Source organism: Bos javanicus, chromosome 17 (assembly GCF_032452875.1).
Source record: "Bos javanicus breed banteng chromosome 17, ARS-OSU_banteng_1.0, whole genome shotgun sequence".
Taxonomy (NCBI): domain Eukaryota; kingdom Metazoa; phylum Chordata; class Mammalia; order Artiodactyla; family Bovidae; genus Bos; species Bos javanicus.
The window spans coordinates 6,217,112-6,272,790 of NC_083884.1; the positions used below are offsets into that span (position 1 = coordinate 6,217,112).

The 55,679-nt window shown below is 45.6% G+C and overlaps 1 long non-coding RNA gene across 1 annotated transcript; it reads left to right on the forward strand.

The window, feature by feature from the left end:
- Positions 1–24,354: 24,354 nt before the first annotated feature.
- On the forward strand, positions 24,355–46,121 carry LOC133228514 (uncharacterized). The gene is made up of 5 exons (XR_009730234.1): positions 24,355–24,539; positions 41,963–43,095; positions 43,187–43,248; positions 44,293–44,447; positions 46,039–46,121. It is a non-coding gene; the product is annotated as an uncharacterized LOC133228514 (long non-coding RNA).
- Positions 46,122–55,679: the final 9,558 nt, after the last annotated feature.

A 55,679-nucleotide genomic window follows, 5' to 3' on the forward strand; every position in this document is an offset into this window, starting at 1 on the left:
CATTTTAGCCTCGTTCCTACGCGCCTGAAGAGTCCCGCCCAGTGCCACGCAGACAGCATGAAAGCAGGCGCAGTGGTCCTTCCTGTGGCGAACGGGATTGCTCACCAAATCGCCCACGTGCAGTTTCTCAGCCCCTTTGTAGTCAGAGTGGGGTCTTTGGCCAACAGACTATGAACCGAAGTGACGGACATTACTCTGGGCTGAGGCATTTCCCTGCTTCTATTCTACCCTTTTCCCCCAGTTCTCTTTGTCCCATCTCTCCAGCCACGTCGACTTTAAGCCAAGATTTCGGGATGCCAATGCAAAAGCCTGGGTCCCATCAGCACTACAGAGAGGAGAGCTGCTCTAGACAGGCACTAAAGTTAGAGAAGATGTTTCACGAGCAAGAAAAAAAACTATTGTTGTAATAAGCAACTGAGATTCGGGGGGTTCTTTGTTCCACAGGCTGTCCCAATACAAAGCCATCTCTGCAGCAGCTCCAAACCCACTGTCCACTCCATCCTCTTGGGTCTTGCTTTGCCTGTTTCCTTGACTGCTTCTCAACTTTGGATCTACATTTCAGTTCTTCTTCACCTTACATCTCCAAGCCTTAGAAAACCAGTGAACGCAGTCTCGATGTGTTTGCTGATGTCAGCATGCCCAGCCAGACTTTCAGTATCTGCCCTCTGCCTGGCTGGCCATGGTCGAGTCTAAGAGTTGACGGATCTGGAGGGGAGGCAGGACCTGACATCGCCTAGGAGGTAGCAGAGAGAGACCAGGCAAGAACACACCATGACTAACCAGCTAACTCTCCCTGGGGGATCCAGTTCTGTGGGAAATGGAGTGCAGGTAAGAGGGAGTGAAGATCTCCTTGACTTGATTGTAGCTCCAGCCCCTACACAGAGTCTAGGGTATAAGAGAGGTATGATAAAATATTCAGTGAACAAATCGGTCAGTTGCATTACATTCCAGTGAAAGCAATATGGTATGAATTTGTGTGTCACTTAACTCATTTCTTGAGTACCTGGGGAGCACAAGGCCGTGGAAAGAATACTGAGCTGAAAGCCAACTGGAGTGAAATCTGACTCTCCTCTGAACTATGACGTGACCATGAATAAGTCAGTAAATCTCTCTGGGCCTCAGTTTATTCATCTGCAAAATGAGGGGACCGGAACAAGCAGACCCCTAGGTCTTTGCCAATTTGAATAGTCTTTGATTATTTAAGTCCAAAACACTACACAAATCAAGCTAGTACAGAAAATATGTTTCTATATCTGGGAATTCTAGTGGGGCCTGCAATTCTTTGGACACTATGTAATAGGAAATTATAATTTTTTAACCTTCATGCATATTTATTTTTAACTCCATTCTTTCAAATATATATTTTAGCTACATGATTCAAAAATAAAACTGAGACGTCTCACATCAATCTCTATTAATCTCTGTCCTATTAGTATTAACTTACTTATTTTTCTAATGTTTCTTTATGCTAATACTGATTAATACGTTAAATTTCTTCCTTTGCTGATGCAAAAGGTAACTTTATATACATGTGGTTGCTGGGTTGCTTCAGTCATGTCTGACTCTTTGTGACCCCATGGACGATAGCCCACTATTGGGACTATAGGACTATAAGTTCCTCTGTCCATGGGATTCTCCAGGCAAGAATACTTGATTGGGTAACCATTCCCTTCCCCAGAGGATTTTCCCAGCCAAGGGATCGAACCCAGGTCTCCCGCATGTCAAGCAGATTCTTTACCATCTGAGCCACCAGGGAAGCCCAGCAGCATTAAGTACAAACATATGTGTATATACATGTATGTGTGTGTATATATGTAGCTTGTTTGTTTTTCTCACTTTAGAAAGCATCCTAAGAATCTCCCCCTGTTAGCAGTTGGGGATCTTCCTCCTTTTTTCTTTTATTGCTGTATAGTATTCCTTGGTACACAATATCTTAATTTCTTTGAAATTATCCCTTCAATGAATATTTGGGCTGTTTTCCATCCTTTGCTATTCTGTTGCTGTAATAAATAACCTTGTACAGATGTCAGATATGTAGACTCGAGCCCCAGGAGAAGAAGGGCTAAGTGAATGGATAAATGTTCTACACTTTGGTAGCTGTGGCTTGTTGTCCATCGCAGCTCAGTATTGTGCTGTATCCCTGCCAACGATGCTATTCTGATTAGTGAGAAATTGCATTTTTATATGGTTTTTCATTTGCATATATGTCTTGTCATGAGTGAGGTTGAACATCTTTTTCTCTATTTCAGGATAATTTGTATTTTGTCTTCAGTGTCATGTCCTGGGCTTTTTTTTTTTTTTTCCTATTGAGTTTTTAATCTCCTTGGTCTTTTTCCTCTATTTTCAAAAGCACTTTCTTCTCTAGGGAAATTAATGAGCTGAAAGTATCTTAACATTTTTCTTTTGTCTTTTTATGGTTTTGAAATAACTTTTAAAATGTAATAACTATTGAAAGAATGTATTTAAGAAACAACTATATTGACTTCTACTCTACTTCTAGCTCTATGGACCCAGAGCTTCAAATCCCTAACTCATTCTTAAATATCAATGGACAATCAAGATTAAAAAATAGCAACCTAAAAATGTCACCCTGAAGAAACAAATAATTCAAGAACAGAAGAGGATTTTTAAACTAATTCTCAATATCTTTACAGTAAAGAGACGGTGTAATTTATCATCCAACCTGGGACAATTTTGAAAGCAATGTGGAGGAGATGTTAATAATTACGCCAGGACAACAGGTATAAACCATGGCTATCCCTGACATACAATCAGGATATACAATCATTGTTATGGACTGAATGTTTGTGTCCCCTCAAAATTCGTCTGTTGACTTGTAAGCCACAATGTAACGGTACTAGGAGAAAGGACCTCTGGAAAGTCATGAGGGTGGAGCTCTAACCAGATGCTGCCTCTACAAGCACCTTGACCCTGGACATCCCAGCCTCCAGAGGGTGTGTTGTTTAAGCCTCCAGTCTATAGCATCTTTGTTACAGGAGTCTGAAGTGCAGTGTGTGTTCAGTTGTGTCCAACTCCTTGCAACCCCATGGGCTGTAACCAGCCAGGCTCCTCTGTCCATGGAATTTTCCAGGCAAGAATACTAAAATGGGTTGCCATTTCCATCTCCAGGGAATCTTCCTAACCCAGGGCTCAAACCCCCATCTTTTGCATTGGCAGGCAGATTCTTTACCACTGTGCCACCTGGGAAGCCTTATGGCTGAACTAAGATAATTACTCTACTCCAGGAAGATTTGGGTAGATATTACATATATATATATATATGAGAGAACAGAATGCTAAGAAAAAGGACAAATCAGAAACCAAGAAAAAATTCTCAAAAATTAGAAAATGTGATCGCCAAATTAAATGTTTAATAGAAATGATAGAATATAAAGATGAGGAAATCTTCTAGAGCATATAGGATAAAGAAAATAAGATGGAAAATATGAAGAAAAAAGATATAGAAGATCAATTCCAGGCAGAATCTAGCATCTGCCTATTAGGTGTTCACAACAGAGAACAAGGAAATTGCAAAGGATAAGTAACCTAGTAAATATACAAAGAAAAGGCTCAGAGTTTTCTAAACAAAAGGGCTCCCAAATGCCCAAAAGAAACAAAGAAACAATTCTTCTCCTTAGACACCCTCACTGTGAAATGTCAAAACACCCGGGATCAGAAAAATTCTGAGTTTCTAAAGAGCCAAAAAAGGTCCATCTAGTCAAGGCTATGGTTTTTCCTGTGGTCATGTATGGATGTGAGAGTTGGACTGTGAAGAAGGCTGAGCGCCGAAGAATTGATGCTTTTGAACTGTGGTGTTGGAGAAGACTCTTGAGAGTCCCTTGGACTGCAAGGAGATCCAGCCAGTCCATTCTGAAGGAGATCAGCCCTGGGATTTCTTTGGAGAGAATGATGCTGGAGCTAAAACTCCAGTACTTTGGCCACCTCATGCGAAGAGCTGACTCATTGGAAAAGACTCTGATGCTGGGAGGGATTGGGGGCAGGAGGAGAAGGGGACGACAGAGGATGAGATGGCTGGATGGCATCACTGACTCGGTGGACGTGAGTCTGGGTGAACTCCGGGAGTTGGTGATGGACAGGGAGGCCTGGCGTGCTGCGATTCATGGGGTCGCAAGGAGTCGGACACGACTGAGGGACTGAACTGAACTGAACTGAAGGAAAGAGAATCTGACTACCATTAGATTTCAAATTCAAAACCACAGATATGTACAAAATGTGTACAGATGTGTACAAAAACAAAACATACACATAAGTCATAGTCCAAATAGGAACTCAACTAAAAGGGGCCATATTTTGAGCAGCTGGATGAGTATGAAAAAGAAGCCTATTTGTTCTTGATGTTTGAGACATTTTGCACTGAGTGGCACTGGGGTCATGACATTGGAACCAGGGAGAAGAAATGTAATCATGGCACACTGCTTAGCTTGGTAACGATATTTACATAGTCATAATGAAAAGACTGCTTTCTGGTTTTCAGTTTTTGGAATCAACCTATAAACAAGGCAGGGGAAACTTGATTGTGGTTACAGAATAGATAGAATTTGGGAGGCAGAAGTGGGTAGAGAGGTAGAAGAAAGACTTTCCGCTTTTATCATCATCTTCCTGAATGAGCAGTCAGAGGTATCATTGACTGTTGGTGGAACAAGAATTAGGGGTTTGTATTCTGTTTGAGTAGTAACAGAGAAACCAAAATAGCTAAAACTTTCAAAACATGGGAGGGAGTGGGGGATAAGAATTAAAACTTTATCTACCCTAGAAGGAAGTGGATAGACAATGTCTACTAAGGTTGTTGATCAAGACAGAGCAGTGTAAACATACCATTTGGAGATGAAAAGAGAAACCACAGGCAGAACTAAAAATAGAAACATGTTGGAGACTGTTGTCTATGGGAAGCAGAGGGAGGGTGGATAGAGGTGGGCCAGGGCACTGTTTCTTTACTTTCCAAAACCTTTTGGATTATTTGATATTTTAATCATGCACATGAATCACTCTGGGAAAGTCTGAATTTAAGTCCTGGAAGCCTGTTCACTTTCATGTCATACAAAAAATGATTACAGAAATAAATGAAATAATCACAGTGAAAAGAGAGAAAGCAGAGAAGCTCAGAGAGCTTACATGACTTATCCCAACTCACACCAGCTCGTAGGTTCTGAACCAAGCTCGGAGCCGGACTCACAGGGCGCGGTGCGCATGGAGCAGAGCCGAGCAAGGATGTGTTTCGTAGAACAGGGTTTCCATGGTTCCATTTGGCTGCCCTCAGCAGCTATCTGTGAGCACTTCGTCACCTCCAATCCCATTTTAGACTTTGATGGGACCTAAATAAAAACAGAAATGGCCCAGATGACAGATATATGTGCATTTTACATATTGGGAATGTCCTCAGGTGCTGTCTCTAAAAAGTAAATTCTAAATGCAATCATATTTCAAACAAATGTGAGGCACTTCCTACCAGAAGAGATGGTGAGGTCAGACTTTCTGCAAGGGGAACGCTCCTTTTGCAACAGGAGCACTGCGCTGGGTGTGTGGAGACCCGAAGCAGCTTGCACTGGGGTTGCTGTGAATGCATCTCCTTCCGTCACCCGGCCTGGCTCAGGGGAACAGTGCTAACCCAGCGCCTCCCCTTGTCCCCTGTTTGACTTCCCTGGCAAGCCCTCCTTTGCTTCTCTGCCTCACTTCTAGTATATCTAAGGTTTATTTTAGTCCACGCCTGGCTCAGTGCCCTTATCCCAACACCTTTCCAGACCCTTCACTCTTTGAACAAATAGTGAGTATATGCCCTTTGGGCTGCCACCACTGCCATCTCTGCCATCCAGGGATTAGGATATAAGTAAGGTCACCAACACTGCAAGGACCTTCCTTTTCTGCACATCTGTTCTAGGTGAGGGATGGAACTGCCTCAACTTCAGCTCCGGACCTTGCGTAGACTTCAAACTCCTCTCTTCCTCCTCCTGGAAAGGACAGGCAGCCAGCAAGCTGAATGTAAATTCCTCATCCATCCTTCGCTGGTTTTGCCTATTCAAGGGGATTGTTCCCATCCTGGACCTAGTTTCTTATCTGAACTTGTTACTCCCTGGTTATCCCAGGGGGATTATAATATTGAAATTGTCTACTTTTGATGGAAACTTGCCCCACCCAGACATAAATCCAGGATGTATAGCCATTTCCATAGCTAGGAGGCTGACATGGCAGAAACACGTTTGTTTCTGGGACATAACATACAATCACCCAGTTGAGCCCTGGGAAATAAAATATAAATGGGCAACGTTGGGGTTAGGTGAGGGATGCTGAAGAGGCCCTTGCTGCCTCCACTTGGTGAGCTAAGGACTGAATGGCAAAAGGACTTTTGGTAACTCGATGGACATAAGTTTCTGCAAGCTCTGGGAGTTCGTGATGGACAGGGAAGCCCAGCGTGCTGCAGTCCATGGGGTTGCAAAGAGTCGGACATGACTGAGTGACTGAACTGAACTGATGATCTAGATCAGACCTGCCTGAAGGTAAATAAACTCTGCCAGGTGGTGGGGAGATGTCCTGCACTTCCGGTTAGAACACACATTTGTGGCCATCAGCTGATGGGTATGTTGGCTTCTGGGGAGCAGGCCCCTGACTCAGCCTTCATTGAGTGTTCATATGAATCCTGGTCAGAAAACCAGCTACTTTTCTTACATCTTTAAAGCAAATTGGGCTGACTGTGGCTCAGATCATGAACTCCTTATTGCCAAATTCAGACATAAATTGAAGAAAATAGGGAAACCACTAGACCATTCAGGTATGACCTAAGTCAAATCCGTTACAATTATACAGTGGAAGTGACAAATAAATTCAAGGAATTAGACCTGATAGAGTGTCTGAAGAACTGTGGGTGGAGGTTCGTGACATTGTACAGGAGGCAGTGATCAAGACCATCCCCAAGAAAAAGAAAAGCAAAAAGGCAAAATGGTTGTCTGAGGAGGCCTTAGAAATAACCAAGAAGAGAAGCTAAATGCAAAGGAGGAAATGAAAGATATACCCATCTGAATGCAGAGTTCCAAAGAATAGCAAGGAGATATAAGAAAGCCTTCTTCAGTGATCAATGCAAAGAAATAGAGGAAAATATTAGAATGGGAAAGACTAGAGATCTCTTCAAGAAAATTAGAGATACCAAGGAAATATTTCATGTAAAAATGGGCACAATAAAGGACAGAAACGTTATGGACCTAACAGAAGCAGAAGATATTAAGAAGAGGTGGCAAGAATACACAGAAGAACTGTACAAAAAAGATCTTCATGACCCAGATAAACACGATGGTGTGATCACTCACCTAGAGCCAGACATCCTGGAATGTGAGGTAAATGGGCCTTAGGAAGCATCACTATGAACAAAGCTAGTGGAGGTGATGGAATTCCAGTTGAGCTATTTCAAATCCTAAAAGATTATGCTGTGAAAGTGTTGCACTCAATATGCCAGCAAATCTGGAAAACACAGCAGTGGCCACAGGACTGGAAAAGATCAGTTTTCATTCCAATCCCTAAGGAAGGCAATGCCAAAAAATGTACAAACTACCAACAATTGCACTCATCTCACATGCTAGCAAAGTAATGCTCAAAATTCTCCAAGCCAGGCTTCAGCAGTACGTGAACCGTGAACTTCCAGATGTTCAAGCTGGATTTAGAAAAGGCAGAGGAACCAGAGATAAAATTGCCAACATCCATTGGATCATCAAAAAAAGCAAGAGACTTCTAGAAAAACATCTACTTTTGCTTTATTGACTATGCCAAAGCCTTTGACTGTGTGGATCACAACAAACTGTGGAATATTCTTTAAGAGGAATACCAGACCACCTTACCTGCCTCCAGAGAAATTTGTATGCAAGTCAAGCAGCAACAGTTAAAACTGGATATGGAACAACAGACTGGTTCCAAATCGGGAAAGGAGTACGTCAAGGCTGTGTATTGTCACCCTGCTTATTTAACTTATATGCAGAGCACATCATGCAAAATGCCAGGCTGGAAGAAGCACAAGCTGGAATCAAGACTGCCAGGAGAAATATCAATAACCTCAGATATGCAGATGACACTACCCTTATGGCAGAAAGTGAAGAAGAACTAAAGAGCCTCTTGATGAAAGTGAAAGAGGAGAGTGAAGAAGTTGGCTTAAAACTCAACATTCAGAAAACCAAGATCATGGCATCTGCTCCCATCACTTCATGGCAAATAGATGGGGAAACAATGGAAACAGTGAGAGACTTTATATTTTGGGGCTCCAGAATCACTGCACATAGTGACTGCAGCTATGAAATTAAAAGGCACTTGCTCCTTGGAAGAAAAACTATTACCAACCTAGATAGCATATTAAAAAGCAGAGACACTACTTTATCAACAAAGGTCTGTCTAGTCAAAACTATGGTTTTTCCAGTAGTCATGTGTGGATGTGAAACTTGGACTATAAAGAAAGCTGAGAGCCAAAGAATTGATGCTTTTGAACTGTGGTGTTGGAGAAGACTCTTGAGAGTCCCTTGGACTGCAAGGAGATCCAACCAGTCCATCCTAAAGGAAATCAGTCCTGAATATTCATTGGAAGGACTGATGCTGAAGCTGAAACTTCAATTCTTTGGCCACCTGATGTGAAGAACTGACTCACTGGAAAAGACCCTGATGCTGGGAAAGATTGAAGGTGGGAGGAGAAGGGAATGAAAGAGGATGAGATGGTTGGATGGTATCACCAATGCGATGGACATGAGTTTGAGCAAGTGCCCAGAGTTGGTGATGGACAGGGAAGCCTGGCATGGCTGCAGTCTATGGGGTCGCAAAGAGTCGGACATGACTGAGCGACTGAACTGGCTGAGGTGGGGCTAATGCTAAAGAACTCACCTGCCAATGCAGGAGACATAACAGATAGGGGTTCTATCTCTGGGAAGATCCCCTGGAAGAGGAAATGGCAACCCACTCCAGTATTCTTGCCTGGAGAATCCCATGGACATAGGAGCCTGACAGGCTCCATGGGGTCGCAAAGAGTCAGACACAACTGAATAAACTTAGCATGCACAAATAGCCATTAGAGGCAGCTGGAGATGAGCTATATTCTGGGTAAGTGTCCTCGGTGCCTACAAAGCACTCATGGATTCTAGCTGCCTTAGACGTGTGAACTATGTTTTCCCCACATGTATATATATCTATCTATGTTGCTGTGCTTGTTTTTTACAGTTGCTAAGTCGTGTCCAACTCTTTGTGACCCCATGGACTGCAGCACACCAGGCTTCCCTGTCCTTCACTATCTCCCAGAGTTTGGTCAAACTCAGGGTCTGTTGAGTCAGTGATGTCATCCAACCATCTCATCCTTAGTCACCTGCTGTAGTGCCTAATAAAATACAAATACTTCTAAAGCCTTATTCAATTGGCAGTAACTTTTTATTAGTATGTGGTTTCTCAAAGGGCATTAAAAATACAATCATAGACCTTTTTTATGATCCCCCAACCTCTAATCAGGTTTCCATGTTAGATTCATAATCTCTACGTTTTCCTTCAGAGCACTCAACACAATTTTGAATTGCATTTTTATTTGCATGGCCATTTATTTTGTGTCTGTCTCTCCCACTAGACTCTAAGCTCCATAAGGGCAAGGAATGCATTTGTTTTTCCTCACAAATTGTATTTCCAACTCCTAGTAGAGTACCTGGCACATGCTATATAGGATCAGATCACATCAGTCGCTCAGTCGTGTCCAACTCTTTGCGACCCCATGAATCGCAGCACGCCAGGCCTCCCTGTCCATCACCAACTCCCGGAGTTCACCCAGACTCACGTCCATTGAATCAGTGATGCCATCCAGCCATCTCATCCTCTGGTGTCCCCTTCTCCTCCTGCCCCCAATCCCTCCCAGCATCAGAGTCTTTTCCAATGAGTCAGCTCTTCGCATGAGGTGGCCAAAGTACTGGAGTTTCAGCTTTAGCATCATTCCTTCCAAAGAAATCCCAGGGCTGATCTCCTTCAGAATGGACTGGCTGGATCTCCTTGCAGTCCAAGGGACTCTCAAGAGTCTTCTCCAACACCACAGTTCAAAAGTGCTCAGTAAATATTTGTGAAGCAAATGAATGAGGTGGTGGGGCTGAGAGAGGGTGTCCTAGAATTGTTTTTGATGGATAAAAAGTTTAGGAGGCAACAATCTGGTCATTTTACAAATATAACTGAGGCCCAGCCCATAAGACATTTACCGAAGAGACATGTTGCTTCAAGGCAAATATGGAGGCAACTCCGCCCACTGATCTTTTCAGCGTTCTTGTCAGTTTCTAATAGCACTTATTATTCTTAATTTTGTTTATTTTTGGCTGTGCGGGGCCTTTGTTGCTGTGCAGGCTTTTCTCTAGTTGAAAGCAGTAGCTACTCACTAGTTGCAGCGCGAGGCCTTCTCTTGTTGCAAAGCAAGTGGGCTCCGGTAGTTGCACCACGTGGTCTTGTCAGGGGAAGCACACTGATTGAAACGGCCCACCCTGGCCAGGCACCATAGTAACCATTTGCATGAGTTGTTTTATGACAGGAGATCCTGATAAGGAATACGGAACTAATAAGCCACCACCAACCGAAAGAGTTCGGGGAAGGTGGAAAGGATACACCGCCTGTCCGTCCACTTCCCAGAATCCCTCTCACTAGCATCCATCTTGGCTGAGCGATGCGTGCGCCACCAGGAAAGACTCTGAATTAGAATGTCGGCCAAAGACCACCAGGAAACTAATCCCAACACCATAAAACCCGAGACTGCAAGCACGTGGCAAAGTAGTTCTCCTGGTTTCCCTTACTCTACTGCTCTCCACCCGGACGCCCTTTTCCAATAAAATCTCTTGCTTTGTCAGCACATGTGTCTCCTTGGACAATTCATTTTCGAGTGTTAGACAAGAGCCCAGTGTCGGGCCCTGGAAGGGGTCCGCCTTCCTGCAACAGTCTCAGAAGTTGTGCCTCACAGGCTCTAGAACACACGCTCAGCAGTTGTGGCGCATCAGTTTGGTTGCTCCGTGGCATGAGAGATCTTCCCGGATCAGGGATCGAACCCATGTCTCCTGCATTGGCAGATGGACTCTTTACCACCGAGCCACCAGGAAAGCCCCAGCATTTATTCTGTATAAAATTATATATTTATTTCTGTGTAACATGGCACTAGGTGTGATACAAAGCAGACCAAGCAAAGATTCAGCCTCTTTAGTGATTACAATCTTAGAGTGTCCAGTGGCTATTTTATGTAGCATCTTTTATATTGATATGTTTTTGGAATAATTTCATGTAAAGTCTATACTTGACCTTCTGGGGTGTATAATGGTGTCAATCACAAACAATGGGTCACTAAAAAGAGGGGAATCCATTTTCTGCAGCCCCCTTCCCACTCCAGTTGCCTCTGAGACTCTTCCTCTTGATTGGAATGCTGCTCGTTTGGAATCTGGAAGGTAAACAGACTATAGCATTTATGGAATGCCAACCATTAGAAAGAACTATGCTAGGTGCTCTGGGGAAATACACAAGACTTAACAGGCATGGTACCTGCTTTAGAGGTGAAAACCAGCACGTCTACATTTATTTATTTATTTATTTGCAGCTAGGGTTCTTTCTTTCCAAATATCTGTTGCAAGGAATTGGCAGCTGCAGAGCTGACCTGCAAATAAAGTCAGCTCCATTCACAGTTCCTAAGAATGACTGTGACCAGCTCACTCACATAGGTGAGAAGAAAATATTTTCAGAGAGAGCAGAGGCACGTAGGAAAAACTCACATAGAATAAGTGGGAAAGGCTTGAGAGTGCATACATCGAACACAAATTCTTAGCTATTAAAAAGGAGCGGTCAGTCCAGTTACAGAGACAAATCTGAACATGCATCCCATAGAGGCCGCTGCCAACAGCCTGTGGACGTGTCACACCCCTGCCCCCCACACACACGATTTAATGACTGTCTGCTGCCATTGCTTGACCAGGAAAATGGGTGGGCATATTTAAAGACTCTAAACTCTATTCTGGAAGAAGTGGGACTCCCAGTTCTAGAGATCACAGATAGGAAAGAGTGACTGGATTTCAAGCAGACAAGAAAAAACATTTTTGAAATAAAACATCCTTTCTCTTTGATAGTTAACAGTAATATCTGAATCCTTAGAAATCCCTGTTCTCAGGTCATTTAGGTTGGTGTACTCAGAGAAGGCCTCAGTATAGGACGTGTATCAATATCTGGGCTGCTGCTGATGACAAGGGCCCTGCAGGTTGGTCAAGGGTGACCCTGCTGATGGTGCTGCTGCTGATGACAAGGGTGGCCCTGTCACCCTTCACATCCCTACCACCCAGCATGTGACATCACATCGCCACGCGTTCCTCTCTGAGACGGCATTGTCTCTCTGCCTATGGTCATCTTCCTTGGGAAAGAATAGGAGGGAGCTGAGTGGGCACTGCCTCTCTGCTTCAGGCTTCATGGCCCTTTGGAAGAAAAACAAGGTTCACAGGCTGTCTACCATATGCCAGGAGCTGTACTGGGCACTTGCCATGCAATAAGCCATTGAATCTACCCAATCACCCAGAAAAGGGCTTTCCATTCCTTTCATCCTGAAGATTTTAAGAACAAACAGGGGCTTCCCTGGAGGCCCAGTGGTTAAGACTTCACTTTTCAGTGCAGGGGCTGCGAGTTCGATCCCTGGTTAGGTCCGGGAGGTAGGATCTCACAAGCCTTGAGGCCAAAAAAACCCCAAAACATAAAACAGAAGTAATATTGTAACCAATTCAATAAACACTTAAAGAATGGTCCACATCAAAATGTCTTTAAAAAGACGAGCAAACAGGTGCAGAAACATGCAGTTCTGTGCCAAGGCCATGAAGCTATAATGTAAGAACGGTGTGACATCATAATTTTGAATTACAAAGCTAAGGTCCACTTACAGGCAGGCGCTCTGTTTACATCTAAAGCCCTTCTCGATGCCAGGGACAAAGTAGCATGATAACAGATTTTAGGGGAAAATGGGACCTGCATGGACCCCATCTTTCGAGTTTGAGGAACTCCTCTTCCTCCCCTGGTGGGGCAGGAGGGGGATATTCTTCCAGGCAGAGCCCTGCTTTCAGTCCTCTGCAGCAGAAAGCAGATACATGACAGACACATGAAGTTCACCCTTCAGACCTTTCTGTGGAACTGCAATATGCTCTGTTTCATGTTTCCTAAATTATTTGCAACAGGCAGCTGTGCTAGGTCAGAATCTCAGAGGTGCTCTAGGATTCCAGACGGGGTGGGGGCCGCCATCCTGCTCTCTCAGGCTTCGAATAATACAACTCACAAATGTGGGGCATTTAAGGAATTCAGGGGCTAAAAAGAGAACCTCCTGGCTGGAAGCGGCTAAGATTCCTGGACCTCCATGGTGTCAGGGACCCATTGCAGGAATGTTTTGCTTTTGCTCCGGGATTAATAATACAGCAGCCTTCTACCAGCAGTTACTGTGCTCCAAGCACTGGGCCCAGGGCCTTTCAGAGGTATTGTATTCATCCAGCCCATCAGTTCTGACTTCGTTTAATCCTCTTAACCCTGAGAGGCAGGTATCAACAACCTCATCTCACAGATGAGTAATATGCTTGGAAAACATCAATAACTCACTCGTTTTCACAGATTTCAGGCCAAGTCAGGATTCAAACCCAGGCTGTCTGACTCAACTGCTCATATTTTTAACAACAGTATATTGCCTCTAAGGAATTTATTCTGCAGCTAATGAATACATCAGACAGGCTTTTCTCCACCTCTCTACCCACCAAATGTTTGGGCAATTAAAATAGTTGAGTTCACTTATAAGGGGAATGGAAACACAGCACTTGGGCTTGTCCCAGTTACATTAATTAATTTCGTCTCAGGGTTCTTGATGGTCGCATAAACCAAAGAATCTAGAATCCCATGATGAAATTATGTCATTAAAGCCCTTGGCAGCTTAGCTATTATTTTATGTAAAAGAGATACGTGCCTCCTGAGAAGTCCTTTCCACCGCTAGACAGGATAAAATAAAATATATTAGTCATGTTAGGATTCTATACCATCATGCCGGTCTTTATGTGACATTATTGATAGGAATGCTGCTTGTTTGGAATCTGGAAGGTAAACAGTTTCAAATTCCAACCCTCTATTGTGGACTGTAATAAGCATGCCGCATGGTCATGCAAATTAAGGAACGCTGAAACCCCAAACCTCCAATCAGAGCGGCGGCCGCACCGACATTCCAAACACGCCTCTCTCGCCAAGGACAGCCCGGCTTAGACCGCAGAATATTTGCAGAGCCGGCGTCAAAGGCTGCTAGAGGCTCAGTATCTAGGACATCTCATCGCAGCCGCAGTCCCATCTCGGGGTGAGGTCGGTGAGGGCAAATAACTAAAGAGTTTTCTCCAAAACGCCATAGTTGGAATTCCCTCTCCCGGCCCGGGATCCCTGGCGTCCCTTCCCCTGCTGCCGGACAAAGTCCCCCCGAACCCGGGGCCTAGCCGGTCCCCCACCTCGCCCACCTGCCGCACAGGGCCCTGCCCAGCCCGGAGGGGAAGCACTTTCCTCCCGCAGCAAGGACCGAGCCCGAGACACGCCCTGGCTATCTATAGAAAATCCCGCTGAGGGTTCTGCTGACCAGTCACTCGAGATCCCTCCTTGGGCCTTATTATGTCACAGGAACCCAGAACGGAATGCGGAGGATTAAATTCCAAGCCCTTCCCGGCGGTGGGGCGGAGAGAGGGGAGTTGGAGGCCATGTGGGCTCTCGGGTGCCCCCTACTGAGTGTCCTTGTCCCTTCGGCTCGGACGCCGGCCAGGCCGCGGCTGGTGCAGTGGTCCAGGCCTCCTGAGGACTCCGGGGGCTGCAGGCAGCCGGCCCTTTGCGCTCTTACAGCATCCAGGGACACAGCGGGGACCTTCGGAGCTCACGCTGTAGGTCTGGGTGGTTCGCTGCCCACTCCGAGGCTCAGATTCCTCACCAAAGGAACCCTTGAGACATAAGATAAAGGAATATCACATACAAAGAGGGAAGCCGGGGAGTGGATGCTACAGAGGTGGTGACCTGCGAGCAAGGGCTGATGGGGAATTTAGAAACCCCAAGGCAGTTCACCGGTCAGGAATGATGGTAGAAAAGATGTGGTTAGGAGGAAATACTCCAAGTATGGGCTAATTCTATTTTAAAAGACAAGGGAATTACCAGGTTACTTCAACCTAACAATCTCTGTGTCCCTTATCCATAATACAGGATTAATAATAATGCTTATGGGCTTCCCTGGTGGATCAGTAGTAAAGACTCCGCCTGCTAATGCAGGTGACATGGGTTTGATCCCTGGGTCTGGAAGATTCCGTGGAGAAGGGAATGGAAACCCTCTCCAGTTTTCTTGACTGGGAAATCCTATGGACAGAGAAGCCTGGCAGGCTACATACAGTCCATGGTGTCGCAAAAGAGTGGGACACAAATTAGCAACTAAATAACAATAATAATGCCTACTACATAGGTCTGTTGTGACAAATAAATGAGTCTGTTCACAAAAAGGGCTTCAAACAATGCCAGTATGTAGTAAGTCACCTATTTTATTATTGTTATTGTTATTATTATCTAAGAGTACCAATTGTTGTTGTTATTACAAGGTCTCAGAACACAATACCTGGAAAAGAGCACTAGCATTGGGAACATTTACAGCACTTTCTGACATGCCAGTCATTCTGCTGAGCATTTTAAATAATGTATCATTTCAGAAACAGCTCTGTGCAGTAATTACCATCATCTCCATCTTTTAACAGTGAAGAACCTGAGCATTTAGTGACTTCCCCCAGGTCAGAGAGCCTGCGAGTGAGCAAGTGATCGTGGCTCTCCCATCAGAGCTGGCCCGGGGCTGGATTCCTCCCTTGCTGTTTGACCTGCAAATACCATTGCCCTTGCTGGGTCTCCAGTGGAGGAAAAGGGCAAATAATAACATCTGCTTTAATTCCTTCACATGACTCTGTTGAGAAAAGTGTTGTGCAAGCTGACTTTCCACCCAGAAATAGGAGGAATTTCATCTTCATACAGGAAAGCAAGTCAAAGTAGGAAATATAGAAGCTGAACAGTGACAGGGAGACAGCATTGGGGATTGTTCTGCTCCTTTTCAGAGAAGAAGGGACTATATGGGGACTCAGGACACATTTGATCTAAGCCAAGAGCCCATGGAGGTGCCTGTCGTCCTGGGGTGGCCGGGGTGGGGGTGGGGGGTGACTGGTGCTGTGAAAAGTGAAAAGCCCACCACCTGTCAGGTGTCTGAGTAGCCTGTCAATATTAGTGCAAGTGTGCACACAGACACGTGCACACACACAGGCACGCACAGTAATAATGTATCACTGGGCTCCCACCTTAGCAGAGCGAGTGAAACATGTAAACACATAATAAATTATGCCTATGCCAATGGAGCGTAGAAGCAGTAACTATAAAATACTACCCAGGGGAGAGAAAGTTTATTGAGACAGAAATAGAACACCCCAATCTCATTGCCAAAAACATTATTTCACACCCGGAGTAAGCTAGCAGGGTTGTTATTTCTTGAAGGAGAACTTTGTCTTTTTTTCTTAAACATTGAATTTTTTTGTTGTTGTTTAAACAATGCCAGTCTTTCCTTCTGAAGGGATCTTGAAAATCTTCTACTTTTATGAAAGGGACTGATGTCCCACAGAGTGAACGAATTCTGATGACAAGGCTCTAAGTACTGCTGATTTGGCAAGGTGGGCTGTCAGGTCTCTGTCCCTTAAGGCCTTTAGATGGGGTGCAGACCTTGGTTTCCTCCTGAAAGAGACCCCTCTGACAGCCATGCTTCCCACGGGCCCGGGGTTGAGAGGCGACGCTGCACAACAGACTCCCAAGCCGGTGGTCTCCCAAGCAGGGATCACTCCCAGAGGATGCTCCCCCAGGCAATCCACTGGGAGTAAAGGAAGAAAGTATTAAGACCTTTTTATATTTCATACCATCATTACAAAGCCACTTTTGCTATTTAAAATTCAGATATATATAAAGGCAGAATAAGATCCTGAGCTTCCCATGTGCCCATGTAACCATCCAACTTCAAAAATTGGTGATTCCTGGCTAGACTTTTCTCCTCTATGCAGCCTCCTACTCACCTTGCCTGCTCCTCCTTCCACATTCTTTGAAGCAAATCCCAGACACTATATGCTGCAAAGGCCATCCTGTGCCTGCAGACTTTCAACGCCCTTGGAGCACTTCCTTATCAAGAGATAAAGAGCCCATGGGGCTTGTTGCCTCCTGTGGGACTAGCTTTCCCTATTTCAGGGTCAGTGACTCTTCCTTTGTTCTGCTTGTCTGTATATTAATGGCTCCCCCAAAGATGCCCCTGACCTTCATATTTCTGACTCCATGAAAGAGGGGTTGGGATTCTTTAATCCCAAGAAGGGTGCGTGCATTGCCATGCGTGCCCCTCCACTGTCTCCTGGGAGAGACCCGATGGCCGTGGAGACCCATGCCCAGTATTGAAGCCACTATTACTGTTTCCCCTCTGTGTAAGGAAGGTGTTGTTCCACCCAGTGTTTTTCTTGGCAACTCCGATACCAAGGTGCAGTGGGCAGAGTGTTTGCAGTCCTCCCCTGGGGCTTGGTGACTGGTACACCGTGTTCTGCTCCGGGGGATTGACAATCAGCACTCCATGTTCCGCTGGACACTTGTCATTACAGCTATAAATATTCCAACACATGGATCTGAAAACAAGCCTATAAAGACCAAGTCTTCCCTCTTTAAAAACAACCACAATGCTGTCATTGTACTCTGAAACATCAAGAGTTCCTCAGTATAATTGCATATCCAGTGTTAACATTCCCTCAATTATTCTATAAATAATTTTTATAGTTTTAACTGGGATCCAAACAAGCTCCATACATTGTGATGGATAACCTGAAGTCCATCCTTTTTAACCCATTGATCTCCCTCTCAACCTCTCATTCTCTATTTTTGCAATTTTTGGCTAAAGAACTTGGATTGTTTTTCCTAACTAATCTTCTGCAGGCTGGATTTTGCCGATTATGTTCCCTTAGTATCATTTTATCATGTGCCTCCATGCCTAGTGTTTCCCATAAATGAAAAATCAAGAAGTTTCATCAGGTTCAAATTAAATATTTTGGCAAGAACATTCTGTAGGTGGTGTTATGGACATAGATGTCCATAACATCATTAGGAGAACATAATATCTGGTCATCTCTTTTTATGGGGGGGCGGATATCTGCAATTTTTGATGATCATTGCCAAATCCTTTAATTCACCGGGGGTTACAAAGTGTCGTGTTCTAATTCTGTCTTCATTTATTTGCTGGAGTATTTCTGTAGAGAGAATCTTCTCATTAGCTATTTGCTAATCTGAGTCCTGGTTCTTTCAGGAAAGGTAAGATAAACCCTTCTCTTACCCCTACCCCACCCCACCCCTTTTTTTTTAGTATTATTATAAACACGTGGATTTCAGTATATTTAATGTGGTTTAATCTACTGCAGTGGCTCCAAGCAACCCATTTTTGGCCAATGGAATCTATTCAAGTTGACTCTTGATTTTTTTGACGTGACCCCAATAATAATTGATCTCTTCCTTGCTTTCTGATATGACAAGATATTCCAAGCTCACTTTCCAAACTGTTTTCTCCAAGGAGCTGGTTTCTTTTAGTGGGAAATGGTATTCAGAGGTCACAATCTATTAAGTTCATATTATGCTTTGCTTTATATTTCTGTAATAGATGCTTCATAATGTACATAATGTGTACACTATGGTAGATACATATTACTTATAAATGGCAAACAAACACACAAAGATACAAATATTTCCTGAAAGGGATACTCAGTAAGGAAAATTTAGAGACCACATGTTTGGTGCCTGGGAAATGTGCTTGAATTATGATACTGGGCCCTCTTCCTTTCGAGCTGTTTTGTCTTGGTCAGTTCTTTTTTTCTCTGAACTTCAGTTAATTCAAGTGCAAAATAAACAGCAATAGCCACATCATTGGGACATGCGATGACCAAATAAGACAGAGAAGATAGAGATTAAAGAGAGGAAGACACATACATACATACATACACAAACACACACCCTGGTCTCACTAAATAAACAGAAGCTATTCATAGTATCTCAACTAAACAATCAGTAATGACAAAGTTCTGTCTCATGTAGAAGGTTCCCTGTTCTCAAGAAGCTTACAAACCAGAAGAACCAAGAAGCACCACACACAGGAAAATTCACATAGCATCCATCCTTCAAAGGGCTTACTGAGCCAATTCGGAGGAGAGAGCTCTCTGGAATCTGGAAAGGTCTAGAAGTCTTTGGGGTAAAGATGAACTTTAGCTGGGTCCTGAAGGCTTACCCACAGAAGGCGTGGGATGGGGATTCACAGGCAGAACATTACGGGCTGGGGAGATGGCAGGTTTGGGGAAAAAGAGAACGCAGCAAAGCAGTAGGAGGAGGAGGAGAAACTACCAGAAAGAACAAGCCCAGGAAGGAAAGGCTGTTGGAAGGTCCCAGCCTGCTACGAGGTGAGCAGGAGCAGCACAGAGAACAGGAGCCCGGGGAGGCAGTGGGAGGAAGGAAGCATGTGCCTGCAGAGAAGGGTTCTTGCTGATTGGTTTCGAAAAGAGCAGAGCAGCTCAGGCACCAGAATGGGATGACCCCAGACACGGGGGCTACCCAGCTGGGGGCAGTCTTCCCTCTACCAGGAGGGAGATGCTGGAGGAAAACAGAGACTCAAAATGGCTTTGAGGAACCAGGCCCCAGGAACTGCCACAGCCAGGGTGGCAGCAAGAAAGCAAACCCTGGCACGACTGAGGCTCTCCAAGAGGTGAGATGGGGTGAGGCTGGTGGGGTTCTGCCCCTTGGGTTGGGCTGCAGCAGGAACTCACCTTCTCCAAGGTCGATTACACGCCAGGCACCGTGTTGCACACTTAACATACCTTCCCCTGTTTAGTCCTCCTGGTCAGCCTCCAAGACAGATGAAACACTCCCACTGAATAAATGAGGACACGGAGGGTGGGAGGAGACCCGTGATCCTGTGATTTACTAAACCTTAAACCCAAACTACAGTCTTTGCCCCCAACCCTGCAGCAGGCCACCCACGCCTTTGCTGGAGACTCCCAGACACCAGCAGGCAAGTCTCCTGTGGGGTCACTGCTCCTTCTTCCTTGGTCCTGGTGCACAAGGCTCTGTTGTGCCCTCCAAGACTCTATTTCCCAGTCCTATGTAAGTTCTGGCACCTCTGTGGTGGGTATGACCATTTAGCTATGACCTAAATCAAATCCCTAACAATTATACAGTGGAAGTGAGAAATAGATTTAAGGGACTAGATCTGACAGACAGAGTGCCCATTGAGCTATGAGTGGAGGTTCGTGACATTGTACAGGAGACAGGGATCAAGACCATCCCCATGGAAAAGAAATGCAAAAAAGAAAAATGGCTGTCTGAGGAGGCCTTACAAATAGCTGTGAAAAGAAGAGAAGCCAAAAGCACAGGAGAAAAGGAAAGATATACCCCTTTGAAGGCAAGAGTTCCAAAGAATAGCAAGGAGAGATAAGAAAGCCTTCCTCAGTGATCAATGCAAAGAAATAGAGGAAAACAACAGAATGGGAAAGACTAGAGATCTCTTCAAGAAAATTACAGATACCAAGGGAACATTTCTTGCAAAGATGGGCTCAATAAAGGACAGAAATGGTATGGACCTAACAGAAGCAGAAGATATTAAGAAGAGGTAGCAAGAATACACAGAAGAACTGTACAAAAAAGATCTTCATGACCCAGATAATCACGATGGTGTGATCACTCACCTAGGGCCAGACATCCTGGAGTGCCAAGTCAAGTGGGCCTTAGGAAGCATCACTATGAACAAAGCTAGTGGAGGTGACGGAATTCCAGTTGAGCTATTTCAAATACTGAAATATGATGCTGTGAAAGTGTTGCACTCAATATGCCAACAAATCTGGAAAACTCAGCAGTGGCCACAGGACTGGAAAAGGTTAGTTTTCATTCCAATCCCAAAGAAAGGCAATGCTAAAGAATGTTCAAACTACCGAACAATTGCACTCATCTCACATGCTAGCAAAGTAATGCTCAAAATTCTCCAAGCCAGGCTTCAACAATACGTAAACCGTGAACTTCCAGATGTTCAAGCTGGTTTTAGAAAAGGCAGAGGAACCAGAGATCAAATTACCAACATCTGCTGGATCATTGAAAAAGCAAGAGCGTTCCAGAAAAACATCTGTTTCTGCTTTATCGACTATGCCAAAGCCTTGACTGTGTGGATCACAATAAACTGTGGAAAATTCTTCAAGAGATGGGAATGCCAGACCACCTTACCTGCCTCTTGAGAAATCTATATGCAGGTCAGGAAGCAACAGTTAGAATTGGACATGGAACAACAGACTGGTTCCAAATTGGGAAAGGAGTACGTCAAGGCTGTGTATTGTCACCGTGCTTATTTAACTTATATGCAGAGTATATCTTGAGAAACTCTGGGCTGGATGAAGCACAAGCTGGAATCAAGATTGCTGGGAGAAATATCAATAACCTCAGATATGCAGATGACACTACCCTTATGGCAGAAAGCGAAGAAGAACTGAAGAGCCTTTTGATGAAAGTGAAAGAGGAGAATGAAAAAGTTGGCTTAAAGCTCAACATTCAGAAAACAAAGATCATGGCATCTGGCCCGATCACTTCATGGCAAATAGATGGAGAAACAGTGAAAAAAGTGGCAGACTTTATTTTGGGGGGCTCCAAAATCACTGCAGATGGTGACTGCAGTCATGAAATTAAAAGACGCCTTGGAAGAAAATTATGACCAACCCAGACAGCGTATTAAAAAGCAGAGACATTACCTTGTCAACAAAGGTCCGTCTAGTCAAGGCTATGGTTTTTCCAGTGGTCATGTATGGATGTGAGAGTTGGACTATAAAGAAAGCTGAGTACCGAAGAATTGATGCTTTTGAACTGTGGTGTTGAAGAAGACTCTTGAGAGTCCCTTGGACTGCAAGGAAATCCAACCAGTCCATCCTAAAGGAAATCAGTCCTGAATGTTCATTGGAGGGACTGATGCTAAAGCTGAAACTCCAGTACTTTGGCCACCTAATGTGAAGAGCTGACTCATTTGAAAAGACACTGATGGTGGGAAAGATTGAGGGCAGGAGGAGAAGGAGACAACAGAGGATGAGATGGTTGGATGGCATCACTGACTCAACGGACATGAGTTTGAGTAAACTCCAGGAGTTGGTGATGGACAGAGAGGCCTAGTGTGCTGCGGTCCATGGGGTTGCAGAGAGTCGGACACAACTGAGCGACTGAACTGAACTGAAACACAACCTGGAGTTGGAATTCAAACTCAGGTCTGTCTCTAAAACCCATTCCACCCTCTTTCCAATACTATTGACTGTCCCTCAAAATGATGATCAGATTTGTCCATTTAGCACAAAAGGTGCTACTTATGAAACACGTACCTTGCACATTCTATAGCTTTTACACGCCTGAACGTCTTTATTTCTCTCATACCTTAGGAGAGGCTCTTCTATTCATCTCATTTCGGAAATGAGGCAGAGAGATGTTAAATAACGTACCTGAGATGACACAGTAAGCAAAAATGCAAGGGTTCAGAGCCTACATGCTTGGCCTCATGCTGTACCAGCTGCCAGTGAGTGCCCATGTGTGCCAGGCCTCTTTACATCCTGTGTTTCCACAGTGTGAGTTCCCCACTCAGGCCATAGTGTGGGTCCCCACCCTACCCCAGGCACTGTGAGTGAATGAGGTCGGGGGGACTGTCTCCACTGAAACTCCTGAGAACAGGCTATCAGAGGGGCAGGTGGCAGTTCTCTGCTAATGACACTTATTTCCTTGCAGTGGCACCTCTGATCCTAACAGTAGGTGTTTTGGTTTGTTTTTTGCCCTTGGTTTGGGGAATCTGAGAAATCTTAGTGTTAGGGGTAACAGTGCACGTACCAGGGAGGGGGACTATCCAACTACTCTGAGGCCAAAATTTTCTTTTTTTTTCCCCAGTCAGAAAGTCTTTGTGAGAGTTTTAGGGAGGGCAAAAGCAGGTGGTGTTAAGAGTGGGGAAAAATCTTTGTCCCTTGAGGACTGACTGAAAGGAATGCTTGCTCTCCTGAGATTTGCAGTCCAATTTATCTTCCTTAAATGACCACACTGGAAAATGATCACCGCAGCGACGCAACATTAGAAATGTGAAATGGATAAATAAAACCTTGGGTGAGTGTGCTGGCTGCTGAACCCGTCTGAAAAATGGAGATGTGAAGGGCACACAGCCTGAGCCAGGAGAGCCCTCTCAGAGGAATGTCAAATGTTTATCTGGGAGAAAAGAGAAGCTAGTGTCCACAAGCCCTCAGGCTTTCGTAGGGCGCTCTCTTTGTCAGTAAGGCTGAACCTTTCCAGAGGTCATTTCCCCGAGATGGTTGCAGCTGCTTTTAGTAACAGCCGAGGACCATGGTGGAAGGGGCCTTTGAGGTCACACTTTATAGTTTGACCACCTCACTTTGCAAATGATAAGGCAGGCCCAGAGAGAGGGAGTGACGTGGTCTGTGTTACATGCGTTTTCTGGTGGGGTGTTTATAAGAATCAGATCATTCATCAGATTGGAATGTAGGTCACAAGGTTGAAAGTACCACTGGCAGCAGTGAACCCTGCTACGTTCCAGACAGCAGGGAACCTTCTGCAAACACGGTCTCATTTAGTCTGCGCAATGGCCCAGTGAGATGGCTCTAGGCAGCTGGAATTTTTGTAGCTGAGGCCACTGAAGGCTGAAGAGTTTAAGTGACTTGATCAAGGTCTCACTGCTAAGAAATGTGACACCAAGTCCCATGTTTCCTCTCTGCTACCTTCTGACAAGGATAGGGGAAATGCTAAAATGAACCAGAGTATGCTTCTGGGGATATTATGTTACAATTAAAACTATTATAAACTCTATGAAGTAACATGGTAATTGGTCCTTACATAGCACTGAGTGAAAAATGCAATCCTCAATGTAAAATATGCAGAAGAAAAATGGAAGCTGAATGCTTCACCACAGAGGAGTATGATAAGCTTATTTTATTTCTGCTTTTCTCGCATTTTAATATTGTGTAATGTGGCCTAGGTCTTTTGTAATGAAAGAATGAATATAATCTTTCTTCAAGAACTAGTACTGTACTCACAAAATCAATAAGGAAAAGGCTAAAATGAATAGTAATATATTTTCCTTTCCTTGGCAATGAAAGCTAATAAGTAATTGATTTGCAGCATGAGATAGGAGATCATTATACAAAGCCCATGTATAACACAATTCTCTTTTCACATTCTATCGGGTGTAACAAAAACTCAAATTCAAAGAACTTCAATTTTGAAGCCACCCTGTTTTTATGGCTCCCATAGCCTGGTCTATTAATAAAACGAGATGATCACTCTGCCATGTTTGCCAGGGGAAGGACTAACCATTCTCTCCTTCTGTCCACAGTTGAGTTCCAGCCAACGTCCTGGCTTGGAAACACATTGTGTTGGAAGGTTCCCTCCCGTCCATTCTCTCCTTCCACACGCAGAAGCTCAGGCCCAGACAGGTAATGTCTCCTGCTGGAGATCTTGTGAGTCTTACTAGTGAAATCCTGAATATAAATTCTCCACCGCCCAAAGACCAGGCTCTTCCAGGTCTGGGCCAGTTCCAGCACCCAGAGCTGACTCCTTCCTGTATGAGATGCATTAAGATCTCAGTGACAGGACAAAATGAAAGCCAGGCTCCACCACTCAAACCCACTATGCAGTTTCTCTGTGCCAAGCACTATGCTAAATGCTTTGCAAGGGTGATTTAGCCCCAAAGGCCACCCTGTGGTGAGGTCACAGCATCAAGGGTATTGCAGTGCTGAAGAAAAAGAGGCTCGGGTAGGCTGAGCCCATTGCCCCAGGTTGACTGGGTCAGAATTTTGACCTGGGCTGCGTGCTTTCAGAGTCAGTCCTCTTAACTCTTAGAGTTGGAAGGGACTCAGCATCAGCTCACGTCCACGGACAAGTTTTTATTCCTGGAGAGTTTAGAAATACAACCGAGGTAAGAGAGCTACTGGACTTGCGCACCAAACATCTGTCATCCTGAGACACGCCAGGATCATTTTTTTTAGCAAGCTAGTAAGCCTTAATGGACGTGATTCAATGGGCATGAGTTTGATCAAACACCAGGAGATGATGAAGGACAGGGAAGCCTGGCATGCTGCAGTCCATGGGGTCGCAAAGAGTTGGACACGACTAAGCAAGTGAGCAATAACGAAGTGAGCCTTAAAATGACCCCCTCATACCCACAGCTAAGTAGTTCCTCCTTTCTGCTTCTCCACACCCATGCACACTTCCTGGTTGCCTTGCTTTAACTTAGCACACACACCAGTTTTTAACAGAAAGTGTATTCAAATGTGGGGGAGACTGGTGGGCTGCTGTCTATGGGGTCGCAGAGTCGGACACGACTGAAGTGACTTAGCAGCAGCAGCAGCATATTCAAATGTAAACGAGTTTAGCAAACACAATCCTCATTCCAGGCCTGTGCAAGTCTTGAAGGAGGATGGGGTGCCAGTTCTTTTCTAAAATGTGATATGTGACCTCCAGAATTTTAACATCCACCAGCATTTTTTTTTTTAACTTTGAACAAGGCGATTAAAAGGAGCCCTCGTTGTTGCTCTCTAACAGTGAGCAATGCATACTCATATATCTGCTGGAGGAATTATGCAAATATTTATACATTCTAATACCCATCAAAGCAGGACTGAGGCTCCCTGCACTGACTGGCCTGAGTTCTGTTCCCTCTGTTAAAACTAAGTGACCCTGGCTGAATTCAGGGTACACTGTGTTGACCAGTCAATGAGCAGAACTAGGAAAATTGATATCAATGGGAAGTAGAAGAAAGGAACAAGCAGGCATAGTGAGCAAGCTAAAAGCACACACTGCAAAGCAGGTGCATCAGGATTGGTTTTTCGAGCTGTTCACATCTAATTCAGAATCTTGGCTCAAATCAATCACTAGCGGTGTGACCTTGATGAGTCCTGTAGTTGTTCTCAGGTTCTGTTTCAAAATAGCAAAAAAAAAAAAAAAAAAAGTTACTGATACCTGCCTTGCAGGGTTTTAGATTGCCAATAACGTGTATAAAATGTATAGAACCGTGCTGGCATCTTGCGCTGCCCAATGTGCATGTCATCATTATTTATGTACAATCACCGGGAATTTCCACTAACACTTGGCTTGTCTTCGTTGTAAATTCAGTCGAGGACTTACAAAAGTGAGGAAAAATAATTTCTTAAAGCAAACTCAAGCAGCAGCTGAGCAACATTTAAGGAGCACCTGCTGGGTAGATACCAACTTTCTCGACTTCAGTGGGGCCAGGAAAGCAGGGAGTGATCCACTGCTTGCTTTTTTTAACCGTGGCAAGAAAATATAAAGGTAAGTGAAAATGAAAGCAACTAAGAAAGTTTCTTTTCAAAACACTAAGCGATGACTCTGTGGAGAGATAAAATGAAATCACCAATTTATTTCAGTTTCAAAGGCAAACTCTAAATGAATACGGAGATCCAGTTGGGACCCCTGGTTGAGCATCTATGTAGGCACAGGTGTAGCAGTTAAAGCAATGAGGACTGCTGTCACAGACAAACTCCAATAAGCAATGTAGCTTACTCCTTGGAAGGAAAGTTATGACCAACCTAGATAGCATATTCAAAAGCAGAGACATTACTTTGCCAACAAAGGTCCGTCTAGTCAAGGCTATGGTTTTTCCAGTGGTCATGTATGGATGTGAGAGTTGGACTGTGAAGAAAGCTGAGCACCGAAGAATTGATGCTTTTGAACTGTGGTGTTGGAGAAGACTCTTGGGAGTCCCTTGGACTGCAAGGAGATCCAACCAATCCATTCTAAAGGAGATCAGTCCTGGGTGTTCATTGGAGGGACTGATGCTGAAGCTCCAATAACACCAAAGCTCCAAAGCCACCTCATGCGAAGAGTTGACAGTGGAAAAGACTCTGATGCTGGGAGGGATTGAGGGCAGGAGGAGAAGGGTACGACAGAGGATGAGATGGCTGGATGGCATCACCGACTCAATGGACGTGAGTTTGAGTAAACTCCGGGAGTTGGTGATGGACAAGGAGGCCTGGCGTGCAGGGGGTCGCAAAGAGTCGGACAAGACTGAGCGACTGAACTGAACTGAAACAATGTATCTTTCTCCTTCTAATAAAGTCCTACAAACCAGGGATGGGAGGGGTGTGGAAGGAGCCTCTGCTCCATGCAGTCCAGGGCCCAGGCTGGCTGAGTCTGTACTCTTTTCAGCAGAAAGCTCCCAGTTATGCCACTACACAGAGGCTCAGCCTGCAGATGGGGCAAGTTGGACAAGACCGAATGCAGCCTGTTTCTAGGGGAGGGGCCTGGAAGCCACGCCTGCCCGCTCTGTCTCCACACTCCATTGGCTAAAATTTAGTCACGTGGCCATATCTTAATTGCAAGGGAGGCTGGGAAAACAGTCTCTTGTTTCCTCAGGAGGAAATGGAGATGAGTTTTTAGAACAGCAATTGGTCTCTGCCACAAAGGGCACAGTGCAAACTCCAAGGACACAAAAACCTGTTTGAGAAGCCTAAGACCTGTTTCTTTAATGTCTTCATTCTTGCAGCTAAAGCCAAGTATTTAGTTCCCAGGTTTATAGTACCACAGGCAAAGTTCACAGAGCACAGTAACAAAATAGACAGGATAATAAAAGTGAAAAAAAGGTAATACGAACTCTGAAAGGGAAAAGTCGAGTGAAATTTACACTGAGAGGGAAAAATCAACATTCACCCTCTCCGCTTACACAAGGCTCTTGAGGATGAAGCTTCTGAGAAACCAAGGCGGCATTCACAAAGCTGCATCGGCTAAATTTAAGCCAGACGGCGCTCCTTTCTCAAAACAAGGGTATTTGATTGTTACTGTGTTATGGTTCCTGGATATTGTGACTCGAGCCTACATCCCCAAATCATATCATTTGTAATGATCATACCTTGTTCTGGGTGAGCTCAGGTATTAGCAATTCTGCACCCCAGTGGAATGGCTTCCTTTATCAGCAGCTCTAAACCAGCTACCCTCTACTCCTGTGGGTCTGCCACTGGGCCATTTTGGGGTCCGTGTAGCTCAAGCCAAAAGAAGCTCAAACTGTAGCTCCCTCTCTCATCTTCCACCCTCCTCCATCTTCCTGCAAAAATCCTGCTCTGGAGTTCATGTCATCTTAACTTCATCTTTTTTCATCACAATGCACAATTAGAAATACATTTTACATTTTCGTCCAGAACTGTGTGTACACACACACACACACACAGAGTAATTTTCTCAAAATATTCTTTTAAAATTAAGAATGATGCTTTCTGATAATTTCTGTTTTATTCCACTGGAAAAATAAATAAAAGCTGCTTTTGTGCACCCTAAGTTACTTCAGTCATGTCTGACTCTTTGCAACCCTATGGACTGTAGCCTGCCAGGCTCCTCTGCCCATGGGACTTTCCAGGCAAGAGTACTGGAGTGGGTTGCCATGAATTCCTCCAGGGGAATCTTCCCAACCCAAGAATCCAACCTACTTCTCTCATGTCTCCTGCATTGTTAAGAGGGTTCTTTACCACTAGTGCCCACCCAGGAAGCCCAAAAGCTGCTTGCTGCTGCTGCTGCTGCTAAGTTGCTTCAGTCGTGTCCGACTCTGTGCGACCCCATAGACGGCAGCAAACCAGGCTCCCCTGTCCCTGGGATTCTCCAGGCAAGAGTACTGGAGTGAGTTGCCATTTCCTTCTCCAATGCATGAAAGTGAAAAGTGAAAGTGAAGTCGCTCAGTCGTGTCTGACCCTCAGCAACCCCATGGACTGCAGCCTTCTAGGCTCCTCCATCCATGGGATTTTTCCAGGCAAGAGTACTGGAGTGGGGTGCCATTGCCTTCTCCGAAATGCTGCTTCAGTTCAGTTCAGTTCAGTCGCTCAGTCATGTCCTACTCTTTTCGACCCCATGAATCGCAGCATGCCAGGCCTCCCTGTCCATCAACATCTCCCAGAGTTCACTCATACTCACGTCCATCAAGTCAGTGATGCCATCCAGCCATCTCATCCTCTGTCGTCCCCTTCTCCTCCTGCCCCCAATCCCTCCCAGCATCAGAGTACACACTCTTCCAAAATCAACATGTCCCAAACTGAAGTTGGGTCCTTCTCTCTACTTAGCATTTGCCAGTGGTTTGCCATTTCACCTAGGGAAAAAAAAAAAAAAAAACCATGAGTATTACTATAATCCTCCAGGGCTGAGGTCCGAATGATCCAGTCTCTATGACCATGCTCTACCTCATCACCTGATCTTTTCTCATGGTTCACTGTGCTCAACCCAAGCTATCTTCCACGATCTTCCTCTAGTAAGCCAAGGATGTACTTATCACAGGGCATTTGTCCTGGTTATTCCCTCTGCCTAGACTATGACAGCCCCAGATCGGGTAGCCACAAACCTCTCTCTCTCACCTAACTCAGGTTGCTGCTGAAATATGAGCTGTTCACAGAAGTGTCTCTGACCAGCCTGCCAAAGTAGCAACCGTTTGTCCATCCCGAAGTAGCAAGCACACTGTCCACCCCACCAGTGATCACCACTTTCTATGAATGTGTTTATCTGTTTACCCTCACTACAATGCAAGTTTCTTTATTTAGCTAAATCCTCAGCACCAATGAGAGTACTGAAGACAAAGTAAGAACTCAATAATTGATGAATGAATGAGTAATTTATCTCCTCCCTCTCTCCTACTCTCTGCTCCAAAACTATGCTTTTGCCAGGATTCTAGAAAGATACACAATTTTCTAAATCATATCCCAGGTCAGAAACATCACCTTTGGCTTCACCGCTTCCTATTCTCTCCACCCTTCTCCTATCTGTCACACATCCCAGTAAATCTAAATCTCTCTTCTGTGGAGTTTGATTTCTCTGTCCTCACTGCACGACCTTGATCGAGTGTCTCAGATCCCTTTGCACATTTCATGAAACATGTGGGTCCTCTTTATGCACACAGATACCACATTTTCAACAAAAGAGTTTCTAGATACTCCAAAGCTCAGTGAGGACAACCCTCCCTGGGCACCACTGTGTCCAAGGATAAAAATCTCAGGTTCAAAGACTTCTTGTTTCTCACATAGATAACTCTGAAGTCTGCTGTGATCTGAATGTATCCTCCTCAAACACCTATGTGGAAATCCTAACCCTCTGGTGTGATGGTATTTGGAGGTGGGGCTTGTGAGAGATGATTAGATCTTGAATGCTGAGCCCCTGTGAATGGGATTAGTGCCCTTATAAAAAGAGAGTCTGGAAAGCTTGCTTGTGCCTGCCTGCATGCGAGGCTGTGTCAAGAAGATAGTCATCAGTGGGGAACAGGTTCTCATCAGATGCCAGACCTGCCAGCATCTTGATCCTTGACATCCTTGCTTATAGAACTGTGATTAATAAATGTTTGTTATTTATAAATCACTGCCTCCCACCTCTGGTAGCTCATCTGGTAAAGCATCTGCCTGCAATGTAGGAGACCCTGGTTCAATTCCTGGGTTGGGAAGATCCACTGGAGAAGGGATAGGCTACCCACTCCAGTATTCTTGGATTTCCCTTGTGGCTCAGCTGGTAAAGAAACCACCTGCAGTGTGGGAGACCTGGGTTCGATCCCTGGGTTGGCAAGATCCCCTGGAGAAGTGACGTGACATGACGTGAAGTTGCTCAGTCGTGTCTGACCCTTTGCAACCCCATGGACTGTAGCCTACCAGGCTCCTCCATCCATGGGATTTTCCAGGCAAGAGTACTGGAGTGGGTTGCCATTTCCTTCTCCACTGGAGAAGTGAAAGGCTACCCAATCCAGTATTCTGGCCTGGAGAATTCCATGGACTTGTACAGTCCATGGGGTCACAAAGAGTCAGACACGACAGAGTGAATTTCACTCTACTTTCACTTTTTAATTTATGGTGTTCTGTTACAACAGCCTGGATGGACTAAGATGATGTCTTTTAACAGATGTTCTGACACCGATCCTCCCCCTCTTAAGCTCCACAAGAGCCGCTTAAGTCATCTTTTAGTAGTGCAGTTTGTCCATGGCCTTTCGTGTGTTCCCTATACTGTCCATCAGTGGTCCCCCATCACTTTAAGAATAAAATCCCAAGTCCTGCGTATAGTTTCATGGTTCTGCTTATTCCTCAGATTTAGCCCTTTAGCATTCCACATCCACACATGGCTGGAGTGCTTCTGCAAAGCCCATTCACACCTCTTTGTCTTTGAACATGAAGGCCCTTTGCCCTTCTGGGTGCTTGCCTTCCATCTGTTTGGCAACCTGCCACTCATCTCCCCCCAGACAGCACAAGGACCATCATGAAAGTCCTCCCTGATCACCTGGGGCATGGCGAGGGGCTCTTCTCCTGCAGACTCTATTTGATCATTCTCTTGTCCATTTCCCCTGATGGATAGGGCATCACTGAGGACAGGGGCTTCCTCGTTTGTCTCTTTGGCACATAGTAGGTGCTCAACAAAGGTGTGTTGAGTGACTAAATGGAGTGATCAGGTGAAAAGAGACAAGTGACAGCAGGGCATGATGGATTCACATCAGTGGTGCAGGTGTAACCAACACAGCATCCAAAATAAGAAAATCCATATTTACACAGAAGATAAACCAGTCAGTCCTTCCATTTACAAAAAGGATTCACCACAGGGGGCCTCTAAATAGCAGGTGCTTTAACCATTCTCCGTGTTTGTTTATAGATCATTAATCATTTGAAAAAAGAGGCCAAAAGCTAAAGTGCAGCCAATTGGAGTCTTTCGAACTGAATCACGGGGCTTCTGTATGTTAACAGGAAGAAGGATTTGATGTTAAGCTATTCAGCTAATGAGCAATTTTTCAGGAAGAAGCCAGAGAGAGGAAGAGAGGGAGGGAAAGAAGAGGAGGGAGCAACTACTGTCAACAAGGACCTCCCCACTCTTTTGCAGTGGGGAGGGTGAGCGGGAGATCCAAAACATTTAGAGACCTGCAGGTAGGCCTTCACAGTAGTCTGTAAAGACAGCTCTTAATTTCTAGTGAAGACAAGGATATCAAGGGATCTGGTCTTGGTCATCATTGTGCACATAACATGTTAAATGGATTTATTCTGGCGCCAATCTTAAAGTCATTCATCTCTTCATGAAATATCCATAGAGTGCCTGGGACACACCAGACCATGTGCTAGGTCTGAGCAATCCTTTGCTTTGGAGGATCTTGCATTTTAGAGGGAGGAGTAAAGGGTCAACCAAGCAACAAGCAAGATAATTCCCTACAGTGAAAAGGACAGCACAGGAGTAAGGGGTGGTGTGACTGGGAGGGCGGGGACATCGGGAGCTTTGCTAGCTGGGGAGGCAAGGGAGACCTCCCTGGGAGGGTCTCATCTGAGCTGAGCCCCATGCAGGAGGAGGCAGCCACAGAAAGACTCGGAGGAAACTACTCCTGGAAGAGAGTCCATCAGAGTCCAAGGCCCTCAGATGGGAAAGATCTAAGCACATTTCAGAAACCAAAAGGAGGCCACTGTGGCTGGACTTCGGTGAAGAAAGGGTTGGATGAAATTGGAATGCTTTCTTGCAGAGCTTTGCAAAAACAAGTAAGGATTGTGGAATTATTCTAAATATCATGGAAGCCCACTGAAGGCATTTCATCAGGAAAGGACAAGATAGATTTACTTACAATCATCATTCTGGAGATTGTATAGAGAAGAAGAAAGAAATTAGAATTCTAGTTAGGAAGCAATGGCAGCCCTCCAGGTGGGAGGTGATGCTGGCATGGACCAGGGTGGTGGTAGAGGGAACAGACAGGTATGGATGGATTCCGGACCTAGCACGGATGTGGACACAGGACTCTTAGGAATGATAACAGGCAAGATCTCTCAGGGGTCCTTTCCCACTCAGGCAGCCTGTGACTCTTACCTGGTGCCGTAGCTATCGTGGTGAGCTCTCTGCTAACGAGGTCTGCTTTGTCTCAAAGCTGGGCAGAGCTATCCTTGGGCCCTGCTGTGGCCATCATCACAGATCCATGAGTTTGGGGTGAGCATTCCTGTAAACAGTTACTTGAGAAGCCCAGACGAAATCCATTCTCTGCATTCTGAAGTTCCTGGTCTTGGAGCTCACTCTGTTTGTGTCTCTCCTCTTTCTCTTGGCCAGGAGCCCTCTGTCGGGGATTCTCTATTTCGAGCATCAAAAGATAAACTGAAGCACATTAAAAATTTTAAGAGTTCATTGGAGCAAAAATCAATTCTAGTCACAAACCAGAAGTGATTAGGAACACTCCGCTGACAGAAGTAGATGGGAGGGGTGAACTTCTATAAAGAAGAGGAGGAAGGAAAGCAAGGAAGTGATTCGATTGGCTGTAGTGTAAGTAGTTGCCTTACTTGAGAAAGCCTGGTTGGTTGGTTGTTATTGGTTGTCCTTAAATTCTGATTTCTTAACCTCGAGGGATTTTAGGCTTAAGTATTAGTTTGCTACCAAGATATTAAAAGTGACTTCAGTCTAATGACCTCTTTGTTTAATTTAAAACAAGGGATGTCAACCCTTGTCTATCCAGAAAACAACAAAACTGCCCCGGGGCCAACCGACCTCAGTCAAGTTGATTGTTCACGTGTGTGTGCTAAGTCGCTTCAGTCGTGTCCAGCTCTTTGCGGCTCTATGAACTATAACCTATTAGCCTCCTCTGTCCATGGGATTCTCCAGGCAAGAATACTAGAGAGGGTTGCCTTTCACTCCTCCAGCGGATCGTCCTGATCCAGGGTTCAAACCTGCATCTCTAACCTGCGTCTCTTATGCCTCCTGCATCAGCAGATGGGTTCTTCACTTCTAGTGCCACCTGGTTGGTCACGGTCGCCCTCTCTTTGGTAACCAGGGGGGTTTCCTGTTTGTGAGAGGAAGTTGAGGCTACAAGTCTGCTCCCTAACTCCCTCACAATCACAGCACAACTCAGAATGGATTCTGCCTCCCCTCAGAGGTTTATTAGCAAACAACACAAAAATGGTCCTACAACCAGATCAACGGAGTCTAAGCTTATTGGAGTCTCAGCTGCCTCTCAGGTAGGCACTCAAAAGCACCTTGCAATTTCTGGAGATTCTTCTGTTTACTAGATGTGCAACTAGCATCTAGTAGGTAGAGGTCCGTGAGGCTGCTAAGGGTCCTACAAAGCATCTGTCAGTGCCCAGGGATTCTAAATATGTATAGCCTGACACTGTCTCCTCCTTGTCCTTCTATTGCCTTGGTTTAGACCTTCAGTGTATCATTCAGGCCTTCTTCCCTCCAGCCTTCCAGCTCCTCTGTTCTCTCTGCCCCAGTCTCCCATCCTGCCATCAGATGGCTCTTCCCAATCTAGGACTGGTATCTTTGTTTTCTAAACTCTCCAATGGCGCCTTGCTGCACAATAAGCCAGCTCTCTGCTTCCTCTCCTTACTGTCCTCCCTTGGGAGAGATTCCAACTTGTTACAGATGCTTTAATATGCCAAGTTCTCCAAGTTCTCTGTGCATTTTACACATGCTGTTCCTCTGATTGGCTTCCCTGGTGACTCAGATGGTAAAGAATCTGTCTGCAATGCAGGAGACCCCAGTTTGATCCCTGGGTCGGGAAGATCCCCTGGAGAAGGAAATGGCTACTCACTCCAGTATTCTTGTCTGGAGAATCCCATGGACAGAGGAGCCTGGAGGGTTACAGTTGATGGGATCTCAAAGAGTTGGACACGACTGAGCGACTAACACTTTCACTTCTTCTGATTGGAAGCATCCCCCACTTCCCTCATTCATACTCTCTTCTACCTTCCCAAGTGTGCAGATCTTGAGCCCCAGCTCAGATATTACCTCATTGTTTGGCTCCTCCAGGCCCAGCTTGAGGCTCCTTTGCTGACTTGCCGTACTTTGTACAAACCTCCATTAATGCAGATGTCATGACTGTCTTGGTGCTGGGGCTATGTGTTTGCAGGCTGCATCCCTCCCAAGCTCTAAACTCCTATAAGACAGGGTTTGGGATTAGCTCACTGGGCCCAGCATGCTACCTGCTACATAGCAGGCAGCAGCTAAATAGTTGTTCACTGAATGATTGCTTTCCATGCTCTGGTTGTCTGCTTTTTGCCCCCCACCCTTTTTTTTTTCTAAAACAGATTTTAAATTCTTCAAAATTTCAGGGGATAAAGTGATTACAAATGAAACGCTGCAGTTTTCAAATCTCAGTGGCCTAAAAATCATCTTGAGGACTTGTTTCAAATGCACATTCCTAGGCCTCAAATACACAGGGTTTTTGTTTGTTTGTTTTTTGTACTTTCACTAAGTTGTACAATCATCACCACTATCTAATTCCAGGACATTTTTATCCCCCCAAAAAAGAAATGCATATTCATTAGCAGTCACTCTCCATGTACCCCTATCCCCCAGCCTTTGGCAATCACTACTTTCTGATCTCTCTGGCTTTGTCTACTCTGAATATAAAGTTATACAATATATAGAATATATAGAATCATACAACATAAATTCTTCTGTGACTGGCTTCATTCACTTAGCATAATGTTTTCAAAGTTCATCCATATCATAGCACATATCACTATTTTGTTCCTTTTTATAGCTGAATAATTTTTCATTGTGTGGACAAATACCACATTTTATTTATCCATTCATCAGTTGATAGTCATTTGGATTATTTCCAGTTTTTGGATATTATGAATACGCCAATATGAACATTTGCATACAAGTTTTTGTATGGACGTATGTTTCAAATTCTTGTGGATATATGCCTAAGATAGTGTAATTTCTAGATCATGAGGAACTGGCACAGTTGTTTTCCACAGAGGCTGAATGACTACATTTCCACCAGCTATGTTTGAGGGTTCCAATTTCTCCATCTCCTCAGCAACACTTGTTCATCTTTTTTTTTTATTGTTCATCTTTTTTTTAAATCATAGCTATTCTGTGTGTGCTAAGTCATAGTAGTCAGGTCCAATTCTTTGCAACCCTATGGACCATAGCCTGCCAGGCTCCTCGGTCCATAGGATTCTCCAGGCACAAATACTGGAATGGGTTGCCATGGTCTCCTCTAAGGGATCTTCACAGGGGATCTTGACAGGAATCAAACTCTTAGGTCTCCTGCATTGGCAGGCAGGTTCTTTACCTCCGGAGTCACTTGGGAAACCCAGCTTTCCTAGTGGGTGTGAAGTGATAGCTCTCAGTGGTTTTGATTTGCATTTCCCTAATGACTAGGAGAAATATCAATAACCTCAGATATGCAGATGACACCACCCTTATGGCAGAAAGTGAAGAGGAACTAAAAAGCCTCTTGATGAAAGTGAAAGAGAGTGAAAAAGTCGGGTTAAAGCTCAACATTCAGAAAACGAAGATCATGGCATCTGGTCCCATCACTTCATGGGAAATAGATAGGGAAACAGTGGAAACAGTGTCAGACTTTATTTTTCTGGGCTCCAAAATCACTGCAGATGGTCATTGCAGCCATGAAATTAAAAGACACTTACTCCTTGAAAGGAAAGTTATGACAACCTAGATAGTGTATTCAAAAGCAGAGACATTACTTTGCCAACAAAGGTCCGTCTAGTCAAGGTGATGGTTTTTCCAGTGGTCATGTATGGATGTGAGAGTTGGACTGTGAAGAAAGCTGAGCGCCAAAGAATTGATGCTTTTGAACTGTGGTGTTGGAGAAGACTCTTGAGAGTCCCTTGGATTGCAAGGATATCAAACCAGTCCATTCTAAAGGAGATCAGTCCTGGGTGTTCATTGGAAGGACTGATGCTGAGGCTGAAACTCCAATACTTTGGCCACCTCATGTGAAGAGTTGACTCATTGGAAAAGACCCTCATTCTGGGAGGGATTGGGGGCAGGAAGAGAAGGGGACAACAGAGGATGAGATGGCTGGATGGCATCACTGACTCGATGGACATGAGTTTGAGTAAACTCCAGGAGTTGGTGATGGACAGGGAGGCCTGGCGTGCTTCGATTCATGGGGTCGCAAAGAGTCGGACATGACTGAGCGACTGAACTGAACTGAACTGAACTGAATGACTAGAGATGTGGAACATCTTTTCATGTGCTCATTGACCGTTTGTAGATTTTCTTTGGAGAAAAGTCTATTCAAGTACTTTGCCCATTTTTTAAATTGGGCTATTGGAGTTTTTTTTTTTTTTTAACTTTAAGATATAATTGACTTTACTGAATGGGTCATGACCTAGTCATCATTCCAGCATAGCAGACAGGAGTGCCTAAGAACTATACAAATTGAAGATTTTTATAGACAGGAGGAGCTGAAGCAAGGAAGTTATTCTGGCAGAGAATGAATTGTTTCAGGCAAGGTCACCTTTCTTTGGGGGATGGCAGAGGTCTTTCAGGCAGATTACCTAGTGCTGAGTAGGTATTGTTTGGATATTTTGTTGTTGTTATTGTTGAATTGTAGGAGTTCTTTATATATTCTGGATATTAATCCCTTATCAGATATATGATTTGCAAATATTTTCTCCTATTCTGTGAGTTATCATCTTTTCATTGTCTTGATAGTCTTTTGATATACAAGAGATTTTAATATTTGCAAAGTCAAATTTATCAAAAAATAAATAAAATACATACCTAATTTTTTTTTTTAATTTCTTGAGCATTTTGTGTCATATTTAAGAAACTACTGCCTAATCTAAGGTCATGAAAATTTGTGCTTATTTTCTTCTATGAGTTTTGTAGTTTGAGCTCTTACATTTAGGTCATTGATCCATTTTGAATTAACTTTTGTGTATGAGACAAGGCAGTGGTCCAACCTCATGTTTATGTATGTGGATGTCCAGTTTCCCCAGCACCATTTGTTGAAAGATCCATTCTTTTCCCTATTGAGTGGTTTTGATGCCCTTGAAGAAAATCAATTGCCCATAAATATAAAGTTTATTTCGAGACTCTCAGTTATATCCTATTGATCTACATGTCTATCCCTATGCCAATATAACACACCCAGATGGCCAAGGAGCCACGTTTGGAAAAAACTTAGCCTAAATTATATTTGCTGTAAATAAGAATTAATCCAAACCAGCAATTTCCAAACAGACCGAACATCAGAATCCTCATAAGGGTTTCAAAAGGAAAAATCTTGATCTCGAGGCCTCACTTTTCCCTGTGCACTTGTTCTCCCCAAAGGTTTTGATTCCTCAGATGACTATAAAGCTCAGGAACCTGTTTTTATAGAGCCAGTCTTAGGATCATCTAGAATTGGCAACTGCCAGTCCAGCTGATTATTTAAAGTTATTGCCAACACAAGGAATCTATAATGTGAGGAAAAGAGAAAATATGAGATGAAGTTTGACTCCAAAATGTGTTACATAATCTTGTGTGTATTTGGCTGTCAGAAGGCATTTATCTGAAGAAAAAAATCTGAGAATGATTCTGTGAAAAATAGCTTAAGTCGAAGGACCAGTGTTACTGTAGGAGTCTAGACCGGGAGGCAATTACCCACATTCCAGTGTCAGCATGGATGTGGGACCGAGCCCAGGGTCAAGTACAGTGCCCTCCCCGCATCTGTCTCCCCCACTAACCCCTGGGTCTTCTCAAGCAGAAATAGGATCTTTTCCTCTTTGGATCCCCAGTGCCTATCACTCTGCCTGCAAATTTTAGGTATTCAGTGTTAGTTTCTATATTTAGCCAAATGCATACATAAGGTCAAAGTGAAGTGAAAGTCGCTCAGTCGTGCCCGACTCTTTGCGACCCCATGGACTGTACAGTCCCTGGAATTTTCCAGGCCAGAATACTGGAGTGGGTAGCCTTTCCCTTCTGCAGAGGATCTTCCCAACCCAGGGATCAAACACAGGTCCTCCTGTATTGCAGGCGGATTCTTTACCAGCTGAGCCACAGGTGAAGCCCAGATAAGGTCAAACAACAGGCTTTATGTAAAAATGCTGAGTGGTACTTTGAAAACAAAACTGGGAGGGACTTAATCACTGGGGTTTAAAAGACTATTTAAAAACAAACAAACTCAAGCAAATTATTTTTGCACCATGTTTATCATCTCATTCCCTGCCTACCTGCCCACTGACTGTATTTCTCGGGGTCCCAGCAGGAAACGGACAGCTCATCAGAGTCAAATGGAGAAGCCGTTTCCCCGGGGTGGGTAGAATGAAGGGGATACCAAGGAATGAACCTGAGACCAGCCCCAGCGTGATGTCCTGGCCATCCCTGGGCCCAAAGAGACCAAAGGACAGAGTCAAGGTGGCCAGGGAGCTGGAACCTAGAGGAGGCAGCCCAGCAGGATCTGTAGCCACAGGATGAGATGGGCAGAAAAGGGCCTAATGTTCCTCTAAGGCCAACCAGAAAACCAGCAGCACGTCCACCCAAAGGCATAGGAAGACGTGGACAGATTCCACAACAAGCCATGGAAAAAAGAACCGTAGTGTGCTAGAACTCGGCAAATCAGTGAAGCTGCTCAGTCTGCAGCTTGACTTTTTTGGAAGGCTGAACTTTCATTAGTTTATTCATCAACTACTCGAAACTTTTTATGCTTGGAGACAGTGGTTTTGGTTCTGGAGATAAAAGGATACAGGGAGGAGTGGAAGACCCCAAAAGGTAATAACCACAGTACAAGTGCGCAGCAGTGAAGAATCCACCTGCCAACGCAGGAGACGCAGGAAACTCAGGTTCAGTCCCTAGAAGGAAGATGACAACCCACTCCAGTATTCTTGCTGGGGAAATCCCACAGACAGAGGAGCCTGGAGGGCTACAGTCCATGGGGACGCAAAGAGTCAGACGCGACTGAGTGACTGAGAACACGCTCGCAGCAGTGTGACAGTGGGCATGTTAGTTTCTTAGGGCTCCATAGGAAAGTACCCAAAACTGGGTGGCTTAGACAATAGAAATTTACAGTCTCAAAGTTCTGGAGGCTAGAAGCGTGAGATCCAGGTGTTGACAGGGTTGCTTCCTTCTGAACCTGTGAGAAAGAATCTGCTCCATACCCCTCCCTTAGCTTCCGGTGGTTTGCTGGCCATCTATGGCTTTCCTTGGCTTCTAGAAGCATCATCCCAATTCCAACCTTCATGTTCACACAGCATACTCCATGTGTGTGTGTGCGCGCATCCAAAGTTCCCCTTTTTATAAGGTCACTAGTTATATTGGATTAGTATGACTTCACCTTAACTAATCACATGTGTAATGATCCAAAGATCACATTCCAAGGGACTGGGAGTTAGGACTTTAAGTGTCAATTTGGGGGACAGACTTCTATGCCACAGCGGTGGGGACAGACTCAGGGTATTATGGGAACACATACAAGATAGTTGTGGAAGGTGAGTGAAGAGAAGGCAACATATTTGGTCTTAAAGAATGAGTAACAGACAGCCAAGTGAAGAGATGAGTGGGCAGTGGAGGAGGAAGACAGGGCAAGAGGGGAAAGTTGAGACAGCCCTGGTTGACTTAGAGCAGAAGCTCAGGTGCAAGGAAGTGTCCCAATTGCCCTTTTGGAAATGCTGGATTAATATTGTGCCTATGGGAGAAGCTGGGGATAAAGGTCTGGGTTAGAAAGAGGGAATGAAAGTTATCTGCACATCCCACAAGAGAGGATGAGCTTCGACAGAGGTGTGTATGGAAGGCAAGAGGTATTCAAAACAGATTCCCAGAGAATAGCCAGGTACCTGGGACAGGCAGTGGGAGAGGAACCCTTGTCAGAGGAAGGGGAGAACAGATGTAAGGGATCACAAAGCTTCAAAGGATAACCCGTATTCTCAAAGGCCTCAGAAAGTTCTAGTAAGGAAAGGACTTGAGTTTGGTAGTGGGCTGTGGACAGAAGCAGAGTACAAAGAGCTGGGAATGAATGGATGTGTAAACAGCAAGATGTTTGCAAGAGAAGGGGAGAAGGTATGTTGAGAAGTAACTAGAGGAAGACATGGCCCACAAGACTCAGGTACTGAGAATGAGAACGTTTGAAATATTTTGAGAATTGCCAACATGTGACCCAGAGACAGGAAGTGAGGAAAAGCTGTTGGAAAAATGGTGCTCACAGACTTGCTGGCTGCCAGGTTGTCGCAGACCTTTCATTTGTAAAGATGTGATTATCTGCGAAGTGCACTAAAGTGAAGCCCAATAAAATGAAGTCTGCCTCCTGCATATGTAGAAGCTTCAAGGGATTTGAAGAAAGAGATTTGACAAAAATGAAACAGAGGGGATAACTCTCACCGTCTGTCAGTGGTCATCAAGGTGGAGAAGAAATAGCACAGAAAGAGGGCCATGTCTCTGAGACTGAAGGTGTAGATGGCCATGCAGATGGAGGTGTTCACAGGAGCGAGGTGGGAATTTGAGAGACAATGAACCTGGTGACCTTGAAGTTGCAGTCAAGTTTGAGACACTCAAGGTTGAGCAGGAACCTTGATGAGAGAGTTGGAAGCTCAGAGTGGTCACCTGGGGCACAGAGGCGGGAGCTGTTCAAGAACAAGTAAAAGTGGCTGAGGGCCCAGGGGAGGTGGGGCCGTGAACTTGGGTTGGCCCCGCCCACCCAGGAATGTCCATTTCCCCGAGTGCTCAGCCTCCGAACTAGAACAAAGGCCAAGGTTGTGAGGGATTCTGTGTGCCCAGGTTGGGATTTTGCCTGGTGTGAGCTGAGGGGCATGGAGGGATCTGACCTAGGAAGGAAGGTGAAGGAAGAGGGGGCAGGATGATCCAGGTGAATGGAGAGATGATGGAGGTGTTAGCAGAAGAAGGACACAGGAGAGCGATGGGATCAAGGAGGAGAGGCACTTCCCCTGCTTATGATTTTACTGAGTGGGATGCAAATGAACAGCAGCCCTTCACACTGAGTCCATGTGCCTCCTCTCACAAATTGCTCACACAGAAGCACGGGAGCTGGATCAAAGGGGAAATATATGAGGCATCTCAGCTGTCTCAGTGTTTTTTAGACTGGGTCCCACAACGATGTGACTAATTATTATTAAAGAGGTGTGATTGTTCAAAAAATCAGATGAATCTATTTTCTATAAGCTCTTGTTTTTCTTATCTTTGTCAGAATCTGGCGTGTGTTTCAGCCCTTCTCCAAGACAGTATCTTGGAACATCTTGTCATGTCTTCCTGTGAGTAATGGAGGGAGGGCCTGAGGATGGAGGGCAGGAAGCGGAGGCATTTCAGGGACCTTCCAGCTGCCTCTCCTGAGCTCCGCCAGCAGCTGATCCATGGCGGAGAACACCCCAGCCTCCAGAAGCAGCCAGCCCACGCTGGCAGCACCAAACCCTGAATTCTGATGTGCCAGGAGAGCCTGGGACTCTTGTCAAATCACCAAACAGGACCCTGGCCATGCTGCAAACAGGCCTGCGGGCTGTTGACAGCCGGATATTGGGCTGCCCGAGCCAGGCCCCGCCACTTGACAAGCAAAGCCCCCAAGGCTCGGGGGCAATCTGTATTCCACAGCACGCCCACTGCCGCACTGCAAGCACTCCAGCCAGACTCGGCTCTGCACCCACAGATGCTGTTGCGGCGGCTCACACAGGCCCCTTTGTTCAGAGGCTCCGCTCGCATCAGCAGAGGCAGCTTCCTCTGGTCCTGTGCTCAGGGCCTGGGAAGAAAGGCCTTGCAGTCCAGCTTTGGGGGTGGAGGGGGCTCCTCGCTGAAAGCTAGCTGGCTGTGCTGCATCCACAGGTGGAGCATGAAGGACGTGGCTAGAATCACAGCAACACCTCCCTCAGGCGCCATCCGGGGCTGCATGCCACTGGCCAGGGGCCCTTGGCAACCCCTGCTTGTTAACTGAATTGAGAAAGTGGTTCCGACAGAGCCCTCAGTCAACACTGGTACTGTGGGCCATCTCTTCAAATGACTAAGGGCCTCTCGCTTTGTGTGTGAGGAATAGAGCAGGATGGATTCAACACGGGGCACAGGACCTGCTGAGTAATTGCAATTTTTTTTCTTTTGGGATGGCTCCATCTGCACTGAAGTGATCTTCTATCAGCTGGAGGACACTCAGGTGTCAAGTTCGAGGCCATTCTCTTTCTGACTCCAACCTCACCACCTAAAACTTGGAAGCTGTTTAGTAAGGGGGCAGCCAGTGGGGGAGATGGGTCCTCAGACCATTCTTCCCTGACCCTGGAGACATCTAGATCATCATCTCCCAGGCCTCCAGGACCACTGACAAATGGGCTCCATTCTGAGGTGAGACCTACTTTCCATTCACAATAGAAAACTGTTTCCCTTTAAAAACATATATTTGATCTAAAGGGAATCATCATTCCTTATTTGTCAGCTCCAGAAAGATTTTGGTGCAGAAAACTTTTGAGTAATTCCCGAAGTCTGGCGAACATACTGGTAGGTGATTTGCAAGTTTCCCAGCAAGGTGGAGGGTTCGAGGGTATCCCCTTGGTGCCTGGCACCATGGACCTTTGGCACCCAGGCCCAGGGTGACGTAGGAGCGATGGAGAGAGAGATGACAGGGTCAGGCTTGTCAAGGTGCGGGGGCTGTATTCCTCCCCCTCCAGGGCCTGGCTCTTGCTCCCTCCCCACTGAGTCTTCCCTGTGGAAAAGTAGCTATGTTTTCCTTGCTTGAGATGAGGGTGCAATTCATTTTATGTCATTCCAGCACCCAGCGCAGCACACAGCAGGGGCTTCACAGCTATTTAATGGATGGATGGACGATATTTAGTTGGTGCCGGGGGACTGGGAAAAAGCATTTCTTTGTATTTGGTTCTGTCCCCTTTGTTTGAGGGTGAGACCAGGGCATGCATCTCTTGAAAGGCTTCCAAATGTGGAAATCTGAGCATTCTTCTTGTACCACTGCTCTGGCCGCTCAGCAAGGACCCCAAGGAGAGGCCCCTGCAGTCAAATGAAGCCTAGACAAAGAGTTCCTGCCCCATCCCATCCCCAAAGCTGGCCATAGGCCAGGAGAGTTAGGAGTTGGGGTATGAGCCAAGGGAGTTAAGAGGGCACGCCCCGTGAATTTAGTGCCTTCAGTTGTTCTTCTGGACTTTTTCTTTTGCTCTGCTGTGTCTTTATTGCTGCTCAGGCTTTTCTATAGTTGAGGCGAGCGGGGCTCCTTTCCAGCTGCAGTGCCCAGGTTTCTCATTGCAGTGGCTTCTCCTGTTGCAGAGCACGGGCTCTAGGGCATGTGGGCTCAGTAGTTGTGATGTCTGGGATTAGTTGCTCCATGACATGCGGGATCTTCCTGGACCAAGGAATGAACCCATGTCTCCTGTGTTGGCAGGCAGACTGTTCACCACCGAGCCACCAGGGAAGCCCTCTCCTGGACTTCTAAGAAAGTATAAACCTCTCCAGGGGTCCAGCTCACCCCTCCCCCACTCACTTTTTTTCAGACCTTCTTTCTTCTTGCTTCTCACCATCTCTTCATTCATTCAGCAGGTACTAGGTGTCTGCCATTGCTCTTTACTAGGGATGTGAGATGACTAGGGCCCGTCTCTGAGCTTACTGACCACTGGAAGAGGGGGCGATGCACATACTCACCACTGTTCTTGAAGCTGCTGACACATGGCCATGTCCATGGGGCTGCACAGGTAAGGCTGGCTCATGGGAGAGAAATGTCAGCTTGTATTTCTGTATTTGAGGTGTTTGGTTTAGTGGGCTCATCATGTCACCTTTAATTTATATTTGCAACTTACAATGTGCTTTCTAAAACACAATTTATTTTAATCCTCACAATAATCCTGATGTCCAGGATTTGATCTCTGCTTTACAAATGAAGACACTGAGGTTAAGTGGTTGTTCAAAGTCCGAGGGTTAATAGAAGCTTTTACCGATGGTGTCAGGGTAGTTCTGGTGTTTCCTACTCCCCAGGCTGCTTTCCCAGCAGCCTCATCCCATTCAGAAGGGGATCTTAGGGGTAGTTCCTTATAAAGGGGGTGAGAAGAGAATTCCAAATCTTGAGTATAGTCCCCTACACACACACACACACACACACACACACACATACGTTCTTTCCTTAGCCTCAGCTTGTCTCTTTGTTTTCCAGTTTCCAAACTATAAAAAAAGAAATAAAAATAGCATGAGAGTGTTCCGTTTCTTCCTTAATGAACCCACCTGCTGGCTATTGCCAGAAATTCCTTTAAAGAAGCACAAACCCCTTCATTCTGCAGGTAGAAATAAAAAGCTTAAGATGCAAATGCCTGGAAGCCTTAACACAGAGATATAAATAAATTCCCTTCAAGACTAAATGATAATAGACTATTCTATCCTGCTTATTCTGAGCTAGAGAGAAGAAATAAAAATCACCAGTCTTATACAGACTTTATAGTTCTAAGGCAGTTTTACTAAAATCTCATTTTTATACATATAGATAATATAATAAGTCTATATGTTTCTGAGCATCTATTAGGTGTCAGGCACTGTGTTGCAAGCCAAGGACAGTGGTAAGTAAAGCAGATTTAGTGCCTTCTTCCATGGAACTGAGAGTACAACATTAGGAAAATAAATCCCACCAAGCTTGAGGAGAGCTATGACGAGGAATAGGGTGGGGAAAGGCTTCTGGGGTACAACATATTCAAAGGCTCTAGGGTAAGTGTGGGACGTGAAAAGACCCAGGAGTGGAGAGAAGCGGGGATGGGCAGGTTAGCAGAGGCAGGAATGGACTGAGAAATGAAGGCCCAGGAAACCCTGGTTAAGGACCTTGGGGACTTGAACTCAAACTTACAGGTGCTTAAGGGGAGCTTAAAGGGAGTGGGGAGACATTTGAGGGCTTTACAGAATGCGGGATAATAATATGATTTGTATTTGTGAACAAGTTAATTTTGCTGCAGGGTCAGGAATGGGTATGAAGATAATGAGAAGGATGCCGTTGTGATCCTCCAGGTGAAGGGCGCTGGGGGTTGGACTAGGATGGAAAAGTGGAGATGGGAGCATGGACGATTCCAGAGACTCTATAATCTTATTAAACAAAATCAAGGTGGTTTGATGATGAAACATGGGAATAGAGCAGAGGGGCGCTGGGGAGGACCCAAGCTCCTAGCACTCCATTGAGACAGGGTTGGCGACAGTGCCAAGGGTGGAACGGAAGATGGTTTGTTCAGTCTGGGGGATGCTGGGGTTTAGGTCTGCAAGAGCAAGGAGGTGCAGACATTTTTCCTGCCATGTGACATTTTTCCCATTTAGTGGCTGAAGCTGCCTTCCCTGTGCCATGTGGCTGGACCACGTCAACACTCAGCACTCAGCATTCAGTCGGGTCCCTCCTGCTGTCTTCCCTGTGTCCATGGAGCACAGACCCTAGAGACAGTGAGACAGAAAGAGCGCGCCTCAGTGAACACTCGAGAACATGCAGTGTTCCTCCTTTGCTCAGTCTTCACCTCCTGCCAGAAGGGCAGAGGAGAAAGCAGTGTCTACAACTGATGTTCTGGGATGTTCTTGTTTACGGGCTGCAGAGCTGAGCCCTGACTCCCAGCAGCGTCCAGGGAATTCCAGAGTCAGGAGCAGGAGGGAAGGCCACCTACCTGTCTGCCTCTGCGAACTCTGCCTATCAGCCCAGCCCATAATGGGGTGATGGGCTGCTACCAACACAGCCCATCTTCCAAATGGATATAACAGTAAACTTCCACAAGAGGAGCAATGCAGAGAAAAAGCCCGTCTCCAGACTTCTCACGCTCTCTGCAGTTCATTTTTTTATAAGTTCTGTTATTGATGATATTGTCTTGAGAGAGTAAAAAAGGGAAGAGAGAAAGAGAACAGGAGTCCTCACAGAGGCTGAACTGCGCCTGCTCGGATTTCTTCTTTCTGAGCAAGTTTTTAGTCAAGGAACAGAGAAGAGCCTCTTCCGGTCTGGAAAAGCCAAACTGTTCTCCCTGAATCCCACCGCCCCCCCAAGGTTTCTAAAATGATTGAAACTCTGTATACAGAACAGCCAATACCAGCTCAGGATAGAAGAGGGTCTGCAGTGGGCTTTTAGGAGCAGGGAAGTGACCGCGCCACACAGGTGTCCGCTTCCTCACAAACCTACTTACTGAACAAATATAGAGGCCGCAATTCTCGCGATATTTCAAATCCCTCTGAGAAGTAAATGAGCAACTTCACTCACAGTAAAATAAGAGGCGTATCTTGGTCTTCTTCTCTAGAAAAGCAGAGATAGGGGCAAACCAGTGAGAGGTGCAGGTGGGGAGTGGGTGAAGGTCAAAGGCAGGTGGCGTAGGTCAGTTGAGAAGACAGTCTCCAGCATGTGCTTTTGGGGCTTCCCCAAGGTGGCTCGGAGAAGACAATGGCACCCCACTCCAGTACTCTTGCCTGGAAAATCCAATGGACAGAGGACCCTGGTGGGCTGCAGTCCATGGGCTCGCTATGAGTCAGGCATGACTGAGCGACTTCACTTTCACTTTTCACTTTCCTGCATTGGAGAAGGCAATGGCAACCCACTCCAGTGTTCTTGCCTGGAGAATCCCAGGGATGGGGGAGTCTGGTGGGCTGCCATCTATGGGGTCGCACAGAGTCGGACACGACTGAAGCGACTTAGCAGCAGCAGCAGCAGCAAGGTGGCTCAGCAGTAAATAATCTCCAATTCAGGAGACTCCAGAGACGCTGGTTTTCCTGGGTCAGGAAAATCCCCTGGAGGAGGAAATGGCAACCCACTCCAGTATTCTTGCCTGGAGAATCCCACAGACAAAGGAGCCTGAGGGGCTACACTACAGCCCATGGCGGGTCTCAAAGAGTAGTGAGCATGCGCGCGCGCTCTCTCTCGCTCGCTCTCTCTCTCTCTCTCTCTCACACACACACACACACACACACACACACGATGTGCTTCCACTCCAGTCGGCCAGGCACAACTGGGTTCCTCCTGACCACAGAGCTCTCTCCCATCCCCCACCTCCCATCTGTCAAGATTCATCCCAGGTATCCTGCAGCCCTCAGAGTAGGGGCCGCCATCACCATGGCCCCGGCTGCGAGTCGGCCCTGCCCCCGAGGGTCGCGGGACATCCTGTGGCGCGTGTTGGGCTGGAGGATAGTTACAAGCATTGTCTGGTCAGTGCTGTTGCTGCCCATCTGTACCACAGTATTTGTAATCTTCAGCAGCATTGACTTATTTCATCCTATACAGTGGCTGTCTGCCAAAAAAAAAAAAAGATTCATCCCAGAGGGAGCAACCCCCGCCCCCTCCCCCAAGACATCCAGGTTATATCACTCACATCTTCCTCTCAGAAACCAAAGTGCACATCTGGTGTTTCTTTCAACGCCAAAGTAGAATAGGTGGAGCTCTGAAAGAGGACAAGAAAGGGGGAGGGAGGGGGGAAGGAAAGGAAGAGAGGGTAGGGGAGGAAAGGTGGGGAGGGAGCCCCTTCAGCTAAAGACATCAGAAAAGAAACGCAGTGTGCCTGCCAGTGCAATGGGTTCAGTAGATACACCACCTTTTCTTTTCCGGAGACAGGTTTCAGTAGAAGAGAAATGACAACTGTAAAGGGGGATAGGAAGGGGGACTAATCAATGGCACCTCACTCCAGTACTCTTGCCTGAAGAATCCCATGGATGGAGGAGCCTGGTGGGCTGCAGTCCATGGGGTCGCGAAGAGTCAGACAGACTGAGCGACTTCACTTTCACTTTTCACTTTCATTCATTGGAGAAGGAAATGGCAACCCACTCCAGTGTTCTTGCCTGGAGAATCCCAGGGATGGCGGGGCCTGGTGGGCTGTCGTCTATGGGGTCTCACAGAGTCAGACACGACTGAAGTGACTTAGCAGCAGCAGCAGCAGCAGCAGAAGGGGCATACTGAAGGTTCCCAGGAGGAAAGTAACTCAGCAGAACCCTATGGGGCCTCCCCAGGACAGCCCCTCCCCTTATCCTCCGCTGTAGCTCCTCTCCAAAGTACCCAGATAACAGAATCTGATGCTCACTTCCTGAGTTTTCTTACTCAGGAAAACTGTGCAACACCCCCACTCCCACCCCCACCCCCACCACAAAGCCCCTAGGCTCACTGGAGCCTAAAGATCAAGTGTTAACCCCTGTGACACAGTTCTGCCATGTTCTTACCATCAGCCAATCAGAGAACTGTACACAAGCTGACCCCAGATCCTGGGACCCTCCCTCCCTCACCTGGCAGTCAAAAATGCCTTTCTGAAACCCATCAGGGAGTTCTGGTATTTTAAGCACTAGCTGCCCTGGACTCCTGCTGGGTTCCTGTGATAATGCTACACTTTCCTCCACCACAACCTGGTGTTGGTAGATTGGCTTTACAATGTGTGGGCAAGTAGACCCAAGTTTAGTTCAGTACCAAAAGGACTGAGGGGGTTGGGCTGGTTACACCTTTGTATTCTGTGGGTCAGAAACCTGGAGGAGACAGCAGTGAGGAAAACTGAGTAGGGAACAAGGGCCAGGCTCTTCACTTCGGAATAAAGGACTCAGAGAGGCACCTAGGCACTTGCTCACAGAGAAGAGCTTGTAAGACCAATCACAGTGACTGGTGATGAGAAATGCTGGTCTGTACCCTGAATTACCTGCCTAAAAAGGCCCAAGGAGAGATGGCATCTGATGCTGCACTGTCTATCCAGCTAGTCCAAAGAATAGACTATTTTGCATCCCTGGTAAGAATGGATGATGTCAAATTGAGCTCTTGTGGACCTAACAGAAACAGAAATTATGAAGAAGAGGTGGCAAGAATACACAGAAGAACTGTACAAAAAAGTTTTTAATAACCCAGATAACCTCGATGGTGTGATCACTCATCTAGAGTCAGACATCCTGGACTGCAAAGTCAAGTGGGCCTTAGGAAGCATCACTACAAACACAGTGGAGGTGATGGAAATCAAGCTGAGCTATTTCAAATCCTAAAAGATGATGCTGTGAAAGTGCTGTGCTCAATATGCCAGCAAATTTAGAAAACTCAACAGTGGCTACAGGACTGGAAGAGTTCAGTTTTCATTCCAATCCCAAAGAAAGGCAATGCCAAAGAATGTTCAAAGTACCACACAATTGCACTCATCTCACACACTAGCAAAGTAATGCTCAAAATTCTCCAAACCAGGCTTCAACAGTACGTGAACAGAGAACTTCCAGATGTTCAAGTTGGATTTAGAAAAGGTAGAGGAACCAGAGATCAAATTGCCAACATCTGTTGGATCATCAAAAAAGCAAGAGAGTTCCAGAAAAACATCTACTTCTGCTTTATTGACTATGCTAAAGTCTTTGTGTGGATCACAACAAACTGGAAAATTCTTCAAGAGATCAGAATATCAGACCACCTTACCTGCCTCCTGAGAAATCTTTATGCAGGTCAAGAAGAAACAGTTAGAACTGGACATGAAAAAACAGGCTGGTTTCAAATCGGGAAAGGAGTACATCAAGGCTGTATATTATCACCCTGCTTATTTAACTTACATGCAGAGTGCATCATGCAAAATGCCAGGCTGGATGAAGCACAAGCTGGAATCAAGATTGCTGGGAGAAATATCAATAACCTCAGATATGCAGATGACACCACCCTTATGTAGAAAGCAAAGAGGAACTAAAGAGCCTATTGATGAAAGTGAAAGAGGAGAGAGAAATAGTTGGCTTAAAACTCAACATTCAAAAAATGAAGATCAGGGCATCTGGTCCCATCACTTCATGGCAAATAGATGTGGAAACAGTGGAAACAGTGACAGACTTTATTTTGGGGGGCTCCAAAATCACAGCCATGAAATTAAAAGACACTTGCTCCTTGGAAGAAAAGCTATGACAAACCTAGACACCAGAGACCTTAGTCAAAGCTATGGTTTTCTCAGTAGTCATATATGGATGTGAGAGTTGGATCATAAAGAAAGCTGAGCACTGAAGAATTGATGCTTTTGAACTATGTTGTTGGAGAAGACCCTTGAGAGTCCCTTGGACTGCAAGATCAAATCAGTCAATCCTAAAGGAAATCAGTCCTGAATATTCATTAGAAGGACTGATGCTGAAGCTAAAGCTCCAATACTTTGGCCACCTATTGCAAAAAATTGACTCATTGGAATAGACCCCGATGCTGGGAAAGATCGAAAGCAGGAGGAGAAGGGGACGACAGAGGATGAAATGGTTGAATGGCATGTCCGACTCAATGGACATGAATGTGAGCAAGCTCTGGGAGTTGGTGATGGACAGGGAAGCCTGGCGTGCTGCAGTCCATGGGGTCACAAAGCGTCAGACAAGACTGAGCGACTAAACTGAACTGAACTGACTTGGCAGAGAGGAAACCAGGGTCCCCTTTAAAAATGTTCCCTGATCCATTCTATTTGCCTGGACAAAGGACAAACTACACCACACTGCAGTTTCTCTTCCAGGCCTCATCCCTGCATGGACTTGCTGACAAAGAATTCATTCAGAAAGCAGAGATTTGGGGGGTCCCTCTGTTGATGGCATGTAGATCTCTTGGGAGTAAGTTCATTAGCTTTTCCCTGGCAGAGCCCTGTGCAAGTTGCTGAGGGCATCTGAGAACTCCTGGACCACATGCTATATGGACCCCCATGAAGTGAGTTCCAAGGGAGCCACAGCAGCTGGGCAAGATCACAGGATATCTATTGAAAATGGCCCAAAGTATGGACCTCTCACAGCTAAACCCGGCTTGTGATAAACAGGCATTATCCACCATGCACTCCACAGCATGCACAGTGCCTTCACCTCCCTGGCTTCTGCTTTAACAATAAGACTAAAGTTGATGATGAGCAATCTAGATGAAAGAGGTTATAAGACGATTTCCCAAGGTCGCACAGGTGATAGGCTTGAGCACAGGTCTTTTATTCCTCAATTCTCCTCCCATTCTGGGCTGGCAACCTAAAGAGGAGCCTGAGGAATGAGACTTTTGCATTTACTTTGATTATTCTTATTTAGAGACTTGGTACACAGTTCTTGCATCTACGTTAGCAAGCAAAGTATTTTTCAGACTTTGGTCTTTGGACCTCACCTACCCCACACTATCGTGGGCACCAGCCGTAATATCCTTTGTATCATGCATTTTCATTCCTGGTTATCACCTCTCCCACCTGGACTATTTCAAGAAGGCAATCTCCAAGCATTTCCCAGGCAGCTTCTCTCACTTTCCACTTCCCCCATCCCTCCCTCCCTCCCTGCACATCCCCAGCTCCAACACCACCAGAAATGCTGATAGCACAGACTCCTGGGAATTTTAACAGCATCAATCAGCCTCACAGCTGGGGGCAGAGATAAGGGCATTCCTCTTTGAATGCCCTTTCTTTGGGTTTGTGGGTAGAGCCCTCACTTCTTCCATTTGTCAGCTTTCACCTAAAGACAAACAGATAGTATTACAATTATCTGAGGCCTTCTTGAGGACACAGGGTAGCCCTGTTTGACTATCTGGGACATTTCTAGACTTAAGACTGTGGTGGGTCCTGGAGCAGGGAGCAGGGCCTGCTTCCTACCTCCCTCCAACCTCAGAAACTTCAGAGGAAACAGCTTCCTGAAGACAACTTGTTTTGTCCTTCCTTGTCCCTTATTTATGCGGTAGACATTCCTGCACTTTCTTCCTCTGCCTTCCAAATTTTACATGGCTTGAGGGAGAAGACACTGGCTTATTCATGATTTTATAGTTTTTAATGGACTAAGTGGCCCCATAATGTAATGTAAGAAAATGATCAGAAATTGAAATGTTAATTTTTGTCCCTTGCTGGTGTGCATCCTGCAGCCCATTTTGTTGTTGTTCAGTTGGGGCTCAGTCATGTCCGGCTCTTTGTGACCCCGTAGACTGTAGCACGCCAGGCTTCCCTGTCCTTCACCATCTCCCAGAGCTTGCTCAAACTTGTGTCCATCGAGTTGGTGATGCCATCCAACCATCTCATCCTCTGTCGTCCCCTTCTCCTGCCCTCAATCTTCCCCAGCATCAGGGTCTTTTCCATAAATGAGTCAGCTCTTTGCATCTGGTGGCCAAAGTATTGGAGCCTCAGCTTCAGCATCAGTCCTTCCACTGAATATTCAGGGTTGATGTCCTTTAGGACTGACTGGTTTGATCTCCTTGCAATCCAAGGGACTCTCAAGAGTCTTCTCCAACACCACAGTTCAAAAGCATCGACTCTGCATCCTGCAGCCTGTTACTTAACCCATTTCTGCCTCAGTTTCTCCATCTATAACATAGAAACAAGTCTTGTCTGGGAAGATCATTGTAAGGACTCAGTGAGATAACACATGGGAAGCTGTTGCCCCTCCTGGACACAGGGTCTTCCTGAGTAGAGCCTCAGTGCCTTTGCACTGAATTGAGAACCAAGAGAATATATCACCCTTCCCTTTGGAAATCACTTTGTCCTTATGGCTCTTTATTTCTCCTCCTATAAACACATTGTCATGCATACAAAGACATCACAGTTATTCTATCACTGTTGCCCACCTCATTTCACTTCAACTCTAAGTTTAAAGTTTGCCTCATTCCTATCCCAATTCACCAAGGCAATTTTTTTTTTAAGAATTTATTTTAATGTGAACCATTTTTAAAGTCTTTATTGAATTTGTTACAATATTGCTTCTATTTTATGTTTTGGCTTTTTGGTCGTGAGGCATGTGAGATCTTAGCTTCCTGCTAATGCTAAGTCCCTTCAGTCGTGTCTGACTCTGTGCGACCCCATAGACGGCAGCCCACCAGGCTCTTCCGTCCCTGGGATTCTCCAGGCAAGAACACTGGAGTGGGTTGCCATTTCCTTCTCCAATGCATGAAAGGGAAAAGTGAAAGTGAAGTCACTCAGTCGTGTCTGACTCTTAGCGACCCCATAGACTGCAGCCTACCAGGCTCCTCCGTCCATGGGATTTTCCCGGCAAGAGTACTGGAGTGGGGTGCCATTGCCTTCTCCGCTTAGCTTCCTGAGCAGGGTTCAAACCTGTACCTCTGCCTTGGAAGGCAAAATCTTAACCACTGGATCACCAGCAAAGTCCCTCAAGGCAATTGTACTTTAGCCATCTTTTCTTATCATCCTAATCCCCCTGTTTCATACACCTGCATGTACAACTGGGGGAGGAAGAGCTCGAGGGGTTGTTCATGTGTTTGTATCCACCTTATTCTCAATAGGATTTCAAGTAATTCCAACTGTACACTACAATAAGATACATACTTAGATGAAATTAAAGGTAAGCAGGTGAGGGCCTTGGAGACCAGCTGTTCGAGAGGTAAGAGGAAGCCAAGAGTGGAGTCAGCACACAAAACCATGTCAGTTATGTGAGATCTGAGAAGAATTGGATGATTGGTAAAACTCCAGCAACTTGCTCTCCCTGCCCCAGCTGGCATCTTGGGGAAAATATCTGAAGAGAAAGCCACAGAAAATGATGACCTTGGCAAGCTCTGGGGCCACTGAAGTCTCCACATGGAGTCAGGAGGAGGTGGAACCATGGTTGCTTTCTGGATCATCACTTGTCAAAAGTGGGTCAAGTGTTTGCATTCAGGGAGAAAACACACTTGGTTTAAATTACTGTTAGGTAGTTAGAATAGCAAACGGGAGTCCAGAATGGCAGTGGCTAAAAGACAAGAAAGGGAAAAGCCCTTGAAAATAGAACAAAGGAAGGTCTGAGGACTGGAGTGAGGACCTCAGGTAGAACAAACAGCACTCCTGGCTAGCCCAATTTACATAGGGCAGGCCCAGGGGGAGGAAAAAACATATAAAAAGAGGAGCCAAAGGGCTGGGGGGGGGGGGCTCTCTCTCTTCTCTCAGCGTCTTTTGGGTCAGCATGCCCTCACGCCTCAAGGATGTATTTTCCTTTATTTTCTAAATAAAACTGAGCTGTAACACAGAGCTGTAACACTGGTGCGTCGCTTCAAATTTTTGTTGTGACGAGACAGAACTGAGGAAATTACACACTCCCCCAACATTACCAAATCTAGATAGCTTGGTGCTTTGCTCCAGAAACACAGTTTTATCACAAGTTGAAGCTAGCTATGACTTTTTGACATGGAACCACTATAGACATCATCAGTTCAGTTCAGTTCAGTCGCTCAGTCATGTCTGACTCTTTGCGACCCCATGAATTGCAGCTTGCCAGGCCTCCCTGTCCATCACCAACTCCCGGAGTTCACTCAGACTCACATCCATCGAGTCAGTGATGCCATCCAGCCATCTCATCCTCTGTCGTCCCCTTCTCCTCCTGCCCACAATCCCTCCCAGCATCAGAGTCTTTTAACAATGAGTCAACTCTTCGCATGAGGTGGCCAAAGTACTGGAGTTTCAGCTTTAGCATCAGTCCTTCCAAAGAAATCCCAGGGCTGATGTCCTTCAGAATGGACTGGTTGGATCTCCTTGCAGTCCAAGGGACTCTCAAGAGTCTTCTCCAACACCACAGTTCAAAAGCATCAATTCTTCTGTGCTCAGCCTTCTTCACAGTCCAACTCTCACATCCATACATGACCACAGGAAAAACCATAGCCTTGACTAGACGAACCTTTGCTGGCAAAGTAATGCCTCTGCTTTTGAATACGCTGTCTAGGTTGGTCATAACTTTCCTTCCCAGGAGTAAGCGTCTTTTAATTTCATGGCTGCAGTCACCATCTGCAGTGATTTTGGAGCCCAGAAAAATAAAGTCTGACACTGTTTCCACTGTTTCCCCATCTATTTCCTATGAAGTGATGGGACCGGATGCCATGATCTTCGTTTTCTGAATGTTGAGCTTTAAGCCAACTTTTTCACTCTCCACTTTCACTTTCATCAAGAGGCTTTTTAGTTCCTCTTCACTTTCTGCCATAAGGGTGGTGTCATCTGCATATCTGAGGTTATTGATATTTCTCCTGGCAATCTTGATTCCAGCTTGTGTTTTTTCCAGTCCAGCGTTTCTCATGATGTACTCTGCATATAAGTTAAATAAGCAGGGTGACAATATAC